Genomic DNA, 60,828 nt, shown 5'->3' on the forward strand with positions numbered 1-60,828 from the left:
GGCTGGACCAAAATGGTTGGCAACGAGGATACGAAGTCTAAAATTTTATGCTAGTAGAAATTCTAGAATCAAGATTGGGGAGAGACTTTCCTACGCTAAAAATAAGAGTGCTATGAATGAGGGAGAGCGACATCTGGCGAGTGACCATATGCTAATAAAGTGGGAAAGATTAGAAATATCTAATTTTCTGAAGCTGATTGGCTGAGATCTTGAAGAGAGCAACCAGTTATATGGGCTAACAGCCAGCAGGCCTTGAACTTGTAGGGGTTTGAGGTTTTGCTTAGAGAACAGAAGACCACAAGATACCTGCAGGGCCATCCTTAGGATTTATGGTGCCCTAGGCAGGAATTATTAAACGGTACTCCTGTTGCCTTCTTGCTCTTAGCAACCAAACATAAGCTACAGTACTGGAGAACTTGCCACATGCATGTTATTTAAAACCAAGTTTAACTTAATGAAGCGCACTGTTAATACTGATGGACTAGCACTAAAGAAGTACACTATAGAAAGAATTCTCATTTGACAGAATTATAACGAATAATATAATTTTTTAATTTGTCAACATTTTATTGGAAATTTCTATGAAGAGGTTATTGGAAACAAGGATTTGTTATTTAATTAAAAGAGCTCAGTCTTTCTGGCTTTTTGTGGCGCTGCAAAAATCAGTAATAATGTCATCGTATGAAAAGAGACAAAGTGATTCTTGTTTGATTGCAAGAATGCAAGACCAGTCAATGTTCCTGACTCATTGTAGAGTGGAGATAGTTTTAATGCACTGTGTAGTTTTGAGAAACTCGTTCTCCTGATGCTTACTGTTACAGGAATCTGTCAGTAGAATATGAGTGGCAACATTACACATTAGGAATATATGTCACAACAAGTTTGCTGTAGTAAGTACTGTACAAGGTCCATCATCGATTTTGCATTGTGGCACACATTGATGACAGATTACTCAATTCTTCTACAGTTTCAAGTCCATTTAAAATCAAAACGACTGCCGTGCTTCAGGAGGACTCTCTAGGTCAGAGGTCTCCAATGTTGGTGCCCAAGGGAGGCGTAATGCCATGGCGGCCCACAGGGGCCTCTCAGTGCACCTACATAACTGGCTTGCTGGACAAAGCAGCCAAATGTGCCAAAATTCGGCGCATTTCAAGCGGCGACGCCTCTGGATGACACCACTTGCCACTGAATAAGCAGCGTCATCCAGAGGCGTCGCCGCTGAAATGCGGCGAATTCGGCGGATGCTTGTCATCTGCCACGGTCCTTCGGTCACTGCTCTAGGTTCTATGCACTTGTGTCATTAGTAGCTCTGTTTTCCTATTTGGGCCTCATTTAGCAGTAACAGGGCTATAGGAAAGTCAGATCAACATTTTTGTTTGTTTCTCTGATCGAAAAACTGGCCACTCTTCCCCATACCAAACTTGTCACAAATAATTATCAAACAACTTAATTTCTGTTTTTTTCTGGGGTTTTTTTTGTTTTTTTTTTTAAAATATTGAAATTGAATTCAGGATTGTATACAAGCATTTTGCGAACAAATCCCCCCCCCCACATCAATTTCCTGGTGAATACCGACTCAGTTTCCTTTGAGCCTTAACCAGGGGAAAAAATCAATTAGGTCTTTTAAAGAGAAAAACTTTTAATAAAGGAAAGAAGAGTAAAGATAATCTCTGTAAATTCAAGATGGAATATTACAGACACTAGAAGGAAAACCTCCCCCTCCCCCAGCACAATACAAATTAAACTACTTCCAGCAAACTACACATTTGCAAATAAAGAAAAACAATTAAAAAGACTAAAGCCGCCTTTATCCTGATACTTACTAGAATTAGAACAGAAGAGATTTTTTTAGAAAGATTGGAGGAATCTGCTTACATCTAGTCCCTCTCAGACCCCAGAGAGAACACGGACAGAGAACAAAGTATACAAACAAAAGCTTCCCTCCACCCAGATTTGAAAGTATCTTGTCTCCTGATTGGTCCTCTGGTTATGTGTTCCGGTTCACTGTTTGTTAACCCTTTACAGGTGAAAGAGACATTAACCCTTAGCTATCTGTTTATGACAAGGGCATTTTGAATTCTAATCCTGTGCTCCAAAGTGCTTGGTGTCATCTACAAATTTTATAAGCATACTCTCCACTCTATTATCTAAATCATTTTTGAAAATATCAAATAGTTCTGGACCCAGACTGACCCCTGCAGAATCCCACTAGATACGCTCTTTCATTTTGACAGCCAAACATTGGTATCTACTCTTGGAATATAATCTATCAACCTGTTGTGCACTCATATTATAGTCATTTCATCTAGGCCACATTTCCTCAGTTTGCTTATGAGACTGTCACATACGACTGTGTCAAAAGCCTTATTAACACCAAGATATATCATGTCACATTCACTAGGCCAGTTACCCTGACAAAGAAGGAAATGGGGTTTGTTTGGAATGATTTTGTCTTGGCAAATCCATGCTTACCAGTCCTTATAACCCTACGTGCTTACAAACTGATTGTTTAATAATTTGTTCCAGTATCTTGCCAGGTATCAAAGTGAGGCTGACTAGTCTGTATGTCCCCAGGTCCTCTTTGTTCTCCTTTGTTCCCCTTTTTAAACATAGATACTATCTTGTTAATGGATGTGGAGATATTCTTTTTCTAGGATCTCAGAAGAGAACTGCTGTATAGCACCTGGTTTGTTAAGGCAACAAACGCTGAGCCAGGAACCAATGGTTAAAATTTGTCCCCGACCATTTCTTGTTTCTCTAGACAAGACATTTTAGCAAAGTTTAGAATGCCTTGGCACTCAATACCTTGAAACAACCCTTTCTCCTCCACAAAGTGCTTTATGCCCATTATCTCACCCAGACTCACTACTGCCAGGAGTTAGAGAAGTGTCTCTCTTCCCATTGGACAGATTGGGACCCTGAGGTACACAGAGAAGGGAGATGACCTACACAGCAAGGCGATGGCACAGACAGAGAGAAAAGTCAACTGTTCTCACTCGTACTCTAACCAACAGATAACAAACCCTGCAGAGGCAGGGATAAAGCCGAGGAATTGAGATGGTGGGAAATTTTTCATTGAAACAGTTTTTTTGGAAAATCCATTAAGATTAAATAAATATTTTTTTTAAATCATAAATCAATTTGGATCATATTTCTTTGCAAAAATTTTTTTTGCAAAACAAAAACATCTCGTATTTGTCACATACTGTTAAATTGTCTCATCGCACACAAAGAGGAGACACTTGGATCTAAAAAAACTAGATGAGATAGGCTAAGTAGTTGCTCCTCTTAATGATTTAAAAATAATAAAATACAAATAAAATAGAATATTTCTGCTATTATACAGCAGAACCCCGTTTATTGAATCTAATTGGAACTGGGGCCGGATCATATGATCAAAAATTCAAATAATCTGGAGAATGGGAAGGTGTGAGACTTTGGCGCCATCTAGTGGCCACAGGAGAAATCGCCTAATTCTGGACCTGTGTGCTCTGGTAATTCAGTTAATATGTAAAGCTGGATAATGGAGGGTTGGATAAATGGGGTTCTACGGCATTACCTCATAATCTGCCATGACTCAATATGATAAGACATCTCATATTAGACACTGCTACTAGCGACACTCTCAAATAGATTTTCATAGCTTCCCAGCCTCCACTTACCATGAGGTAGGTATAAGAGGATTGTTATCCCTAATTGACAGAGGGAGAAACTAAAGCTGAGAAAAGTGAAAGGACTTGTCTTATGTCACACTGCCGGTGACAGAGTTGGGAATAGGACCCAGTAGTCCTGACTTTGAAACAAACCATCAGTCTTGAATTTCATATGCTGGATGAACAGAATAAAGTGATCTCAAATGAGATTCAGACCAACACCTGTTCACAGTTATTATTCAGCAAGTATTTTAGAGGAACGAGAATATTAAAGAGAATCATGAACTGCTCAGAGACAATTCATAGAGAGAAGCAGCAAAACTCATCAAGCATTTGATTGATTATGACTTATTTCCTTGATCTTAAAAGAGAACAAGAGAGTCCTGAGTCTCCTCCTGTCACTAGACCCCTAGTTCAGCCAATCACTGTTGCGACTCTGAGGGGCAGGCGGTTGAGGGTTCTCACCAGCTGGCCCAAAGGATGGCCAAGGTCACTAGTGGGGAATCATGGTCAGAGCACTCTTTCAGTCCTGGCTCTTTCTGAGGGCCTCCCACAATGAGGGCTGGAGAGCAACACCCTCCTCGCCAGTGGCAGGAAGGAAGAAAGGAAAAGGGAAACCAAAAAAAGACAAACCCCAGTGTTCCCAGTGATTCTAAAGGACAATGGCCTATGTGGGCAAAAAAATTCTCCCATCTTCCCCTGGTGTTTTCCATGCTGGCCAGGACCAGATGGATCAGGTTGAATAGCTAGCAGACTTCTCTGAGGCTCTTACCTTCTCAACAGGGATGTCTGTTTTCTAGCAAAATTAGTAGTGGGAAAGGGAAAAACTCCGAAGGGGCTCCTCCTCGCACTCACATACGTGCACCTGAATTCTCTCTCAGTCCTCAAGGAGAGACCTTGAGAAGGAGACATGCTGTGGCAAAGCCATGGGGCTCTTGAGATTGCCCCTTCCCTGCAGCCTGTCCTGCCTGGCCATTGTTAGCGTCTCTCTGTGAGGTCACCACCTCCCATACTATTTTGACCAATAAGCTGAGGTCCTACAAGAGGCACTTGTGATGTCACTGCCACATCCACTCTGCCCTGCAGGGCTCACATCTTGCTCCTAGCCAGCCCCTTTGGATGTTTGAGCTGCTCCCTCTGCATCAACCACTCACTCGCTGTTAGTTCTGGGGATCAAATAGGCTACACAAGAAAACATCAGAAGCTGGTCAATATGCCACACTCATTTTTTCAGAGACTTGTACACTTTAAGACCAGAAGAGACCGTCAGATCATCTAATCTGACCCCCTGCATATCATAGGCCTCTGTTATAGCACAGGAGCTAGTTTTTGACCAAAGCACACTCCACAAAGGCATTTAGTCCTCTTTTGAAGTCATGAAGAGATGTAAAAGCACCACTTCCCTTGGTAATTTTTAAGGGACTGATGCGTTGAGGGGAAGAGAATTGACCTCAAGGCCACATTTGTGAGTCTTAATACATATATGCACACAGTGGTGAATTAACAAATTTGCCACCCCTAGGCCCTCAAAAAATTCCTGTGGCAGCTCACCTCCGCTCCCCCACGGCAAGCCTGGGAGGGAGGGGGGAGAACAGGAGTTGTGGCGCTCAGGGAATGGCGTAGGTGGAGTGATTGTGAGCTGGGGCAAGGAGAAGTTCCCTGCCCCCCTACCCCTGAAGAGTTACTCCCTGTGCCCGCCGGCCCCAGGTCACGTCCGCTATGCCCTGAGCACGCCGCTACTCACTTCTCCCTCCCTCCCAGCGCTTTTGTGCGGCAAGCCTGGGAGGGAGCGGGGAGAAGGGGAGTTGTGCCACTCGGGGGATGGCAGCGGTGGAGCAGAGATGAGCTGGGGCAGAGAGCGGTTCCCGGCTCCCACTCCGGGTTACTCCCCACACCCATGGGCCCCAGCTAACCTCTGCTCCGCCTCCTCCGAGTGCATCACTACTCGCTTCTCCCTCCCTCCCAGCGCTTTCACACAGCAAGCGTGGGAGGGAAGTGGAAGGAGGGAAGTGTGGCGTGCCTGGAGGAGGAGGTGGGCTGGGGATTTGCCATCCTAACCTAGGCCTTGTTGGCCTAGGCGATAATACACCACTGTATGCGCAATAGAACTGCACTAAGGTTGTATAAGCAACCTTAATTCTGGTGTTTCCTAACATTTAAAGGCCTGGTCTACACATCGTTCTTTGTACGTATATAGTTATTTTGGGTAGGGATGCATTAATTTATTTATTTTTAACCTAAATAGTTGTCCCAGCACAACCTCTAGTGTGGACACAGATATAGCTTTATAAAGGTGCCGTACACCAATATATAGCTTATTTCCCTCCCTGTACTAAAATAGCTATACTGGTATAAAGCACCTTTACACTGACATGACTGTGTCCATACTAGGGGGATTGTACCGCTTTAACTATACTAGTAAAGCTCAAGCAGCACAACTTTCTAGTGGGAACAAGCCCCTGCTCACCAACACTCATGCACCTTTATGTTGAATTAAAACATACAGTGTCAAGCTCTTAAGAGAGAGGAGACATTGCCTCCCACAGGAAAAATGACACTCAGATACTTCACCCTCAGACACTGTGGTGATGGGGACCAACTGAAAAACCTAGATAAATCGCTCCCATACTCCATATAGACTAAGGAATGTCAGTGCAGAGGTGTCATGGGGTTGCTGGTCCCTTTAAGGGAGCCAGGGCCCAGGCTACATGTGGGAAGCTAATTTAAAAGGAAAGACAATCAACTGCCTACATGGGCTCTATCAAGCACCTAGCCCTTACCAAAGGCCATCAAGACTCAGTTGCAAGGAGGTGCTCCTGGGGACGTGAGCTCTCTGTAGCTGCAGGAGAAGGAGACTTACTGGCTGTTAAACTCTCTAAGCTGTCAGGTAAAATGATATAGTAGAAAGGGCACAGCTTTAGCACCTAGCTCAGCCAATCAGCATTGAGACTCTGAGGGGCAGGAAGCAGAGGGTTCTCATCAGCTGGGCCCAAAGGATGGCCAAGGTCACCAGTGGGGAATCACGGGCAGAGCACTCTTCCAGTCCTGGCTCTTTCTGAGGGCCTCCCACAATGAGGTCTGGAGGGAGGGAAGCAAAAGGGAAACCAAAAAAGACAAACCCCAATGTCCCAGGGACAAAGATCTAGGTGGGAAAAAAATTCTCTCACTTTAACTTAGTGTTTTCCATGTCTAGAATTTGAGGGGCACCAGATGAATCAGGCTGAATAGATACCAAAATTATCTGAGGCTCTTACCTTGTCAACAGGAACATCTGTTTTCTAGCAAGATATGCACAGGGAAAGGAGAAAACTCTGAAGACGCTCTTCCTTGCGCCCATGTACATGAACCTGAATTCTCTCAGTCCTCAAGGAAAGACCTCGAGAAGGAGATGCACTGCAGCAAAGCCATGAGGGTCTCTGAGATTGCTCTTATGCTGTAGACTGTTCTGCCTAGCCGTTGTCAGGGTCTCTCTGTGAGGTCATCACCTCCCAACCTCCTTTGACCAATAAGATGAGATCCTACAAAAGGCTCTTGCGATGTCACTGCCACACCCACCCCACCCTGCAGGGCTAATGTTCTGTCCCTGTCCAGCCCCTTTGGATGTTTGAGCTGCTCGCCCTGTATCACTCCACTCTTTCATTGTTACTTCTGGGGATCAAGCAGGCTACACATGAAAACATCAGCGGCTGCTCAATGTGACACTCAGTTTTTCAGAAATTTGTAGACTTTAAGGCCAGAGGAGACCATTAGCTGATCTAATCTGACTCTCTGCATATCTCAGGCCTCCTGTATAGCACAGGAGCTAGTTTTTGACCAAAGCACACTCCAGAAAGGCATTTAGTCTTCATTGGAAGACATTAGGAGATGGAGAAACCATTACTTCCTTTTGTAGGTTGGAGGAAAGTGATACAGTGAGGGGAGAAATTGACCTCATGACCACACTTGTGGGTTTGTATCATAATATGTATGCACAGTGGAACTGCACTAAGGTTGTACAAGCTGCCTTAATTCTGGTGTTTCCTAATGTTTAGAGGCCTTTACAGCATTTTTTGTACTTATATAATTATTTTGGGTAGGGATGCATTAATTGATTTTTATATACATAGTTCTCCTAGCACAACTTCTAGCGTGGACACAGTTATATCTTCATAAAAGTTCCTTACACAGATATAGACTTATTCCACTAGCTGGACTGGAACAGCTATACTGGTATAAAGCGCTTTTACACTGATATGACCGTGTCCATATTAGGGGGATTGTACCATTTTAACTATACTAGTAGAATTCAAGCAGTACAGATTTCTATTGGAAACAAGCCCCTGCTCATCAACACTCATGCACCTTTATGTTAAATTAAAACAAAAAAAAGTCAGGATCCTGTTAAGAAGAGAGATTGGCTCCCCACAGGAAAAAATGACACCTAGATACTATGGTGATGGGGACCAACTAAAAATCTAGATAAATAGCTCCCATATTCCATGTAGACTAATGAATGTCAGTGCAGACATGTCATGGGGTTGCTGGTTCCTTTAAGGGGAGCCAGGGCCCAAGCTATGTGTGGGAAGCTAATTTAAAAGGAAAGAGCCCCTGTAGGCAGTTGATTGTCTACTAAGCACCTGACTCTGATCAAAGGCCATCAGGACTCAGTTGCAAGGAGTGCTCGCAGGAACAGGAGCTTTCTGTTGCTGCAGGAGAAGGAAAACAGCCTTAGCCCTCAGCTCAGCCTATCAGTGTAGAGACTCCAAGAGGCTGGAAGCTGAAGCTTCTCACCAGTAAGTCAAGTCATCAGAAGATCTGATAATGAAACGAACATATCATGGATTAGCTTTGGCTGTAATGCTAGCATTTAGGTGCATCATTTATAAGCACAATAATCAGAAATGTAGTCACTTCAAAGGATTTAGAATAACCTACTGAATAGTTAGTTTATGTTGTTTTCCGGCGTTGAAGGGCACTCTTCCTCTTCTCTATTTTTGTGGTTTAAATTAAAAGGTCAGACAGCCCAAGTTTTAAAAAGCTGTTGTCCTGGTTGCTTTAGCCTATTGGTCATCCTACTCTGAAATTGTATTTTGGAACAATTCATTCCCTAGAGATATTATGATAATTTTTCAGCTACAACCACTCTTCATTCATTTTCTTTGGAACTTTTTGGTTCACTTTCAGCCTGCCAAGTACACATGTAAGATCTCTTTTCAAAAAGGCATGTAGCCCCTTGAGGAAATGCCCAGTCATGGCATGGGAGAAAACTGAGCAGCCCTGGAGCAGTGGATGGAACGCCGAAATAGCCGCCAGGCGCACCCTGACGAGGAAGGGGCCAGGCCTTGAGTTCTAAGGTGAAGCAGGTACTCAAGGATAAGTTGGAGTGGGGCAGACACTGGGGAGACACCCCGCTTGCTCGAACACCTGGAGAATCAGGACCACTTTGCCAGGTAGGCACGGCACGTGGATGGCCTCCTACTTTTGAGGAGGACACGCCTGACCCCCTCCAAACACATTCTCTCCTCCGCATCTAGGCACTGATCAACCACGCTGTTAGATGGAAGCTGGCCAGATTGGGGTGGAAGAGGTGGCCCTGGTCCTGGGAGAGCAGGTCCAGGCGGAGCGGCAACGAGTAAGCCTAGGAGGGTCCCGTACCAATGCTGTCGGGACCATGCTGCGGCGATCAAAAGGACGTGTGCCTTGTCCGTTTTTACTTTGTCCAGGACCTTGGCAATGAGGGGAAATGGGGGGAAAGTGTAAAGGAGTTGACGCGACCATGACAGGAGGAAGGCGTCTGAGATTGCGTTCCTTCCCACCCCCGGAGCAGAACCCGTGGCAATGGGTCTACACAAACAAGTCTACTTGGGGAGTGCCCCACTCTCGGAAGAGTTGATGAGTGACCTCCAGGTGAAGCAACCACTTGTGTTGGGAGGAGAAAACCCTGCTCAAGTGATTGGCCTGCGTATTGTTGGCACCGGGCATGTGGAAAGCCTTCAGGGAGATGTCATGGGGTATACAAAACTCCCAGAGGCTGAGAGCTTCCTGGCAGAGGGCCTCGCCCTGCCTTGCCTGTTGACATAAAACATTGCAGCGATGTTGTCTGTGAGTACTCTGACCACCTTGGCACATAGCTGCGAGCTGAACATCACGCAGGCTAAATGTATCGCCCTGAGTTCCCTGACATTTATGTGAAGGGATAGCTCTCCAGTGGACCACAAAGCTTGGGTCCATGAGGTCCCCATATGTGCCCCCCAGCCCAAGTCCGACGCATTGAACACTAGGTCCAGCAATGGAGTTGGGTCCCAGAAGGGAATTCCCTGGAGCAGATTGGCCAGGCAGGACCACCATTGTAGTGTGAGGATCACCCGCGATGGTACCAAGAGGACTTTGTCCAGTTTGTCCCTGGCCTGGGAAATCTCTGAGGCCAACCAGAGCTGGAGGGACCTCATACAAAGCCTGGTGTGGCAGACCACGTGCGTGCACATTGCCATGTGGCCCAGGAGCTGTAGGCATGCCCTAGCCATGGTAATGGGAACTCTGTGACTGATGCTATAAGCCCCTTCAGCCCCTGCACTGGGACAAATGTCAACTTGGCCTCGTTTACGAGGAGGCCTAGTTTGGCAAACATGGCCAAGAACAGGTCCACATGGTTGTGCACCTGGGACCGCAAACTGCCTTTGAGCAGCCAGTTGTCTAGGTAGGGGGATATTTGTACCCTTGGCGGCTGAGGTAGACTGCCACTACTGCCATACACTTCGTGAACACGGTGGGTGCGGTGGACAGGCCAAAGGGGAAGACCGTACATTGGTAGTGGTCCTGTCCTACTAGGAAGCGGAGGAAGAGTCTGTGCGCCTCGAATATGTGGATATGGAAATATGTGTCCTGAAGATCCAGGGCCACATACGAATCGCCAGGGTCCAGAGAGGGTATGATACATGGCAGAGACCATGCAGAACCAGCATTTTGCCATGAACCGAGGCCTCACAGATCCAGGATGGGTCTGAGCCCCCCTTTCTCCTTGGGGATCAGGAAATAACGGGAGTTAACCCCTTTCCCCCGGAATTCCCACTGAACCTTCACCACAGGTCCCAGGCTGAGGAGCCGACCCACTTCCTGCTGTAGCAGGGGTAAATGTGATGGGTCCCCCATGCCATCCAAGGGAGGGGGGAGGTTGGGCGTGAGGCAAATTGTACCATAAAACCCTGGGAAATGGTGCTGAGGACCCATTGGTCCAATATTATTTGGGACCATTCCTCAAGAAACGGACACAAGTGGTTGCTAAAAACTAACTTTATTGGTGGGAGGGTCCATTCAAGGGTCACCAGGGTACCCTCCTGCAACCCGTCAAAACTGCCTCTTGCCCTGCTATTTGCCCCTGGAGGGCCCAGGCTGGGGGGCAGAGCGAGACTGTCTCTGAGGTCGCCTCTTCTGAGTTTTGGACCTCTTGTAGGCGGGCTCATATCTTGTCTGGGGCGCAGGGATGGAGGCTTGTGCCTTAGGCTTTTCCTTAAGCGGGACGTAGAGCCCAAGGGTTTGAAGGGTGGTACGCAAGTCCTTCATGCTGTGGAGCCTCACATCTGTTTGTTCTGCAAACAGGTCCTTGCCGTCAAAGGGAAGATCCTGCATCGCAGACTACGCCTCCACAGAGAGCCCGGATAGCAGTTGCCACGAGGCCCTGTGCATGGACACCGCCGAGGCCATGGATTGAGCATCCGACGCCACCTGCAATGTAGCCTTTGCGGCAGCAGTGTCCTCCTCCACTAGCGACTTGAATTCTTTCCTTTCACGTTTTGGAAGGGAGGGCTCGAATTTTGGCAGTGACTCCCACAAGTTAAACTCATATTGACTGAGGAGGGCCTGGTGGTTGGCTACCTGGAGCTGGAAGCTGGTGGACAAATAAAGCTTTCTGCCAAACGAGTCCAGTCTTTTGGAGTCTTTATTCTTGGGTGCAGGTCCTGGTTGGCCTTGTCTTTCCCTGTGGTTCACAGATTCCACCAGTAGGGAGTTGGGGGCCAGGTGAGTATAGAGGTATTCGTGCCCCTTTGTGGGCACGAAGTATTTGCGCTCCGCCTTTTTTGATATCGGGGCCAGGGAGGCCGGTGTTTGCTAGAGGGCATTGGAGACGTTGGCCACCCCTTCATGGAGCGGGAGTGCCACTGCCTGGTGCCGAGGATGAAAGCACGTTAAACAGCGAGTCCGAGGGTCCCTCCATCTCCTCAGCTTGAAGATGGAGACTGGATGCTGCTCACTTCAGCATCTCCTGATGGGCCCTGAAGTCCTCCTGAGGTACAGAGAAGGGCGGAGCTGCGATCTTGTCATCTGGTGTGGGGGAGGGGGCCGGTACCAGGCTCTGCACGTCGGCTGGTGCCACAGGGTCCACCCTTTGATCGGACTCCTCGTGTGGTGCCGAGGAGCCGTGACCCACCGATGTGTCCCTTGGAGGTCTGGAGAGCGCAACTGACGGAGCCTCTGATGCTCCCGCTATCAACCGAGGGCTTTGCTGGGTATGCACAGGAGACCAGGGGGTCCACTGACACCACTGGCTCTGCCACGGGGGTTCCTGCCATTGACTCTGGTGTGGCACCAGTGGCACCAGCTGGACAGGTTGGCTTAGCTGGAGCATAGAGTGCTGCATGTGGGTCAAGGTCTGGGTTACTGACCTGTGGGTGCCGTACACGCGGTGGTACCGATGGCGTCTGCCACGGGACCGGGACTCCGACATCAAGGAATGGTACCGCCTCAAGCTGCTACTCCTCGAGACTCTTTGACGCCTGGATCCATGATGAAGTGGAGCTGGTGATCCTCGCCGGGAGTGGTGGGCGCGGTGCCTCGCCGCGTGAGAGCTGGAGCATGACCAGCAACAGCATCCGTGCTGGGAGTGGCTCTGGTAGCTGCGCTGAAAGTGGGAGCATCTACAACATCGGCACCTGTCACACCGATATTTTGTATTCGGCGTGGAGTGGTGCCTAGAACTGCACTCCAACAGCACCCTACCGGACAACCTGGAGGGTGACAAGAGTGGAGAATGGGGGCTGTGTCCCGCCAGGATGCTAGGCAACGAGCGGTCCCGAGAGCGGTCTCCTGACCGGGATCTGCAACAGATTGGCATTGGCTGACGAGACCCCAACAGCGGCTTGCCTCTAGAGCGGGGTCCGGATGCTGGTGCTGCCCTGGGCACCTGCAGGGTCATAATATCTTTGACCGCCTGCAAGGCCTCCAGTGTCGAAGGCATGTGGACTTCAGCCGGAGAAGTCTGAGTTGACACAACCGGGCTGGTCTGCTCAACCTGAGTTGGAGCTCTAGAGACCAGGGGGGAAATGGGACTGCCCAACGTGGATCTAGCCTCCCCCCGTGCCTTCTCTCTATGCTTCTGAGATGACAAAGCCTTCCTCTGCTTTTTCGATGGAGAGTGGCGCCGGCCACTGGAAGGTGCCAGGGGATTACCACGCGCCGAAGACAAAGTACCGGGTGCTGATTCTGCTTGGCACACCGAGGTAGGAGCCAGTGCTGACTCCATAAGAAGGGCCTGAAGTCTAATATTTCTCTCTTTTTTTCATCCTGGGTTTGAAGGACCTGCAGATTTTACAGTGGTCGCTGATGTGGGATTCGCCCAGGCAGCAGAGACAGTCGGTGTGTGGGTCACTCCTGGGCATTGAACACCTGCAAGACTTGCACGATTTAAACTTTGGGTCCCAGGGCATGCCCGACCCGAAGAATAACTAAACTAGAACTTTTACTAACTAACTGATACAGGTACTACTGAACCACCAATGAGATTTGAGATGAGCTGCAGCAAAGCTGGAGCGAGTAGTTTCGATGCACTGCTGCTGGCAGCAAGAAGGAACTGAGGGTGGGGGGAGCGTGCAGCTCCCCTTATAGCGCACTATAGCAGCAACACTCTAGGGGTCACAGCAGTGCTCCCCTACGGGTATTGCCAAGGGAAAAACTTCCAGCACCGGTGCACGTGGCGAGCACTCACACCTACTGTGGAATACATATGAGCAAGCACTCGAAGAAAAAACTGCACATCCTTGAGGTAGTTACAGCTCTATTGTGTTACTTTGACAGGATATTGTCCTTCAGGAACTGCCCTATGCTGTTAGTAGCATTTGCAGATACAGTTAAAGGCCAAGCAGTATTTACCCAAAGACTATCTAAATGGGTTTCCAGTTGCATTAAATCACGCTAGATTGAGTTCACGCAAGCTGATTAGATCCAACTCCACCAGGGTTCAGGCAACCTCTGTAGCAAGACGCACACCCATTGCAGAGATCTGCAGAACAACTATATAGGGATCAGTCCACACTTTCATCCAACACTATTCCCTCTACAAAGCCTCCATATCTGACAGCTGCTTTGGCAGAGTAATCACTGAACAGGCCCAACCTCTTGATTATGAGGTCACTGTTTGCTAGTCACCAGAAGTGGAATACATATAGACAGGCACTAGTTAGTAACCCAACAGTAACTGGTTTTTTGAGATGTGTTGGCCACGTGTATTTCACAATCCAACCTCCTTCAACGCTCCTGCAGTCTTGTAATACCTGGATTCTGCATTGGTAAAGGAACTGAGCAATGGTTGGGGCCACTCCATTTATACCTTCAGGTGGGGTGTTGGCATGGACAAGGGCACTGGCATGGGCCCAGCTAGCACTTCTGGCCAAAAGAATCCAATTGTGTGGATGAAGAATGTGCACACTTGGGCTGGAATTCAGGTGGACAATTACCCCAAAACGAATTACCCAAGCACCCTAAATACATCCATGGTCAATTACCCACTGTGTAACAGAGGCATGTCAGATGCTGGAGAGGTTTTTTTTGTCCAGAAAGGTTGTCTAGATTTGGAATTGATGCCCTCCATTAGTAATTTGCAACTTCCTTGGGAAATTGTATCAGTTCATATTATGATTTAGTAATGTGCTGGTAGTGTCTTTTGTCCCTAGTGATTAATACAAGTGACCATGAATAGACTGGTCGCCATGGGGGAGAAAAAAAAAATTTTTTTTTAATGTTCACAAGTTCAACAGTGATTTGTAGATTTAAAAATTCCAAGCACTTCTACAATTTTGATGTCACTTACATCTTTATGTAGATAGGAAAGCCCCATGTCCAGGTTTCCTTTTAAATAATGAAAAACATCTCCCTCAAACTCAAAGGGATTAAGGGGGAAGTGCCAATCAACTGTGGCAAGGATCATGACCTCAAGTTGTGAAAGAAGTTACCCCCCTCTTAAAAACAAAACATTCCCTTCTTCCCCCGCCCCCAATGTTTTAAATTAAGCTGAAATTGTGACTAACAGCTTCAACACTGGGTTCTGGAACAGTAGAAGCTTCATTTCTCCACAGTGGAATGTACTAGCACTCCACACTCAATGGGGAGGAGCGGGGGAAATTATGTCCCCCAAGTCTCGGAAATATCCTTTTTGAAAGGCAAATTCACTAGGATTTCGCAAAGTGAACCTGAATTTGGCCATTAGTGATTAAGCCTAGCTTAACAGTTTTAAAAGCATGCAGTATAAGTTCCTTAATAAATAATTCCTTAAGATGTAAAATACTTCAATTTCCACTCACAGTCAAATTAGGTAGACGTGGTATATCTTGACCTTAGTAAAGCTTTTGATATGGTCTCGCATGACTTTTTCATAAACAAACTAGAGAAATGCAACCTAGATGGAGCTACTATAAAGTGGTTGCAAGATCCCAACAAGGGTGAAGTTGCCCAGACCTCCCTCGCACCCAGTCTTATTTCCTTTGTGGGAGGTTGGAGACTGACCTAGCACCATCTTTTTGGGCTTCTTGGTCAGAGTCATGGATGGGCACTGGTGCCGCCAGTGGATGGTCCCGGTGGGGCACTGCATACTGAGGTCATGGTGCTTGGCACCAAGTTGGAGCATTGCTCCAGTGCCAGGGTGAGAGCCAACTCCATAAGTAGTACTAGAAAAAGTATCACGCTCCTTAGTCCTTGGCTTGAAGGACTTGCAAATTTTGCACTTTTCACTGATGTACCCTTCCCCCAAGCAACAGACAACTGCTATGTGGATCACTAATGGACATGGGCCTCTTGGAGCAATCACAGGGCTTAAAGTCTGAGGATCGAGGCATGCCCTGTTTGGGACCTATAAAGACTAACTATAGCTAAGAGATTTACAAATACTAACAGAATACTATGTACACTGTAATACAAGAATTAACAAGTTCATACAAACGAGCAACAAAGCACTAGATGAAACAGCAACGGTTCCAGCACTGTCACTGGCTGCAAGAAGGAACTGAGGGTCGGGGGAGCTGGCGGCGCCCTATATACCGTAGCATGTGCGTGCCACTCCAAGGGCGCTGGAGCCGGTCCCCTATAAATACGGCTGAGAGAAAAACTTCCAGCATTGGTGCATGTAATGAGCACACCTAAGCTGAATGGACATGAGCAAGCACTTGAAGAAATTGGGTTTATTTAGTCTGGAAAAGAGAAGACAGAGGGGGGACATGATAGTAGTTCTCAAATATGTGAAAAGTGTTACAAGGAAGAGGAAGAAAAAACATTTTAACCTCTGATAGGACAAGAAGCAATGGGCTTAAATTGCAGCAAGGGAGGTTTAGGTTGGACATTAGGAAAAACTTCCTGTCAAGGTGGTTAAGCACTGGAATAAATTACCCAGGGAGGTTGTGGAATGTTCGTCATTGGAGATTTTTAAGAGCAGGTTAGACAAACACAGTCAGGAATCGTCTAGATAATACTTGGTCCTGCCACAAGCACAGGGGACTGGACTAGATGACCTCTCAAGGTCCCTTCCAGTCCCATGATTACCCGAAAGCCCCTCATGAAATAAAGAGATTCAAACTCAAAAATGCTTCATTCTTTCTATTTATTACATGTTAGAAATATTAACATCTCATGGTATCCGGTTTATCATCTAAATCCAGTCATAACCAACAAAAGAAAAATGTTAACCATGTTTCAAAATGAGCACTCTTACATTCATTTTCTTCCCTGTAACTTAAAGAAAAAATTGTTCAGCTGTACTAAATTCTTACGTTTGACTATTTGAAAAAAGGAATTAAAAATCTGCTTTAACAAGCAATTATACTGGTTTGTTAATCAAATGTATGTTGGCAGTTGTAACCACAATCAAGCCCACAGGTTGTTTTACTAATTTTCCCTTCTATCCAAAACTGTGTTTTTGGTTACTTTTATTTTTATATCTGGATATGTATGCATGTTTGTTCATCTAAGTTTAATAAGAAAAGAAATTTAGGGTTTGCTGTTTGAGAAAGTTCTTGCATTGTTTTCCTTATAACCCTCCTATGAATCCAAATAACTTCCTTCAGTTATTTTATATTTCAGAATGCTACTTAGCTAGAAGATTAAACTGAGGTCTCTGTTTAATTCCACTTAAGCTGAAAAAAGTACAGAAACTCTTCATTCGATGGTGTGCATAAACATTACACTCCATATATAGCAAAAATATCTTTTATTTATAATTTACATTTCCACAAGTGAAAATTGTACATTTTTTTTACATATACAATTCCATTCCATTAAATTTGCACGCATCTACAGTACTTTCACACAATCGACACCTGAAACTGTGCAGGCAATAAGAAATTCAAATACAAAAATGTATTTATTAACCAAATAATAGCTGGGGCCCTGCCCCATGAGAACATTTTATTTATATAAAAAGTATTTGCCTTCTAGAGTCAACACAGCAGCTCTTCTGTTCTGTAAAAAAATCATACCTCTCAGTTTAGTTAAACTGGTTCAACCTTATCAGTTTCTGTTTTAATATCTGTAGACGCAGGTGTGCTCTCTTCCATACAAGTAGCAGGGGTGTCGACAGGTTCTTCTTTGACTTTAGGACTGTTACAGGGCTCCTGTATTTCTTGTTTGACAATGTTCAACATAATATTTAGTGGGTTTTCCACAGGGGTCTTGCTGGGAGATGGTGTACAATCAAATGATGATGTCTGCCAAATGCAAATTAACAATATACAATTTTACATATCACTAAGACAGTCATTTCCTTTGTGACTAAAGGAGAGGGAGAAACGTTATAAATGTTGCTTCACAGGATGTGTTAATTTGGTTACTGAAAATGTAAGTTTCCCTCCTCGCCAAGATTCTTAAGAGAGTTGGTTTGTTCTGTAACATTCTTACCTTGGCAAATATAGTTTAAAAACAAACCAAATGCTCCCTAAATTAAAATTATTACATCAAATAAATAAGGGACAAATACGTAGTACAATCGTTTTCAACCAGGGATCCACAGACTGTGTCTAAGGGGTCTAAAAAAGGTTGTCATTACCATATAACAGTGGTTTTCAACCTGTAATAAGTCTGTGAACCCCAGGGGTCTACTATGTCTAAGATGTCCAAATGGGTTCGCATATCCATTTGAAAATTTTTTACAGGTCTGCAAACGAAAAAAGGTTGAAAGCCACTGATGTAGTATATTGCCATAAAGCACAGTACACTCCTCACTAACCCCAACACAACAATTTGAGTTCCTATATTCATTCACAGTAAACAGCTAATGGAAGTTAGGAACTAAAAACACATCAGTATTAATTTACACTGTTCAGCAAATTCTTCAGATTTAAAAGCTTTAACCCCATATACTTGACCTATATATTCAACTAATGGCTTCTATTTACTGCTGTTTGACATGCAAGATGACATGTTATGTCACAACATCAGAAATAAGCAATAAGCTTCCCAGCTAGTTCTGAATTATAAATTTGCCATTACCATCATTCTTGCAGTTTCTTGTCTAGTCACATGTGACAGAAATGGGTAGCATGCTCTGAATACATTCTCTCCGCACAAAACTATAAATCTCTCAACACAAAAATCAACCTCACAATAAAATGTTTGAGCAGAAATAAAAATAGAGATGCACTTGCCTTTTGGTAATCTTCATAACATGATGGATGGTAAATCTAAAAAAAGAAAAATCATGTGACTTCTCTACATATTTGAACACACAAATGCGTATTTTACAGCAGTTGCATAGGTTATGAAATTAGATTTGCAGAAGTTTTGATTATGCACTTCATTGTCTCATCCCCTAGCTTCCCTAAACATTCACTTTTGAACTAAAATCTTCCATGCTTAACTTCTAACGCCCAAAGGTAATCTGAGCAAAATATATCTTGTCTTTAATGCTGACCATAAATCTAATTTCTCAACCAAAACTTAATGGTAAAGTTATCAGACTGCATGTTCCACCAACACAAGGCATAAAGAGCAAGGAATGCAGTTTAAGCAGTTAATTCTCAAGATCCCAACTCCACTTATTCACACCCCTTGTCTGCCTCAATTATCTCCCTTCCCCCATCCGGAGACTCAGATAGTTAGAATGATTGATATAGCGTTGGTGTGACTTTCATATATTCTAACTACATATAAATATAACTTAAGAACAGCTATACTGGGTCACACTAAAGGTCCATCTAGCCCAGAATCCTGTCTTCCAACAGTCGTCAATTCCAGGTGCTTCAGAGGAAATGAACCGAACATTTAATCATCAAGTGATTCACTATCACCCATTCCCAGCCTCTGGCAAACATAGGCTCAGGACATCATCCCTGCCCATCCGGGCTAATAGCCATTGATGGACCTATCCTCCAGGAACTTATCTAGTTCTTTTTTGAACCGTTATAGTCTTGGCCTTCACAACATCCTCTGACAAAGAGTTCCACAGGCTGACTGTGCACTGTGTGAAGAAATACTTCCTTTTGTTTGTTTTAAACCTGCGGCCTATTAATTTCATTTGGAGACCCCTATATTTCTCGTGTTATGAGTCAGTAACACTTCATTATCTACTTTCTCCACACCAGTCAGGATTTTATAAACCTCTATCATATACTCTCTTAGTCATCTCTATTCCAAGCTGAAAACTCCCAATCTTATTAATCTCTTCTCATATGGAAGCTGTTCCATACCCCCAATCATTTTTACTGCTCTTTTCTGTTCTTATTCCAATATATATTTTTTGAGATGGGACAAGCAGATCTGCACCTCTTATTAAAGATGTGGGCATACCATGGATTTATACAGAGGTCATATGATGTTCTGTCTTATCTCTTTACTAATGATTCCCAACATTTTGTTAGCTTTTTTGACTGCCGCTCCATACTGAGTGGATGTTTTCAGAGAACTATCCATAATGATCTCAAGATCTCTTTCTTGAGTGGTATCAGCTAATTCAGACCCCATCATTTGATATGTATAGTTGGGATTATGTTCTCCAGTGTGCATTACTTTGCATTTATCTACACTGAATTTCTTCTGCCATTTTGTTGCCCAGTCACTCAGTTTTGTGAAGTCCCTTTGTAACTCTTTGCAGTCTGCTTTGGACTTAACTATCTTGAATAGTTTCATATCCTCTGCAAATTTTGTCACCTCACTGTTTACCCCCTTTTCCCAGATAATTCATGAATATGTTGAACAGTACTGGACATGGATTTATATCCTGGTGTAAGTGAGGTATGGTGTCAAAATATAAACGTTGACTATGGATTTTTTTCATAATGTTAAGGAAAAATTATATAAAGGGCTGAACTACATTAGTGATTATTGTAAATTGGTTTAAAAAATTATGTACAAGTTACTAAACTTATATCTACATGTATTTTATTTATGATGCTGCTGCATGGTGTGCTGAAGCCAAGTATATCTGAGCTAACCCCCATAGTGCTGATGTTTAAAGGTAACCCCCATAGCGCTGATGTTTTGGTGCACCACGGAACCTAAAAAGCAGCAGAGTAAACACTTCAAGAGTGAAGACAGACTGGGCTGCCCTCCACCACATGCCTATTTGCATATTCTTGCTATTTCCTCATCTACCCTGGCAATTAGTAACCCCAAATGTCACACATACAGAAGTAATATGCTCAGAATACCTTTTCCTCTACTCTAATAGCATTCTTTAGATGCCACTCTTCCTCTTCCTCATCCCAATATTGTTCAAATTGCTCTTGGCAAATTTCACAGCTCTGAAAGATGGAAAAGACACAGCTATGTAAATTTATAAACATTTATATAATACTTTTGTGCTTACCAGTTTCTAGAGAAGCAGCTAACTACAGTTTACTAAGAAAGGGGGACTTTTTGACAATCAAGGTAAATATACTGGAATACACTGCATTCCTATGTATGCACTGTACAGTTAAAAGGGTAACATAAATGGACACTAATTACTTATTTAATTGCAATTTGTGAACTATGGACTAATTGTAACTGACAACTAGATTCCACATTCTCGATTAACTGTTAGCATCACATGAAGTTACTACGTTTTCTAAATTAAAAAACGAAATCTCCAAGTTTAGAGAGGCTTTCATTCAGGGAAGGGATAGCCATCACAACAGTTTTCTGCAAAATCCTGTATGTAGCCAGTAGCCAACTGTTACTAAATTCAAAAGTATCAGCTAATCCAGGTAAACTTTTGACCATCTTGCTATTTTGCCAATTAAAACAGCTCATATTTGATTACATAACTTCCCTCCCTAAATAGAATTCAGAGATGTCTGTCATGATTTTGTTGCTATTTGGTTAAACACTTAGGTACTTAGCTCTTACTCAGCCCTTAATAAGGCCAATTTCTATTGGCCTCAATGGAAATTTCTCTGAGTAAGGCTTGTGATTTGGCTGACTGAGAATTTTTTCAGTTTGTTTGCCTCTGTCATCTCTCCTACTGCAACTCTGCTAAATACAAGCTTCAGCTTCCACATAGGTACATTCTAACCTGTATTTGTTAGATAGAAGGATGAAACTTTATAGTTTACATAAAATACTTAGGGATTTAAAAAAAAAGCCGTAAGACTGCTCAGAAATTAGACCTTTCCCCCTATGTAGGCTAATCAAAGACTAATTAAATATGCAAATTTACCTCATCCACTCCAGCTGGTCCAGCAGGAACACTTTGAAACTCTTTTTCTTTAGCAGCTTCTTGTGTCTTCAATACAACTTCTTCATGTACTTTTTCAAAGAACTGGCTCTTTGCACGTTCCTCTAGATCGGCTATTTCTTCAAATTCTATCCAGTCCTAAGGAAGTTAACAAAAATAACATTCAAGCCATCTTTTCATTAATCATAACTTTTACACATTTAAAAATATAGTTCCCCAAATTTTATATTTGAGAAGGTGTATGAGCATTTTTAATAAAAGATGTCAGTTTGACTGTACTGGAAACTGAAGCTCTCTCATTACAGATACAGCATAACAAGTAGCAGTGCAAGTTTCCCAACACTGCTCCATTGTGCTTCAAGCCTGTTCTAAAGGGACCGCTCTTTGGAGCAACAATGTAGTTTAACATCCATCCCCATTCTTATCATTGCTCTCTACTGAGATTATCAAAAGAGGCGTCAACGGTCTTAGACTATATTAGTTCCCCCATACCTTTCTTTTATGCTTTTATAGCCACTGTCAGAAAAAAGAGGAAGAAATCTGAGAGGATTAATTACCAAAGGTCGAATTCTGTGCTGATTTACATTCCATGCAACACAACTGAATTCAGTGCAATTGCACAGGGAATAATTTTGCCTTCTATTCATTCAGACACATACAGAGAAAGATATTATTGCATTACTTACTGTTAAACTGTAGTACCACCTCCTGTGAGTAACTTTTCTGCTGATGTCCTTTTCAGTGCGATTTTGTCGGTAATGCCAGTCCAAGTGATCTGCATATACGTCAGTCTGTGAAGTTGTAAACCTCATTCCACAGGAATAACACTGAATACCAGTGTACAGTCGATTTATAACACTATCATAACGGCTACAAGAAAAAAAAATTGTAAAGGCTTAACATTTACCAGAAAAGTGATTAATTTTTTTTTTTTAAAGGGTGAGAAAACATTCCAATAAAGTATGCTGGATTCTCATTGCCAACACAGAAAGGAGTGAAGCTAACTAACTAAAACAGGTGTGAAGCTAACTAAGTAAAACAGGTGTCCGGTAGAGTGTAGGTTTCCATCGCTTTCAAGTTTGTGACAGACCTAAAATGGATTGAAAGGCTGGACATTAGGAAAAACTTTTTCACTAGGAGGGTGGTGAAGCACTGGAATGGGTTACCTAAGGAGCTGGTGGAATCTCCTTCCTTAGAGGTTTTTAATGTCAGGCTTGACAAAGCCCTGGCTGGGATGATTTAAGCTGGGAATTGGTCCTGCTTTGAGCAGGGTGTTGGATTAGATGACCTCCTGAGGTCCCTTCCAACCCTGATATTCTATGATTCTATGAAAAGCAGACTGGCACATAATGTTAGCCAATTTAGATCTACTGGCTCCAATGAGCTAAAAGCAAATTGATGTGAATCCTAAACACATTCTGCAAACCTTTGTGCACATGAACTGTTCCACTGACTTCAACGTGTGTTTAAAAATATTAGATCCAATTAAAAAAAATAAGCATCTTGACTAAGAATTAAATGTTTATAAATATATTTCACAAGGAAAGGCTTTTATGCAAATGATATGACATTAATGAATCCAATGATGAAAATGACAGTTGTATCCCTTCTCCCTCCTTACTCTATTGTGATGTCTCTTCTACAATTAAATTCTCAAATTGTCTTGAAACAAAGACAATTAAACCACCTATATATTAGTATCATGATTACCCATAGCACACACTGAGCCCACATTAGAACACGTACTGTTTTAGTTCTTCAACTATAAAGTTAGTGAGGTCTGGGATGTCTTGATCCTCACTCTGCTCTTGGTCATCCTCCTCCTCCTCAGGAGCTGGCTGGGTAGAAGTTTCATTCACTTCTAGAAAGCACAGATGGAAAACTGTCAGTTTCCCAAGATGTCCTTCTGAAACAGTTCCACTTATTCAAACAATAAAATGAACATGATAACGCCAAACACAGCATTAATCAATTCAATCCAGTGCTGCAACAGCTTAAAACAAAGGTATACAAGTTAATAACTAGTCAACAATTTGAATTTGGGCAAGTGGTTTTCAAGTGACTTCTCTAACTCATCCAAACCCTTGATTTGGAAAGCAATCTATGAAAGACACAAGCTAAAGCAATTTCAAACACAGCCACATTTTTAAAAAATTGTTTTGATTAAAACAAACAACTGGGGGATGGTACCAAAGACAGACAGACTGATTTATTTGCAAGTCTGACTATATTAGTCAGTTAAAATCTACAAAGTAAACTGCTCAATAGCGGAAGTTTTAAAAGGAAGTTACCTATCACAGTTCACTTCATCATGTGTACCAAAATGGGCATTTCCAAATTATGGGACATCATATAAAAACAAAAGCAAGTTCTTGGTTTTATTTGCCATAAGAAAATCACTAAAATGCATATTACATAGAAAATTAGAGTACTTGTATATCAAGATTTTTACTGGGAGTTTTTCACTGCACTCTTGTGTTAAAACGGACAGTAAGAGCATAAATGCTATACATACGTGCTGAAGTGGAATCAGTAGTTTTTGACACTTTGAGGATTCCCGTTGAAAGCAGTTTAGAGAACAACTCATTTACATCAAGCTGGCCAAGGTGATTATCAGGATATGAAAGTGGAAGGGACCCTAAGGGAAGAAAAACAGCAATGATACGATATTTCTGATGCATTCAAGAAAATCAAGCCTTAATATAGGTCACCTTGTTTATTTTAATGATACTCATTTAAAATATTTTTTTTGAAAAGTTAATGCTTTAAAGAAATAGAAGTTGCTAAACACAGTTCTCTGTTTCTTACTCAACTACATTCCATTCTATACATCAGCACTAAGAATATTTATCACCCAAGTCACATGCTGAGAGAAAAGACTAGCCCTCAGACAGAAGCACCTCTATTTTGCCATCCTATTTATCTCATCTTTTTCTCTCCCCTCACTGCTACCCCCATTTTTCAGCTTTTCATTTACCAAATTGTTTCCCAATTGTTTTGCTTTGTGCCTTCCTGGTCTTTTTTGTTAGCCAGCTTCCCTTTACAGTCCCTCCGTCCCCTCATAGTATTAAGATTTCAAAGTGCTGATCTGTCTGCCACCCAAGGTACAACCAACCATACTTGCTCTACAGGTTTTTGGAATGTGTTATTTTCTTAGTCTGAATCTAGTAAATATTTACGCTTAATTATTTGACTTTGTTCACTTATTACATTCTGGAAGCCTTTAATTTTGGGCTCTGATGTGCAGGGGTGAATTGCATAACTTAGCATATGCAAATCAGCCCTACGGTGTCCCCATTTGTCTTCTCATACCCACACAAAAGCAGACCATTTTCAGCATCATGGCATACCAAAAAACATGTGGTTACATAAACTAATCAGGACGGGACTGATTGATACTTGAATGGGAGACCTCCACAAAAGAACTTCAAGTATTAAAGAAATTGTATTTATTAACAATTAAATGGCAATCTATCTTGAGTTCGTACTGAACCAGGACCCTAGAATAGTGCTAAGTGGCAACATGCTGTTGAAAGTACTATGCTGTCCTTTGGATGAGATGTGGATTACCTGAGTAGCTAAATTCTGTGGTTTCTGATTAATAAAGTCTGAGCACTAGTTTAAAATAGCCAGCATAAAAATTGTGTATATACCTGCTTGACTCTGAAAGTTTCCAGGATTTTGTGCAAGTACTGGTAAATACGTTTGTCCTTGACTGTAAGGTCCAGGTTGAGAAGATACAGATAGACCAGGAACCTGTAAAAGTAAAAAGTTATGTACTTTTCTCATAGCTGAATTACAAAATGTTCTTACATTTTACTATTAATTCCGAAAGTGTCCCCAGTACAGAACCACAGAAACGGAGAACTGGAAAGGACCTCAAGAGGTCATCTAGTCCAGTTCCCTGCCCTAGGAAGGACTAAGTATTATCTAGACCATCCCTGACAGGTGTTTGTCTAATCTGTTCTTAAAAACATCCAGTGACAGAGATTCCACAACCTCCCCACATAATTTGTTCCAGTGCTCAACTACCCTAATAATTTGGAAGTTTTTCATAATGTTCAACTTAAATCTCCTTTGCTACAAATTAAAGCCCATTATGCCAGTGGTCCCCAAACTTTTTACCTCACGCCCCTCTCTTACCCCTGGTTTATCTCCCTTTCCCCCGAGCTGGGGGCAGGAGCGAGACCATGGCTCCAGGAGGAGGGGACACGGACAGGGGTAAGGGGGCTGGGGCCGGTAGCCGAGGCCAGGAGCAGAGCTGAGTGGCACTCCCTCCCCGCACACCATGGGGGCTGGCCCAGGCCCCAGCTGTGCCCCCTGAACATTCTGCTCCACAGTTTGGGATCCTCTGCATTATGCATTTACCTATTTATATCCATGAAGGGGTAATGCTACCGTACGTTTTTGAAGGTTCCTTATAAATTAACACCACAGTATTTCAAACTATATTTTTATTGCCAAGTACTGGGGAGGGGGGGAGACCTAATGAAATGCACAAGTCCGTCCATGCTTACTTATTTAATAAGGGATATTTGTTTCTTTTAGCCATCAGGCCTGCACATTTTAAATTCATTTCCCAATACTGACTCATCATTGCTTCTTTTAAATTGTTCCTTTTCACCCAAATTGGACTCATTTTTAAGTAAACTCCAATATGAAGTAAATATATTCAGATTTTTAGCTGAAAATGTAAATGGTACCAGTTATACCAAAAAATAATGAAATCCAGGATGTCTCCAAAAAAGAAATAAATGCTAGTGAATTTCAGAGGGGAAAAGTAATTTTTTATAATTACTTCTGGTACAGTTTTGCAGAAGGCAGTTGATTAGTAAGTTCCTTCAGCATATATTTCTGGATTCATGCCTGTTAGCTTTGGTGTTCTTTAAAATTTTACCACCATCAGTGGTATGAGAACACCTAACTACTTGTATTCACTAAATTAGTAATTCTTCGTATCACATTCAACTTACACCCTCAGAATGAAGAATGCTTGTAGAATTCAGATTTTCTAATCAACTGGCTTTGTTAAAGATGTTTAACACCAACTCCTCCTACTGAAGAGGATTTTTGCAAGACAATAATCAATACTGAAGCCAACTGACCTAACCCATGGATGAAAGCTGTCTGCTAAACAGGCACTTTTTGTCCAACAACTAGTTTGAGTGTGCCAAAATCCCCTATTTCCTAACAATCTTCCTCCCTCATGAGGGCACTAAATTCTACAGCTCTAATAGGGCTAGCTGAAATAAACCCTGTATGCACTACATACCCTACACAAATCCACACCAGCTTTGTCCTACTTATCTACACTTGTTAGGTAGCATTTGGCCTTTACTTCTTTTGCAGAAATATCAGGAGTGTTTATATGCACCTAAGTTTAACGTTTTCCGTGGAATTCATTTTGTGCAAAGGGTAGTTAAAATACTGCACATGATTTATAACTTCAATCCCACCTACTTTTGCATTCAAGGGCATAGTGGAAATAGACCAATTTCATTACTGTTTTGATCAGGTTACACTTTCAGGTGTACACACTGCAGGGGAACTTCTAAAACATGCTTGGAAATACCTGAATCTATTAAAAAAAAAAACAAATTTTTTCCTAATAGATTAGGATGTTTCTCTAAAAAAGCTTCAATTTGCAACCAAAATTATCAGACTATGTCATTTTAAAAGTATGATTGTAGACAATTACGGAATATTCAAATTAAGACTTTTTAAATTTGAAACCATCTGTAGCGGTGCTGTGTCCTAAGCCCTCATAAAGTCACAAAATTTTGCTATACAGATGCAGGCAAGTTTAATACTAAACAATCTTACCTGCTGTGGTTGCTGAGTATTTCCTACTGACATAGAATTAGGCATGGTATTGAAGTTTCCATATTGAGGACCCTGAAGATTCTTGTCATCAAAATAATGTCCAGATGCTCTGTTAAGTGGATTGGGAAAGTTCTGTGCTCCAGGGCCAGGTGGCCCATTAAAATTTGGTCCTTGAGAGGCATCAAACATTTCAGGTCTCTGGAACTGCATACCATGGGACGGTCCATTGTAAGTCTGATTGGGATGTTCACTGTATGGACCAGTTTGCCCGTAAGATATTGTTTCCAGTCTTGAGGCAGGAGCGTTAGCTACGTTTTCAAACCTTGGACCTTGAAGACCAAGGGGCATTGCAAACCTTGAACCTGGCTGGTGTTGAGGACCATCAAACCTTTGAGGTACTGGTGTATCAAATCGTGGCTGCTGACCAGGTGGTCCATCAAACCGAGGAGGTGTCTGTTGACCAGGTGCCCTTTCAAATCTTGGGCCAGGCTGTCCATGTAATCCATCAAATCTTTGCAAAAGTGATAGCTGCCCAGGCTGACTATCAAATCTGGACGAATGACAGCCATCAAATCTTGGACCAGTCTGACCCAAAGGCCCTTCAAATCTAAGTCCACCTCCCGTCTGGACCGATGGACCCTCAAACCTAGGACCAAGCCCTGGCTGGACATGTGGACCTTCAAATCTGAGACCACCTCCTCCCTGGACATGTGGCCCTACAGACTGACCATGGGGCCCCTCAAAACGCAGACCTCCTCCTGGTTGACCATGTGGCCCTACAGGCTGACCATGTGGCCCCTCAAAACGGAGACCACTCCCTGGTTGACCATGGGGCCCCATTGGCTGGATGTGTGGCCCCTCAAACCTGAGACCACTCCCTGGTTGACCACGAGGCCCCATAGGTTGACCATGGGGTCCCTCAAATCTGAGTCCACCCCCTGGTTGGCCATGAGGCCCCATAGGTTGACCATGGGGTCCCTCAAACCTGAGACCACCTGATGGCTGACCATGAGGCCCCTCAAATCTGAGACCACCCATAGTCTGGCCTGCAGGCCCCTCTAACCTGCGACCACCCACAGGCCCCTCAAACCTTAAAGTACCCCCTACTTGCACCAGAGGGCTTTCAAACCTTAGTGCATTCCCTGCACCCACTTGCCCAAGAGGCCCCTCAAACCTGAGGGTGCCTATCTGCCCTGGTGGCCCATCAAATCTTAGGGCACCACCCCCCCCTGCCTGTCCTAGTGGCCCATCAAACTGTGAGGCAGCTCCTCCTCCCACCTGACCAAGGGGCCCCTCAAACCGCATAGGAGCCTGTACAGGTGGCCCTTCAATTCTAGGGCTTGAATTATTAGAAGGCCCATCAACAAAATGACCAGCTTGTCCATCTCCCCCTCCCCTTGCAGCAGGCTGTCTAGGTGAACCATCAAATAGCGGTCTGTCTTCCATGAGTGCACCTAATCTCTGCTTTACGTCAATGCCCCCAAATCTTGATCCTGGACTCTCTATAAATGATGTTTTCTCTGGATCTTCATATCTAGGTCTCTTGAAACGTTCACTGAATGGGGATCTCGGTTCTTCTCGAACACCTAAAATTAAAAAAAATAGTTACTTACTGAAATTCTGCAAGATACCTAACCTCAAGAATTTAAAAATAAAATACGTACCACTCTGTCCAACCATCTGTCTTTCTTCACGATTATCAAATTTGCAGAATCCATCTCCATCAATTTTTTGAAACTCCGGTATACTTTTCCCTTGTTGCCTGAATGCATCTCTAAATTCATCTGATTCTCCCCAGCTATCATAAGGATCGAAGTTTTTAGAACTTCTTGTTCCTTTGGAAGAATTTTGCTCTTCATGTCTTCGCCGGCTCTCAAGTGGTGAAAGATCATCAGCATACGGTCTACTGCCACTTATAGGAGAATGTCGTCTTGACCTTTCTCCAAATTGCTCTTTTCTGTCAAATTGTCCTCCACGTTTACCTTTTGTTTGCTCACATTCTATTCCAGAAAGCAATGCATTAGTCAAATCATATCCTAAAATATCTTCAGGATCTAACAGATCAAGTCTTGGAAATGAATGTTGAACTTGTGTTCTTTTCAGTTTAGCTTTATGTTCATAATACGTTAATTCAGCATCAGACAGAAGGGGTTTCTTCTTCATACCACATTTTTCTTCTGTAGGACTATCCCACACATTGCATCTGTGCTTTCCTTCCTGATATTGGAACAGTTGACGAATCTGATGAGCCACAACAAGAAACTCATCTTGTGTTATTTCCCCAGATGTCAGACGTTCATTTGCCTATGTACAAAAAAATGTAAACAAATTTTAGATTTAAAAACACCTTTTTTTAATATAACTACACAAAAAGACAGGTCTAACAAAGGAAATGGTGTTGCATTATACATCAAGAATATAAAAATTTGTTCTGAGGTACAGAAGGAGGTGAGCGGTAGACAGCTGAAGGTCTCTGTGTAAAGATAAAAGGGAGAAAAATTAGCGATGGAGTCTTGGAAGCAGTCTACTATAGACCATCACTGTAGGAAGAGGAGGTGGATGAAGCATTTCTAGAACAAACAGATATCCAACTCTCAAAACCCGGTAATACCCAGACATCTGCTGGAAAAGAAATATGAGAAAAAAAATTTCCTGTAAGTTCTTGGAATTAATTTCAGAAAGTAAGGCAAGTAACCCAAGGGGACAGCCATTTTAGACTTAATACTGACCAAAAGAATATGAATATTAAGGTGGCAGGCAATGTGTGTGAAGGTGATCATAAAATAACAGATCCAGAGGAAACAAGGCATGACAGCAGCAGAAAATGGACAATGGACTTTAAAAAAAAATCAAACTTTAACAAACTCAGAGAACTGGTAGATAAGGTTCCAAGGGAAGAAAATCTAAGGGAAAAAGTTGTTCAGGAGAGCTGGCAGTTTCTTAAAGAGACAATACAGGGGCAACAGCAAACTATCCCAATGAGAAGAAAAGACAGGAAGAATATTAAGGAGCCAATATGGCCCCATCTGGAGCTCTTTAATGACCTAAAAATCAAAAGGGATCCTACAAAACGTGGACATGTGGACAAATTGCTAAGGGGGAATACAAAAGAATAGCACAGGCATGTAAAGACAAAAACAGAAAGGCTAAGGCCATGTCTACAACTACTGGCTAAATCAGCACTGCTGCAATCAATGCAGTGGTGTCGATTTAGTGGGTATGATGAAGACATGCTAAATTGATGGGAGAGTGCTCTCCTATCAATTTGTGTACTCCACCTCCCCGAGAAGCATAAGGGAAGTTGGCAGGCGAGCATCCCCCATCAACACAGCACAGTGTAGACACCACGGTAAGTGGCTCTAGCTATGCTGACTTCAGTTTTATTATTCAAGTAACTGAAATGGCGTAACTTAGATCAATTTATCGCGATAGTGTAGACCAGCCCTAAGTCACAAAATGAGTCACATCAAGCAAGGGACATAAAAAACAGTAAGAAGAGGACCTCTGACAAGGTTTCTCACAAAAGGCTCTAAAGCAAAGTAAGCAGTCATGGGATAAGAGGAAAGTCCCTCATAGATCAGTAACTGGTTAAAAGAGAGGAAACAAATGATAGGAATAAACAGTGTTTTCAGAATGGAGATCTGTATATAGTGGTGTCCCCCAGGAGTCTGTACTGGAACCAGTACTAATCAACATATTCATAAATCATCTGGAAAAAGGGGTTAACAGGGAAGTGGCAAAACTTGCAGATGATACAAAAGTATTCAATATAGTTAAGTCCAAAGCAGACTGTGAAGAGTTACAAAGGGACCTCCAAAACTGGGTGATGGCAACAAAACGGCAGATGAAATTCAATTTTGATAAAAACAAAGTAATACACACTGGAAAACATAATCCCAACTATACATATAAAAACAATGGAGTCTAAATTAGCTGTTATCACTCAAGAAAGAGATCTTGGAGTCATTATGGATAGTTCTCTGAAAACATCCACTCAATGCGCAGCAGTGGTCAAAAAAGCTAACAGAAAGTTGGGAGTCATTAGATAATAAGACAGAAAATATCAAATTGCTTCTATATAAAGTCATGGTATGCCCACATCTTGAATACTGCACGTAGATGTGGTTGTCCCATCTCAAAAAGATATATTGGAATTGAAAAGGTACAGAAAAGGGAAACAAAAATTATTGGGGTATGGAACAGCATTCCATAGGAGAGATTAGTAAGACTGGGAGTGTTCAGTTTGGGAAAAGATGAAAACTAAGGGGGATATGATAGAAGTTCTATAAAATCATGACTGGTGTGGAGAAAGTAAATATGAAAGTGTATTTACTCCTATTCATAATATATAGGAACCAGGGGTCACCCTATTGAAATTAATAAGCAGCAGGTTTAAAATAAACAAAGGAAGTATTTCTTCACACACACACAGTCAACCTGTGGAGACTCCTTGCCAGAGGCTGTGTGGTGAAGCCAAGACGATTACAAGGTTCAAAAAAAAAAAAAAAAAAAATAAAGTTAAGTTCCTGGAGGGTAGGTCCAGCAATGACTCCTAGCCCGGATGGACAGGGATGGTGTTCCAAAGCTTTGTTTGCATATAAAACATAACATATGCATAATGATTATGAAGAATAATGCAAATAAGTCAAACCACGGAGAAAAGTGTAATGAAAAAACCCATCAATACTATTTATTCAGAGGTTTGTGCTACTGTAGATACAGACTCTGCATTTGCTGCTGTGCAGAAGAGCTAGAAAAATAACCCAAAGAAGCAGGGGGGAAAAAAGAAGATTGGGAATGGGCAACTGGGGATGGATCACTTGATGATTACCTGTTCTGTAACTGGTAACTGGCATTGGCCACTGTTGGAAGACAGGATACTGGGCTAGATGGAGCTTTGGTCTGACCCAGTATGGCCGTTTTTAAGAGGTTCCTAAAATACATTAGAAGAAAGAGAAAGACGAAGGAATGTGCAGGTCCTCTACTTAGCGGGGAAGGAAAGCTAATAACTGGTGACATCAAGAAGGCTGAGATGTTTAATGCCTATTTTGCTTCAGTGTTCACTGAAAAGGTTAATGGTGACCAGATACTCAACACAATTAATATTAACAAGAGAGAAGGAACACAAGCCAAAATAGGGAAAGAACAAGTTAAAGAATTTTAGATAAGTTAGATGTGTTCACGTCAGCACAGCCTGATGGAATTCATCCTGGGGTACTTAAGGAACTAGCTGAAACAATCTCAGAAATGTTAGCTATTATCTTCAAGAATTCATGGAAGATGATTGAGGTCCCAATCACCAGAGAAAAGCAGACATAGCATCTATCTTTCAAAAGGGGAACAGACAAGACCATGGGAATTATAGACCAGTCAGCCTGACTTAGATACCTAGAAAAATACTGGAACAAAATATTAATCAATCAATTTGTAAGCACCTAGAGCAGGCCTGCACAACTCGTAAAGCAGCGAGGGCCATATTACTCCAAAGAAAACAGCTGAGGGCCGAACCCTCCCTTCCTCCCAGCGCTGCCGAAACATCCCCCACAGCACCGCCTGCCCTGCGAAAACAACCTCCCCAAGCGCCATCCACCCCATGGAAACAAACTCTCCTTCTCCAGTGCCGCCCCGCTAAAACAGCTATATTGAACCTTGGTAGTACGTTATAGTGAGCCCCTAAGGTAGTATAATTAAGGTAAAAGAAAAATGTCTTCTTGCTAAAAGTAGTAAAGATCTTCCCCCCACTTTGCAATCAACTGCGCTGTTGAATGAATAAGGTGTGACTGAGGAAGGTGTGGAAGGCAGGCACCTCCAGACAGCTGTATCCCTTGCAGAAGGAATGGGAACCAGACCAGATCAGTAGAACAGGTCAGTCACCAACTCACAGCTTGTCTCCTCGCTCCCCCCTCAGCTCCCCACCCCCTGCAGCTCACCTGCCCCCCCCGCCACTGCCCCACCTGCTTGCCTCCTCAGTCCTCCTTCACTGTTCCAACTCCCCTGCCCCCCTCGGCCAGTGCCCACTTGCTGCTTCCTCAGACCCTACTTCTCCAGCTCACCTGTTCCCCCGACTTGCGCTTTCAGCTCCCTCTCTCCCCGGCTCTGCATATTCCCCCCTGCCACCTCAGTCTCCCACCCCGTCCAACCTTCCCCCCTCCTCCTGTGCTCCCCCCCCCGGACCCTTGCCCCCATTAACCCCTGTCCTTGCCCTCTGCCACAACCCCTATCCACAACCCCTGAACTCCCCTCCCCATCAAGCACCCCCCGCTCCTGTCCCCTAAACAACCCTCCCACCCCCATGCTCCCCTGCTCCTTACCGCCACTGCTGGAAGTGGCTGCGCGTACAGCCGCACCACTCGCTGGAGTCGGGCCTACCACCACCTCCGCGCAGCGCCTGGAGCACTGTGTCAGGTGAGCTCACAGCCTCCCTGCTTCCCACGAATCAGCTGTTCATGCGGGGGGGGGGGGGTGTGGGGGGTGGGGGGGGGGGGGGGGGGGGGGGGGGGGGGGGGGGGGGGGGGAGCCTGGACTGAGAAGCGCCAGGCCCAGGGAGGAGGACGACCAAGCTTGGGGCAGGGAGCGGTTCCCCTGCGGCTCCCCCCCACTCCCCCGGTTACCTGCTGCGGCGCAGGCGGGCCCTCTTTCGGTCCCCCCCACCCCATCCTTCACCTTACTCCATCTCTTGCCGCCTTGGCCCAAAACTGAGCGCGAAGATGCCGCACCGTTCCCTCCCTCAGGCTTCCTGCAACAGCTGATTCGGGAAGCGGAGGGGAGGAGAAAGCTGGGGCAGAGCATTGCAGGGAGGAGTGGGCCAGAGCGGACGGTGAGGAGGCGCAGCTGCCGGCGTTCACTGGCTCCACCCACTCGTCTTTCTCAGGGGCGCCCTCCACCGCTCGCCAGCTTCACTGCCCCCCCTTGCCACTGCCCTGGCCAATCTCCTTTAGCCCCCTGCCCCACAACACGTCATGCCTAACTCCTGACATACCCGCTCCCACGTGGCAAAAGTGTGGCTAGGCCGCTGACCTTAGAGGATAACGGGGTTATAAGAAAAGCCAGCATTGCCTTTGTCAAGAAGAACAAATCATTCAAACCAGCCTATTTCCTTCTTCTGACGGTTCTAAATGGCCTAAGCTAGTGGATGGGCGAAAGCAGCAGATGTGCTATATCTTTAATTTTAGAAGGCTTTTTTAACTGTCCCACATGACCATTCTCATAAACCAAACTGGGGACATTGTGGACAAATGAAATTACTATAAGGGGTGTAACAACTATTTGAATAACAATACTCCAAAGTAGTTATCAATGGTTCGCTGGCAACTGGGAAGGGTATATCAAGTGAGTCGGATTTGCACAGGATAAGTCTGGATCCGGATTACTATTTAATATTTTCATTAATAGGTTTGGATATGGATGTGGAGAGATACTTATAAAACATGCACGATAACAAGATGATGGGGCGCCTGAACACTTTTGGAGGACAGGATTAGAATCCAAAACAACCTTGACAAATTGGAGAATTTTTCTGAAATCAACAAATTGAAATTCAATAAAGACAAATGCAAAGTACAACACTTAGCAAAGGAAAAAAAATCAAATGCAAAACTACAGAAGGGGGAATAACTGAGTAGCTTATAAGTACTGCAGAAAAGGATTTGGGGATTATAATGGATCACTAATTGAACAGGAGTAACAATGTGATGTAGTTCCAAAAAAAGGCTAATATCTGGAATGTATGAATAGGAGTGTTATATGAAAGACAAGGGAAGTAACTGTTCCACCTTTATCTGGCAGTGGTGAGGCCTCAGCTGAATTACCAAATTCAGTTTTGGGCACTGCATTTTAAGAAAGATATGAACAAACTGGAAAGAGTCCATAGGAGAATAACAAAAATGATAAAGGTTTAGAAAGCCTGACCTATTAGGAAAATGTTAAAAAACAGAGAAAATTTAGTCCTGAGAAAAGATGACCAAGGAGGAACCTGAAAACAGTCTTCAAATAACTGTCACAAAGAGTACAAGGACCAATTGTTCTCCATATTCACTGAAGGTAGGACAAGAACTAATAGACATACTCTGTGGCAATGAAAATTAGATATTAGAAAAAAATTCTCACTAAGGTTAGTTAAGCTCTAGAATAAGCATCCAAGGGAGGTTATGGAATCCCCATCACTGGAGGTTTTTAAGAACTGATTGGACAAATGTTCTAAGTTTACTTGGTTCTGTCTCAGCATGGAGGGCTGGACTTAACCTGTTACAGCCCTTCTAGCCCTATATATGATACTAATTATAATAATACCCTTTTAAGTAGCTCTCGTTTGCTTGCAGAAGTCAGTTCTTTGGGAATCTGCAAATTGGCATCCACACTTAATCGATGCTGTTGCTTTGGCGCTCGAGGTGACAAAATTCCTTTACTGGCCGCCCAGATCTCTCTGTGCCTCTGATGAGGAGATTTACTAGGTCCTTGATGTTCGTCATTCTGCTGTGGACTGAAAATAATAAAATCAGGTTAGTTAAAATATACACTGTTTCTTTATACAAGAAACATTATTTACTACCTTCACATTAGAACTGATTCCATTTAGATCTGATGTGCTGCAGCCACAACGCAAACTGAGCATCAATGATTTCACTATTTTGCCAGTCAAAACGTTTAAAGGACAATCCCTTGTTGCTTTGATATCTGAATACTGCATACCAAATCTGCTCTTACTACAGTCAATAGCAAAACGCCCACTGATTTCATCAGCAGGATCAAGCTCAAAATCAGTAAACTTACTTTTTACTTTCCTCCCAACCAGATTTCCATCTTTTGCTTGATTTGGAACCTTGCCAATTTTCCACATTATCCTTTGGTTCTGAAGAGGACTTTGTAGAATGCTGATTGGCAGTTTCCTGTGGTCTGTCTTCTTGAGTTTTTTTCAATCTCCTTGGATCTCGTGCATCCTGTTTAAGGTTCCTCTTATTAGAATTTCTTTCTTCCCTTGTAGTTAGTGTAAACTCTTCAACATGAGATTGCTTAGGCCCTGACTGACGGAGCTTTCCAATTTTAGGAGTCGAGGAAGTAGGAGACAAACTCCTCAGTCTCCTTTTGGGTGATCTCCTCTCTCTTCTCTTTGGTGAATGGGTAGATGGCGATCGAGACTTAGGAGAGCGTGATCGGGACCTTTTCCTACTACTTGACCTCCCAAGTTTTCCACTCTGTTTTTCTGACTCTTCTGTAATAGAGTCCTGTTTTTGAACAATGCCATTAATTACTTTATTTCTGCTGCCAACAGGTCTGTGTTCAGATGTCTTATGTTCCTCTTTTTCTTTTCTCTCCATACTTTTTCTCTTTTCTTTTGTATCATCATCTTTACCATCTGGCTTCTCCTGAAGATGCTTTTTTAACCTTGGATCTCTTTTACTAATTTCAGATAGTTTCATACTTTCACATTCTTGGCTTTTAGCATCTTTAGTATGGGAGAACTTGCTTTTCAAAGGGGATGGTGATTTAGATTTTGCATCTAACTGATCAAGTTCTTTCTTCTGTGTTTTCTCACTTGATTTTAACTTTTCTTGCTTTGACAAATTTTGTTTTTCAGCCTGCACTGTTTTGTTTGCCTTGATATCAAATAGACTTGTGGAAGATAGAAATTCTTTCCTATGACTTTGATCTTTAGCATGAGAAGAATGTTGACCCATCCTATTAAGACGAGGATCTCTGTTTACTACTTTGACATCATGAAACTGAGAAGATGGAGATGGTCTGTTTTTTTCAGTTTGCACGGAAGCCTGGTGAGGAGCTTTGACTTTCATGTGAGGAGTCTGTGAAACATGTTGTTTGGAAGAAGGTGCTTGAACTGAACCCACGGTGGTTGCCCCTTGTTGAACACTAAGAGAAACTGCCTAAAATAGGAGGGGAAAAGAGTTAGCATGTAAAATATAAGCTCTACACCAGTGTTACTCAGCTGCACTGCATCTTGAAAATCAACTACAGAAGAAAAAGCTTTGAAAGTTAATGCTTATTTTGGATTCATAGGACCTGTCCTCTAAGCACTTGTTCTGAAATGCAGTAGCATTACAGAAAACAGAAATGAAGATCAAGTGGGAAAACAATGCAATATCCATGCTACATAAAAGACTAGTTAAAAAAAATTATTATAATCTTTCAAAACATGAAGATTCTCATTATTGTATTTCAGGGTTTTTCCATCTGATCCCAAGAAATCATGAAAAAGCAGAAATTCAGGATACGAACACATGATAGGCATGGTGAGACAGACACATTTGGGTTTTGGGAGACAAACCTGACATGACTTTAAAGTATTTATATAGGCTTCCTGCTCCAGTCTCACTAGGTTAGAAACAAATGTTTTGTTTTCAAAGAATGACTGGAATAAAGATTGCTGAAAATGCATGGTTTATGTGCTTTTAGCATATATATAGCATAGTGACTACTACAAAAGATGAGAGGGTTAGCGCTGTGTTGCCAGATATACATCACTTTGGGAAAGCAAAAACAACAGAAGTTGAAAATTGTAATAAAAAGTAAAGTTGCAATAAAAAGCCTTCCATCATTCTAGTTTTGAATAAAAACACACTAAGATATTTTGAAGTAATACATATTGAATCCTAAAGCCCCTAATTTTACAATTAGCTCCTCTTTGGAAAATACCACTGCAGGAGCAGGGCCTTATTCTAAGACAACTTGGCTTTTCCAAAAGGGAGAAAACTGCCATGTTCCACTACATATACAGCGAACAGTGCAGCCAAGATACTGTTTTATAAATAATTCAAAAAAAAAAATCCATTTGTCTCGTTCACAATAAAATCCTCCATGTATGACAAAACTCTAACTCCCTACTCACCAACTGTGCTTTAGTCTGCTCTAGCTCCAGCTCTAATTTTTTCTGTTGAAGTTCCAACAATTGTTTTTGCTTTGCCAGCAGTTGTTGTCTTATTAGTTGCTCTTGGGTCAAATTCTTTTGTATTTCAGGAACAGCTGGAGGAGTTGAGGTACCAGATGAACTGACTGTACAAGTAGGTGCAGGTGGTTCCTCAGGCTACAAAGAAAAAATAATTTTAAGGGCATTACAACTTTTGGAGGGAGAAACAAGTGGAAGAGGTTCAAAATTGTAACCGAATTGCATTTAACTGCTGAATGGATACTTTATTTCATTTGTATTACAATTTACCAACTATAAATTAGTTTTTAAATTTCATGAAAAAATTAATTAGAACATTTAAAAATGTTGCGCAATTCAAATTTTCAAACAGTGATTGCTTAAAAAATATAATTTAATACAATTTATAGGCAATGAATATTCAGCGTTTTAGTTAAACTCCAATTTTGACACGTGGAAGACAAACACAATTAATCTTTAAATAATTGAGAACTTTGTCTTACCTGTCTGCCTATACAGAGCATCTACTTCAAAATTCTTTAATAATGGCTTAAAGCGTCAGCAAAATGGGACACGTAAATAATAAAAACTGTGCATCACCATCTGCTCATGCAGAAATTATATTAAAACTTACCGATTTATTTAAAAACTTAGGATTCACATGGATGCTAGAAGTATTCACATTTGGGGGTAGAGGTTTAATTGGCCAAGCAGGATCTAATGAGTTGACTCTGACATCAAGGGCATACAGTTTCTTCAAAGGAAAAATTTCATCCCATGTGGAGCGTAATTTAAATAAACTTTTCCTAGTATTCTCATCCACCTAAAAACAACAGAACAATTCTATGGCTTGTTAAGTTAATATAAAACAACAACTTTAGCACACGTATAAAAAAATTATAATTTCAGAGTTTATTCTATACCTGCACTAACCTGGAAACTTTATCCTTTCGTTAAATCTTTAATGAACACAGCTGAGTATTTAGAACTAGGCAATTTTTTTAAGAAACATACAAATATAACAACAGCTCCTGTCCAATGTAGGTTTTAACTGAAGAGCATATGTCAGTTATCCCATGAAAACCTTAAAGTAGCAAAAATGCGTATGTGGATTTGCTGCCTGAAAGGCATTTGAGGGTTTCATAGCATATTACCATCCTCCTTAACAGGCTTTTTCATTTTGTATATCAAGATGCTAAAATTTCTTAATTTGCCCAATTTCTGTAAAACAATAATTTAAATACTGACAGCCAAAAAAACTATACAATAATAATCTAAAGATATTTACAAAGTGGAAACTGCTAGCAATTCAGAGAACAGGCTTTCTAAATATTCTGATTACTGACTTTCAGTCATATTAGACATTGGGCTTCTACATCACAATGTTTTGACACTAGTTTTTGCTCAACAACGTATCATGTGGAAAACTATTTGAACAATGTAGCAAAAAAAATTACCTAGAGTCAATAAAGTTTTTGTTTAATTGTATAAGCATGGACTAGGGACTATACTATAGAGTGGATAAATCTCTTCGCTGACCTATATTTTATAAGCTCTTTCAATAGTTTCCAAATATCCGGGCACAACTAAGTGAATCAATTAGAATTTGGTATTAAGAAGTATTACCTAGTAAGTTATTTGCTTAATACATTTATATAACTATGAAGACCCTTACACTCATGTACCTCAAAAGCCTGTCCACAGTCCCATGTTATTTAAGCCAATATTATTTTTGCTTTTTTAAGACTTTTTACTGGCAGTGCTAAGTTTTTCAAGAAAAATTATACAAGACAACTATAAATTGTAAGACATACTATAATTTGGAAGGTTGTTTTAAGTTTCAAACTAAATTGAAGCATTTCAAAGAATTCTCATCAATAGTGTACTCTGTAATCCTTAAAGGAAAGATCTATTTTTTCTTCAATACAGTAGTTTGAAATTCACAGCAAAAATAGCTGCAAGGACAGAACTGAACATCTGACTTCTCTTGCTAGTGACCATCTTACTAATAAGCAAGATTTACAACTACGTTAACACTGGAATCTAAGACAGTTATCAACCGGCTTCTATCCATTTTAATGCCAATTTAACTATTAAATGAGATATCCATTTAGTATTTAGGTATTAAATAAGCATTAAAACATAATATAATTGGGAGTGGTTCAAAGTAAGGGATGGTAAACCTATGAAACTCAGAAATGTCAATTATAATCCACAGTTCTAGGTTCTGTTGCACTGGAAAAGCACAAACAGAGCTTTTACTGGTGACCTATCATCACAGTTTAACTCACAAGACTTTACAGAACTTGGAATTGTTCCTTTAAATAGTCTACATTCATCAATGCAATCTATTCAACTATTCACACACAAAGTAAAAATTAACACTTAAAAAAATACATATGAATTGAAGAGTTAAAAGAAACACTGAGATCCTCAATGGGATGTAAAACCTGAACAGAAAATGCTAAATATCCACCAAAATGTTTGTTTAATTTTATCTGCTAAATTCATGGGATGCTATTTTATCTTGATATGCCAAAAATTACATACGGTAACCACCTAATTTCCAGTTTGATTTGCATCCATTAAGACTCAGTTCTTCAAAAACTTTACTCAGGTTTGCCTTTCTTCCTTGGGAGCATAATCCCAATTATTTCTCATGATTAAGGATGACAAACATGAACAAAGAGTTTGCAGCATTGGACCCATAACTTGGGTACAACACTGACTGTAACAAAACACTCATTTGTAACATACTAGTTTTACTTTCTTAGAAAGCCTTTCACCACAGGCCACTACAAGGATGTGAATGTGTCAAGGACTTGCATTCCTCATAGTTAAGCATTCATTTCTGCGACTCCGGTGCAAAAAAGTTAAAATGAACAATAAAGTCAACTTCAGCTACAAAAGGCAAAAATAATCGCCCTTTATAAAAAAAAAAAGTGAGAATAACATTCAAGTACTTTCTTAGCAGAAAGGGCATTCACTAGCTTTAAAAAAACAAAAACAAAAAAAAAAATCAAAACAACCATTTAAAATAGATTAACTTATACTACAGCAACAGATCTTACCAGATAGTGTTATATTACATGACAGAAAAAAAATACTAATATGAACTTCTCTAGTGAGATAACTTACATAATGTTTTCACCCCCAAAGTATATTAATTTAGCAAAACTTCACTTGATAATTACCATGAGTTGATAACCTCTATCTTAGGTACTTCTAACAGCTTTTCTGTTTTGATACATAACAGTGTAGTAAAAGACAAATTAAAAAAACATTCATTGTTCTACTTCACCATGCAAGAAAACCCAACACTGAAAGGCAAATATTTATTTATACAGGAGACAACTTTGATTAGACTATAGAACTTTTCTGAAAGCATATGTACCTTTTCAAATACACAAATAAATGTTGCAACTAGGTTTTTAGTAAATGCAGTAAGATACTCTCTTCCAACGTTCTTGACAATGGAATCCATAAGGTACATAACAGGGAGCTTCTCTGTAGAAGGAGCCTGAAGTAATAAGAAGAAACTGAGAAGTTTAGTATAACAAACACATTTGAACATTTCTAAGATTAAAGGATAACCAATCTCAAAAATACAGGTCTCTATTTTTGGCTGACACTACAAATCAAAGGATTATTTTGTACACACTGAACTTGGAAAGTTTATCATCAAGTACCATGCTGTGTGTCTACCAAACAAAAACCCAAACCATTTAGTTATTTAACTTTGTGTATGAAATGACTTGGGCAAAAAAAATTAGCACAAGAGAGTTACTATTAAGTGTTTTGAATGTAACTGTTTCAGGTACATTTGATAATTACAAATTAACATGAAACCACTATTAGCTAGTGCTGGAACTTCTAATAATTGTGACTTGTATCAACTTAAAGCTGTTTATCTAGATTTCACATTAACAGGATTCAGACCTCTAGCAGAAACGCCCCAAAAATTTAACTCCGTAGATGTAGATTATATGTTGAATACGACAGTCTTTTTGTAACCTACATTTGGAATAGACTAAAGTTACTTCACTGCAATCCAAACGAACGTGAGGAGTCTCAGCCTCCTACAGCAGTTGTAGTTATTCAGTCAGCTTTTCGAGATGTATGCAAAAGTTCTAAACCCAAACAAAATTCAGCTATGAGGCTGGTCATGGGAATACGGATGAGCTTGTCTGGAAACCAAGATTTTCACGGAAGGTAGTCTTCAAACTCTGGACTCTCCATTGTCAAAAGAGCACAAATTTTATTTTTAAAGTTCATACACAAGATTGGTACCGACTCTGTGCAGTAGGACTAGTGTGGTGGTGTTGTGATTGGTACAGCAGCTTCCAAAGCAAATGAAGCCTTGTTGGCCTAACCCCCAAAAATTAATTTTAAATGTCTACCATTGGCTTTCACAAGCAGAAGGCATAGCAAACTTCCAGAAAGCATCAGCAGGTACACAGACTTGTTGAAAGGACAACGTAAAAGACACATGTTGTGTTAACTGTGCTCCTCTTCCACAGGAACATCCATTGACAAAACTTTTCCCATCTGCCATCCCACAAGTCCAGGTATAAAAGTCAGTATATTTACTAATATTTAAGTTTAGACTGGGTTGTCCAATGGGTCCATAAATCATTAATGACAACTCACTTCACAAAACCCATTGTCCAGACAAGCATGTGGAAGTGCTCTTGCTTTACAGTTTTATATTTAGTACCTTTCCCATTAGAGTGGCTTAAGAAAACTGCAGACAAAATTAATATAGGTCATTTTGAGTCTACAAGTCTTGTATATGGGTAAATCAGAGCCAAAATATGTTGTGTTTTCACTCTTAAATGTATTTTAATTTACATTTTCAAACCATTCCACTACCATGACCTAAAGCGTGCTCGAAGAGGCAATAAGGGGTAATTTCTTATTAAACATAGGTAAATATTCAATATGGTAGCGGCCTATGCTAACTTGTATACATAGTGAAAAATTAAATTAGTAGATGGCATGTCTTATGTATCAGCAAGGTGCAGTTAAAACATAAAAACTGTGGTAAATGCTCAATATGGCTTACATCATCAGTACACTCTCTAATCAGGGTATTGAAAATGTGCATATTTTAAAACTATCTGAACTTTAAATATGAGCTAATACAATGTTGTGTGAAACAGATATACCTTTGGCCTTAGTAAGCCAAAGACTAAGTGTCCACTGCTGCTTGATATTCAAATAGCTGGGATGGTTTTGGTTCTTCTTAAGGTAGCTTATTAAAAAAATGTTTTTAATTCTGAATGCCTTGATTAAAAAGAAAACAGGAAGATTTAATCGAAGTCAGATTTCAGTGAAACACACACGGCTGTCTGATCAGCCCTTTTTCCCCAAGAGCTACTTATACAGCAGGAGCTATACATTTTTCCATTTCATCAGTGAGTGTGTTTGCACACAGGCTCAATATACTCAGCTACGCTTAAAGTCTGAGATCTTCTGGATCCATTTAAACTAGTAGCAAAGTCATTTTAAAAAGTGTTATAACGATCACTTGCATTACACACCAGGTTGTGAAGTAATCGCATGTGGAAGTACTTCAATCTGGTAAGGAAGTCAGCCTGTTTTAGCATTGACTCATGTAATTTAGAGGAGTTATATAGCAAACCCAACGCTGAATACTTCAGTCATTCAGGTATTACATTTTAAGAACCAGGGCTTAGATAAGTCTGGAATTTTTAAGTCTTCATTTCCGGAAGTGTTTATTAGGTCAATACAGCTATCAAGTACTCCATTAACCACAAAAGTGAATCCTAGTTTGGAGTGTACTTTGGCTTTCAGATGCCAATACAGTTAGAATACAGCACAGAACTCTACTAGCTGAATGATACCACAAGACACTACCCAAAAGCCCAGGGAGCTCAGCATAATAAGGAGAACATTGAAGGATACTAAGTACAAGCTTGTTTGCATAGAGGAGTTTGGCCTTCATCACAGAATGCTTGCTGTTCTCTTTCAATTAATGTATGAAATTTGTTGCTGAAGATGTGCGTGGGGGGGAGGGAGGAGAGGGGGAATTAGTTTTCTGAAGGATATGAATCTTAAATTCATTTTGATATCTGAACCCCCAGACGTCACTTTTAAACACTTAACAAATAACCATGTAAATAATAATGATTTTGGAAACAGGTTCTGCACTAAACAATAGTAAATAAAAAGACAAATACATATTTCATACATTTTATTTACAAATTTTATAATACCAGTCACACAGTTCAAAACCATTTATTAAAATGTAAAGCAAACCACTCAGTTTTACACTGAACAGAAACTGTCTCCAGGCAACACTTTTTTTTTTTTTTTTTTTTTTTTTTAAGTGGACTTAGCAAAGGGAGGTCAATTTCCCAGGAGAACTTAAAAAACTGCCTTATATACCAGAGACCACTAACAGTAACTAGGCAAAAACTACCGAAGATAACAGGATTTAAACATCCTTTAAAAAACAGGGAGGCTCTAAAACCACCAAAATGAAATAAATTCACAGCTTGGTATTTATGACAAATCATTTATATGCACATCCACTGCCGCATTAGATATAATGATCCGAAAGTCTATTTAGATGTGAAATCACTCCTCAAAGAAAGGCAAAGCCCAGCCCCAAAGACATTTTAGAAACTAGTCTGGACAAGGGCTCTGGAGAACCCCACTGAAGGAAGCCATCCTGCTCTGACTGAAAGACAGATTAAACATCAATAACTTTAGAAGCCTTTCCCTCCTCCATAAAATTTACGATTTTCCCGATATGATAAACCTCATTTTAAAACCACAATACAAAAGCTCCTAGACCACTAACAAGTGGAAGGAACAGGGAGAGAAAGAGGGTGTTGTGTTGATTCGGGTGGGGATGAAAAAGGAGCTATTTTACTGGAATTAAATCCAGGGCTAGTTAAAATCCTGCATGCTAAAAAAAAATGATAAAACCCCCATGTGCCCATGGCTGAACTGATGATCAGCACACATGCCTGGGTTGGGCTTGATTCGAGAGAGCATGGCACCTTTCTACTCTATTGTATCATGTGCTCCTCAGGACGCATGTTAGGAGTATCTACCAAGCTGCATTCTGCTGTCCCCTGCCCCTGACCAATAAGCTTCTCTAACCAAGTTAGGAGATTACCACATCCGCACCACACTAAGCTATATCTAGTCAGAGCCAGACAGTCTATAGCCTGAACAGCTCCCCACACCAAATAACACTTCTCGTAAGTAGGAAACACCATCACCCTAACACTCACACGCTTCTCTAACCAGACCAGATGTTCGCCCTTGCTCTGCCTAAAAAACTTCTTCCACCTAAGGCAGATTCCCTCGCCCTACCGGATGTCTCAAAAGAAAAGGGGGAATCACCCTGTGTTTAAAAAAACTACGAGGGAGCTGCAATTTGGTAATCTAAGAAACGGAAAATCTTAGTTCGATCTATTTTTATTTAAATTACTTCAGAAAAAGCTACATTTTTTGTCCCCCGCGTTCCACCCGCCCTCAGGACGTCTCGTCTTATGAATTACACTCAAATGACTGAACTGGATGGATTTAAGCGTCAAAACAGAGACACTGTAGGATCATCCCAGCCACGGCCAAAAGCTGGGAGCATGTGGGGCGAGGTGGTCCTCAGTTTACACGCTCGCCCCACGGTCGCTGCCGGGCCGCCATGTTGTGTCTTGGATTTACCACCCCTACTTCATGCTCCCAATATCCAGGCTCTGCTTCGAAGCGCTGCTGGGGGGGCGATTCCCGACCCCTCCCCGGACGTCAGAACCTCCCTGTCACAATCACCCCCCTGTTGTCCCCCACCTGCCGGAAGGGGCCTCTCGTGTGAGAATGACAGCCTCGCTCCCTGTCCGCGTTTGCCATTGGCCTGGCTCCCCGTCTCGCCTCCCCCGGGCCTTCGCCCCGAATCCTGCCCAGACTCCCCGAAGCCGCCCACCCACATCCCTCCATGGACTCTCTGTTTGCTCCGATCGCGTCCTTTCCTCAAATCCCCAGTCCCCCTCCTGTCCAGTCCTGCCCCCTCTACCCACCTCCCAGGGGCAGTCACCTGTTCTGTCCGCCCCCACCCCCGCCTCCATTCCTGCTATCGCCGCCTACCCCCTCCCCAGCCCCCGCCCCCCCGGGTCTCCCTGTCTCCCCTCCACGCACACACACGTTACCCCCAGCCTGCCTCGCCCCTGCCCGGCCTGTCCCCCCAGCAGTATAGGTAGGAGTAGTAGTCGGTGGAATATAAAAACCTTGGCGATTTGCGCCTCGATCAGGGAGACGATGTCCTTGGCGAAGGGCACGTTCTCCTCGGCCAGGATGGTCAGCATGTTGATGTGCGGCTTGCTGTTGAACGTCAGGTCCTCCAGCGACGACTGGTAATCGCGGCAGGCGTCCTCCCGGGCCTCGGCGCCGCCAGCGCTGCTCTCCGGACCCGACATACTCCTCGGACCGGGGCCCGCGCCAGGACCCGACCCACCGACCGAGAGCCCCCTCCCCGCGATCCCCCGCCGCTGCTGCCGCCGCCGCCCCTCCCCGATGCTTTCGAGATCTTCTACCGCATCCTCCGGGCCGAGGCTCCCGCTGCTGGTGGTTCCGCTGCCGCTGGTACTACTGCCGCCTCCCCAGCCGCCGCCGTCTCAGTCTCACACACACAAAATGGCGGCGGCTCCGACTCGCTAACTTCTTCTTCCTCCAACCGTTGCGTCATGTGAAATTGTTCTAAGGGGAGGGGGGCGGGCGCTTGGGAAGCCCCTTTTGTTCCCTTACTGTGTTCTGGTTGGCTCACTCTTAGTCCTCGCTTTTTCTGATTGGTTCCCTATTGTCTTGCTGTTTGTGATTGGTTTTTCTTTCTCCTGATTGGTCCTCGCAGTAAAACCCGGGTCCTCTTCGTCTCTCTGAGTTACAATTGGTTGGTTTATTTCTTCCCTCCCTTCTGATTCGTTGTGGTTTTTAACTTCGCCTCTCTTTACTGGTTTTCTTTTTGATTGGCTCTCCTTTGTAAGCCCGCCTTTCACCGAAGTTCTAAATTATGATTGCTCCTTCTACGTACCTCCACCGTCTACACCCCTAGTTTCCTTCAACTGCCTCGTCAAGCGCTGTGTTAGATCCGAGACCTAGTTTCCTATTGGCTTGTCCATTCGCTCAGCTGTTGGCATAGCAACTCGGGCTGGTCTGAGGCCTATTTAACCACCCTCGAGCCTGGTGGGCTGCAAACAACACCAATGAAGACAGCCAATTGTGTGCTGTTATCCTAACAAAGTCCTGTGTGGTGTCAGTCACCAGGGATGAGGGAGACACAGACTATACAGCCTGCTCTGTCCTATTGTTGTTTCATAGCCCAAGCAGGTTGGGATAGCGCCTACACTGCTTCCATGTGGCACTAATCACAACAGCCCCTCAGGCTGGCAAGAGGTGATGCACACGCCCTGCAATTGTCCCTGTTTCAGTTGAACAATCTCTCTTTTCCAGATCGCCTTTTACCATAATAATAGCACAGTAAATGATTGTAAAGAAACTGCGAGAACAGCCCATAAGGGAATCAATTCTCAAACAACAGGGTCCGTGCATTGGTGGGAAACAAATTTAAGTATAAACATGTATACCTAGGACAATGGAAGACCATTTATGTCAACCTAGCTTTGCAGTGTATACCAGGTCAGAGAATACACCAAAACTTGAATAGCTAAAGAAGTGTTGATGGGTGGTACAGATGTTACAGCACCACACCTGCATTACTACTGTGCTTATGGATGAGAAGTCCCTGATCTTAGGCTATGCCTACACTGCCGTGGTAAGTCAACCTATGCTACGCAACCCCAGCTACATTATTCACATAGTTGATGTACCTTAGGTCGAGTTACCGTGGGGTCTACACTGTGGGGAGTCGATGGGAGAAACTCTCTCTTTGACTTACCTTACTCTTCTTGTCAAGGGTAGAGTACAGGGGTCGACTGGAGAGCGATTTGCTGTTGATTTGACGGGTGGATCAATCTCAGAGTGTTGATCCTGGCTGTCATGTAGACCTGCCCTTAGATGCTTCTGAAATGTTTACATACTGTAGTTGAAATTTCTCACCTTTTATGCCTGAATTTAATTTTCTTGGAAAGTTTAACAAAATTATTTTGGTCTGTTTTGGACATAGGCAAGTGAATAAATGGTGATCCGTATGCATTCAGAAATAATCCTGTTCTTGTTTTTCAGTCAGGTAACTCTTAACTGGTTAAGTGTTAAAACATTATTGAAGATAAATAATGTGTTTGACATATATGAAGAAGTGTGATGTAGAAGTAACAAACTTTACTGCATGGACTAGATTTTTAAAAAAATGGTTGAGAGAGGTGCTCATTACCTCTCTCCCTATGCCAGTTAAGCCCCCGGCTCTGGAGTGGAATTTTCCCTAAGGGTATGGCTACACTTGTAGCTGTACAGCGCTGAGAGTTACGGCTGTCTTCGTACAGCTGTGTAGGGAAAGTGCTGCAGGGTGGCCACACTGACAGCTACCAGCGCTGCAGTGTGGCCACATTTGCAGCATTTGCAGTGCTATTGGGAGTGGTGCATTATGGGCAGCTAACCCACAGATCACCTCGTCCCATTTTGGCACCATGGGTTGTGGGAAGGGGACGGAAGGGTGCAGGTCATTCCGCTTCCTGTCCCAACGCCCCTTGATGCATTGCTTCACATCCCAGCAGTCACTGTTTTTCCGTCCACATTTGGCACCATTGTGACTCTTCCAACAGTTTCTGTGCAGCGCGATTTCTGTGGGAAATGGAGCCCGAGCTGCTGAGGAGTATGCTTACAAGTCTCGCCAGCACATCACGTTTGGCAGCTGAGCTATTCCTTCAGCTCCAAAGTGACAGTGAGGAGTCCGACGATATCAAGTCGCCTGATGCGTATGACACTCAATTGCTTGTGGCATTCACGGAAATGCTCAGCACCGTGAAACGCTGCTTTTGGGCTCGGGAAACAAGCACTGAGTGGTGGGATCACATTGTCATGGAAGTCTGGGATGACAAGGCAGTGGCTGCGAAACTTTCGGATGAGAAACGCCACTTTCATGGGACTGTGTGCTGAGTCAGCCCCACCCTGTGGCTACATGACACAGAGATTTGAGAGTCTGCCCTGCCAGTGGGAGAAGCAAGGTGGCTTCTTGCCAATCTGGAAAGCTGCAAACTTCCAGACCAGCTACGATCGGATCGGGACCAGTTTGAGTGGGAAAGCTCGACCGTTGGAATGTTGTGTGATTGCAAAGTTTTGCAGGCCATTAATCGCAATCCTGCTAAGTAAGACCGTGACTTGGGAACGTGTCAGACATTGTGGATGGCTTTCTCACAAATGGTTCCCTAGCTGTGCAGGGGCGATAGATGGGACGTCATATTCCTATTGCTTAGCGACCACCTCACCTAGCATCCGGATAGCATTTAACTGGAAGGGTATTTCTCTATGGTTCTCAGGCGCTTGGTGGATCACCTGCGGGCATTTCTTTGACATTAACACAGGCATGGCCTGAGAAAGTGCATGATGCACGCATCTTTCGGGAACGTGCTGTTCAGGATATGCAGACCGGGTACTTTTTTCCCAGCCGGAAGATCACGTAGCGGGACAGTTGAAATGCCCATGTGGATCCTTGGAGACCCCGCTTACCCGTTTAATGCCTTGGCTCATGAAACCATATACAGGAACTTGTACAGCAGCAAGGAACATTCAACTTACAGGCTGAGCCGGTGCAGAATGACTGTAGAGTGTGTGCTTTTGGCCGTATTAAAAAGGCGCTGGAGATCTCTGTTGGTGAAGCTTAGGCTTGGGGGAAAGCAGTCACCATGTGGTTATATCCGTTGTGCTTTACGCCTCCATAAATATTGTGAAGGGAAGGGTGAAAACATTCAGTATAGGCATGGGACTCTGGGTTCAAACGCCTGGAGCTGAATTTGCACAGCACCAGAGAGCAGGGCTACTAGAAGGTCCAGCACAGGGCTACAAGGATAGGGATGCTTGAGGGAGAATTTGAGGCTGAAAACCAAAGTATGTTTGATTCCTTGCACGGGAGTGAAGTGCAGTGGTTACAATGTAGTAGAACTGTTTTTTCCTAAAGATTTGTAGTGCTGTTTCTTTCCTGGGCTACGGTATCTTTCACTTTCTGCAATATAGAGACTGGTTTGCAAAGCCAAGAATTCATTATTGAAAGAAAATACTTTCTTGGACAGCACACAACTTTGGGAACCTAAAGGAAGGGGTGTGGGTGGTGACTGTACAGTCACAATGAATATTGTCCTGTCTGGAGTGCTGTGCAATGACTGCTGCACTTGCAGAAAATACTGCTGGATGGGGGTTGGGCAGAGGTAAGTCATAGTTCTCAGGCTGGTTCGGGTGACGTTACAGTCTTGGGCAGTATGGTGGTAAGAACCTGAGCTGGGGAAGGGGTTTGGAGCTGACATGGGGCCACAGGAAAAGAGCTTTGGGACGGGCGGGGGTGGCACGTAGTGCTCTGCCTGCATGGCTACGAGTGACTGGATAGAGTCGCTTGCGCGCCAGGATGCTATCAGCGCTTTGTGCTTTTCTTAGCCTGCGGTTCTCTGGTGATCCTGCTTTCCTTCCCTCCGTCCTGCAGTTTTTTCCTCCAGTCCTCGCAGATTCTTCTCTCTCTGGCAGGTGATCCATAACTGCTTCAGCATTTCTTCGCTTTTTCGCGGCTTCTTCCTGAGGTTTTCTGGACTCTGGCAGTCGATGATACAGGCGATCGAGTGTCAAGACACTTTTCAAAGGCAAAAATGGCACAGTTATAGAGCAGCATTGTTTATAATCTCACCAGACGTTATTCCCATACACAGTGAAGGAGTTACGTCTTCTATTTAGCATACTTCCCATACCACAGAGCGCACATACCCACAGGAGCCCCTGTATAAACAGATAGCTAGGTAATGTTTCTTTACCTGTAAAGGTTAACAAAGGGAACAAACACCTGACCAGAGGACCAATCAAACTGGATTTTTCAAGCTCAGGGAGGAAAATGTTTGGGGTGTGGTTCCTTGTCTCTCGGCTACGAGAGGATTTATCTCATCTTCAAGCTTCTAATCTTCAGATTCCAAGTTGTGAGTACAAGGTAGAAAAACAATAGGCTTTTATTGTTTTTGTATTTACATGTTTGTAGTGCTGGGATGTTTAAATGTATTTCTTTTTGAATAAGGCTGTTTATTCATATTTTTTCTTTAAGCAATTGACCCTGTAATTTATCTTGATACGAGAGCATTTCATGTCTTCTTTTTTTTATATAAGCTTTTCTTTTAAACTGTGGATTTTCTTTTCTAAGTAGGTCTTAGGGGATAGATACCTGTGCCAGGATTACATCTCTCTCAGGGAAAGACTGGCGTGGGAAAAGAAGAGGGGGAGGTAAATTGCCCTCTCTGTTTGTAATTCAAGGAGTTAGTACAGTAATCTTCCATGATAAACCCACGGAGGGAAAGCCTGGGAGGAAGTAAAGAGAAGACAAGGGGAGGGGGGTATCCTTTGTGGTAGATCAGGGCATCTGAGACTTGGGTTCCCCAGGAGGTCTTTGGGGAGACCAGAGTGACGCAAACCTGGAAATTTTGGCTTGGTGCAGCGATCAGCCCCAAAATGTGAGTAGGGACTGATGCTTTAGGGCTGTGCTGGGTTCTGTGCTTTGGGGAAAGCAAACTGTTGCGGGAGCACCTACAGACAGTCTCCCAACATTTTCCACATGGATTAATCTGGAAGATATCTGCTGCTGTGGTCACCTGAAGAGCGGGGGGGATCTCTACAGCCTGCGGATCCACCCTGGCCCCTATGCAGCTTGCCTGTGTGCAGCAATGGTCCCCCCACCCTCGCGGCACTAGTGGCAGAGACGCATTTAGCCTAGGACAAGGACCACGTGCCTCCCTTAAACTTGCGTAGTGCATGCCCACGCTCCGGCTGAAACTTTGAAGAGATTACCAGAGGCCGGATTACCGCGACAATGAAGACCATCATGGGCTATTTCCACATCTAGCATGCAGCATCACCTTAACCCCTCTCTCCTGAAACATATCCTCCTGAAAAAAAGCCGCTACTGAATCCGCTCCTTGCTTGCCTCACCAGGACGGCGCAACGGCATTCAACCGCCTTCCTGAAGGAGACTCCTGGCTGCATGCCCCCGTGGATCCGAGTGTCCCCCCACACCCGTACCCCAGTCTCTCAGTTCCTCCCGCTCCATCCCCCTCCCCCTTCCTCTTTCATCCTCCTCTCCTCTCCTTTCCCCCTGCTCTGAAGTCAACGTGTCATCGGATTGGCGTGGTCCACCCCCAAGTATGCGTCCAGCTCCTTGTAAAAACGCAGATGTAAGGGCGCACCGCGAGCGCGGTTTCCCTTGCGGCTTTGCAATTGCACTCTGCAGTCCTTCACTTTAACCGCTGCACGCACCACATCCCAGTCTATATGGCCCTTTCGCATGGCCCTTGATATACTGCCCATAGGTATCGTAATTCCTATGGCTGGAGCGCAGCTGTGACTGCACAGCTTCCTCCCCCCAAACACTGATGAGGTCCATCAACTTGCCATTACTCCATGCTGGGGCTCGTTTGGTGCGTGGAGGCATGGTCACTGATTGATTGCACTCCACACCTGGCTGAGCAAACAGGAAGGGGATTTTTAAAATTCCCGGGGCATTTAAAGGGCGGGTCACCTGAGGCCAGGGCAGTAGAGTGCAAACTGATGAGCTGAGTGGCTGAACAGGCATTCTGGGATACCTCTGGAGGCCAATTACAGCACTTTTGGTGGCCACACTGGCGGAGCAGCGCTGCATCACCAGCGCTGCAATCGTTATACCCCAGGCAGAGCAGGAGTACAGCCAGCGCTGCAGCCAGGGAGATGCAGCGCTGTATGTGTCTTACAAGTGTGGACGGTGAGTAAGTTGCAGCACTGTAAAACCACCACCAGCGCTGCAACTCTCCAGTGTAGCCAAGCCCTAAGGGAGGCAAATAGTGTTTCCCCCACTGCTTTCCCTTGGAGTTCCTACCAAGAGGGGGGAAGCTTTAAACTCATATCAAGACTCTATTGAAGCCTCACATTCCTTAGTGGCCTGACTATATCCCCTGTCAGCAAGGCCACTTCGCATCTTCCTTCACATTTAGGCCTTGACTACACTGGTGCTTTACACTGCTGCAACTTTCTCGCACAGAGGTGTGAAAAAATGTACCCCTGAGCGCAGCAAGTTACAGCGCTGTAAAGAGCCAGTGTAAACAGTGCCCCATATGTAAGCTAATCCCCACGGGGAGGTGGAGTACCTGCAGCGATGGGAGAGTTCTCTCCCACCGCTGGCGCTGTGACCACACTCACACTTCAAAGCGCTGCCTCTGATGACCCTTGACCTGGCCCTATATGTTTGAAACTGATTACATTAAATTCAAGCAACAACAAACTCGTATAACTAACTTACCTTACTTCTAGATCTAAGTGCCTGATTTAATCTGGATGAAATTCATACAGTGAGTATGCAATGAGTAAATATTTGTTTTCATAATCACAGCTGTTTGTATTTGGAGTTGACCATGGCAGTTATTTCAATACTCAAAAGCCTGACTAATGGTACGGTGCACAGCACTATAGTTAGTGCCCTGCACTGCTATGCAAGAAACATGGGTTTTGCTTCTTGACCTGGTCTGTGACTCCATCAGGTCACCAGGACCTAGGAGCACTGTGAGGCAGTCTAATCAGTTTTGAGGGGAAAGTATCTCATGATCCTTTGAAGTAATTTGTAGCCAAGCAAAAAGCAGAGCTGAGGGGAATCCCATCCAGTTTTCCAGGACTGCTGAGGAAATGTAACTATGGAGGCAAGATTAGTGTGGGTGGGAGGCATGTTCTGGGGAATATAGGAGCTTTTTGGTAGAAGTGCTTGTGAATTTGTGGGTGAATAGTAGTGTTTCAGCATTTTGAGTGGAGTTTGATTTGTGGGCTTCTCCTGAGACCTGACTGAAGGTTTTAGTAGCTGGAAGATCTCATATAAACACTGACCCCAGCTCCGCGACAGGTTTCCAACCTTTTGTAATTTGCAGTCTTATTTTAGTGCAATGGCCTTTCAAGTGAATGGAACATCTACTGTGAATAGACCATCCATTAGCTGAATGTTTCTGCTTTTATATAAAAGACATTTAAATAATGAATAGGATGTTCATTGAGATGAATAAGGTAGTTCACACCCTCCGATTGTCTGCAAAGTTAGTAAGGACTTGTCTCCAGAACTGTTTTAAATCAATTTAATTACATCAGTGCAAACCCTTACTAATTTTGATAGATCAGTGGAAGCTAAACTAATATATAATTGTAAACAAGTACCTGGGGACACTCAGGAAAATTAACCTGAATTAATGAAAGGGTTTATCTACACGGCGGAGTAATGTGCTCTAAGGGGGAGTGTTTTCGAAAGTACACTAATGTGTTGTACATTAATTTGTCCTTGTAGTAGACCATGCTGCTGTGCTGTTTGAAACAATGGGCTTGTCTACACTTAAATTGCTAAAACAGTGCCAGTCAGTGGCACCGGAATAGAGGGGCCAGGGAGCCATGGCCCTCCCACTTTTTGAAAGTGAACGGGCCTGACCCATCCAATTTTCAGCAGGGGCCATGCCCCCCGTTCCTCTTTCCCCCAAGACCCCACTTCCCCCAGCCAGGCTGGCAGCTGGAGCCTGACCAGGGAGTCCGGGCAGCTGTGGGGCACCTGCCATGGACCCTCCATTTGCCTGGGGTGCAGGGATCAAGAGCAGCTCCCGGCCCAGGGCCCTCCCCCCCAGCCAGGGCAGGAGAGTCTGCGGCTCCCCACAGCTGCCCACGCGCCATGTGCCACACATGGCTCTTTCCTGGACCCAGCTCCAGTTAGGGGGCCACAGCCCGGCCATAGTAAGCCATGTAGGCAGCTGTGAGGAGTCGTGGACCATCCACCTGCCCTGGGCAGGGGGGCTGCGGGGGGTAGGAACACAGGCCAGGGGCTGCTCTTGACCCCCCCACCCTGAGCAGGTGGAGGGTCAGTGGCTCCCAGCCCGCTCTGGCTTCTGACTTGGCCGGGGGCGGGGCCTTGGGCAGAAGAGGAGGGGTGAGGGTGTTCTGGCCCCCCCTCCAGTTTTGGGCAGGCTTGCCGCCCTTGGCTGTAGTGTTTAAGTACTGTGTAGACACTACCTACGCTGAGGGGAGGGTTTCTCTCATTGGCGTAGGTAATCCACCTCCCCAAGAGGTGGTAGCTAGGTCATTGGAAGAATTCTACATGAATATGTTATCTTAACAACAGCGCTCAGGAGTGTGGATTTTTTTATGGATTTTTCACCTGGGCAACATAGTTAAACCAACCTAATTTTCTAGTGTTGACCAGGACAGTATTACATTAAAGTTTACTGAGGCTATATGTGTTCTACCTCTTATGTCGGTATAACTTAAGTTGCTCAGAGGTGTAAATAAGTCATCCTCTGAGTGAAATAAGTTACACTGACCTAAGCACTGCTGTGTACAGCGCTATGTCAGCTTCTCCCGCCAACATAGCTACCGCCACTCATTGGGGGTGGATTAATTAAGTCAACGAAAGAGCACTGTCCCATCAGCTAGAACGGCTACACTGGAGAGTTTGCATCAGTGCAGCTGTGGTGTTGTAAACACTCCAGCGTAGCCATAACCTAGAAACCTTTAGTACTCAACAGCAGGATCTGCACACGTGTGTGTGTGTGTGTGTGTGTGTGTGTGTGTGTGTTTGAATTTAAAGTGGATTAATTAAACCTCATTAAACCCCTGTGTGGATGCTATTATTCAGAATTAAAGTGACCTTAATTTGATTTATCTTAATTCATTGTTAAATCAAATTAAGGCCTAAAGGGACCTGAATAACAGCATCCACATAGAAGCTTAATGTAGTTTAACTAATCCAATTTAAAATTAGTTTGTATTAATTTTCCTGACTGTCCTATGTAGTGTAGACAAGCAAGTGTGTCAACACTAGGAAGTAGCTAACTCATCCAAAATCGGTGTTCTGTGAGAGTGCTGCATTGGTTCCTTCACAGTCTGAAGTTCAGCTTTGCAAGCAAATGTATTAGACATTTATTTTTTAAAAGAAAACTAACATTCTGTAGGAAACATCAGAGATACCAAAAACTAAATCTTCAGACTGCAAAGAAATTGCTGATTTCTGATTATGAATGATTGGTCTTTACAAGACAGATTGCCAACAACCATGACCCAAGGCTCAAGGCTAACAAAATCCCAGATGGGAAAAGACCTGTTGGATTCACTTGTCCATGCTCTTGTCAGTCCAGAATTGTCAGTATTTTCTTTTCTCCAATCTCAGAACACTTAACATCCCATTTTATTATTTCTGTCTTCACTGCTATGAGTTATATCTCTCAATTTAGCACCATCTGTTTGTTTAATTGCTGTGCTATTTGCATTGTCATCCAGATTGTTAATAGAAATATTTAATAAAATATGGTCTGAGAGTTATCTCTGTTCTATCTCACTGTACACCTTCCTTCCTGAATCAAAAGCAGCCCATCATTCATCTTTGATAACTTTTTTTTGGCTCTTGAGAGGATGGGGAGGGGGTCAAGCCAACATACTTTTCCCCTTGGGACTTCTTTGGAACTCACAGCTGTGCATGTAAATATTTTTGGCTTTTCTGCATTACCTATGACCAGTTAGATGATGTTTTCCTGGACAAGAATCTGTGTTGCTACAGAAACTGTCTGTACAAATACATTCGATCAAACGAGGCTCTACTAACACCACTCATGCTTTCAGCAAGAAGGCATAAGTAATTCACATTTTCTCTGGGCAGCTCTTCTCTTCACATTGAGGTTAAAGGCTTAGAGAAAAAGACCAATGGTTAGACGGGCACAGGACAGAACAGATAGGCACCACAATAGTCTATCCTGTATTTATTGATGATGCTTTTAGTTCAGTTTCTAGCTGTGAGACTGCAAACTTCAAAACAGTGCTTTGGGGCACAAGAATCCAGGGGGCCTTGAATGAGCTATTGCTGTTGCAAGGGGAAGAGTTGTCCTCCAAGATGTGAGGAAGGGCCATCAGGAGTGAAGAGGGTGGCGTGGTTAGGAATGAGTAGATATTTTGGGTGGACTGAAAAAAGGGCCACATTGGAAACATCTCAAAGTTACATGGATGGAACCCCATTTTGAATTTGTGCTTTGGGGGACCTTTGAATGTTGAGTATGCTACTGAGTCAAAATTGAAAGGCATCAAGTTTGTAAAAAATGTTGCAGGGAAATAGTCAAAAGGTTTCATTTCTATAATGTTGAAACATTTAGTGTGGAGAAGGTAAAAATATGTTTCAGCTTAATTCTTTAGATCATTTTCATTTCTACTTTTACACCATATTAAAATATATTAATACGTTATGCTTATTGTATATAATGCATTATATGTAATATTTTACATTGCAGCATTTCAACATTAATGAAACATAACATTTTTACGTTATTGAAATGAAAAGATTTGACACTGAAACAAAATCTTTAATTAGAAATGTTGACATTTCAGCTTTCCCATGGAACAGAAATTCCATTTTCTGATCCTCTCTAGTCATTACCTTTTTCTTATTTCTATCTACATAGGCTGGCTAGCCCTTTAAGGCATGCCTATTTAATTTAATCAGGTGATCGCTGGTTATGTGAAAGGGTAAATAAAACTTCCCTATTCACTTTACTTTCTCCATAATATTCATGATTGTATAGACCTCTATCATATACTCCCTTAGTCATCTCTTTTCTAAGCTGAACAGTCCCATTCTGTTAATTTCTCCTCATATGGAAGCTGTTCCCTACCCCATATCATTTCTGTTGCCCTTCTCCATACCTTTTCCAATTCTAATGTATCTTTTTTGAGATGTGGCAACCAGAACTGCATCTAGTATTCCAGACATGGGGATACTATGGATTTATATAGTGGCATTATGATATTTTCTGTTTTATTATCTGTCCCTTTCTGAGTGGTTCCTAAAAGTCTGTTAGCTTTTTTGATTGTCCCTGCACATTGAGTGGATGTTTCAGAAACCTATTTATGATGTCTCCCAGATCTCCTTCTTGAATGGTAACAACTAATTTAGACCCCATCATTCTGTATGTGTAGCTGAGATTATATTTTTCCAATGTGCTTTACTTTGCACTTATCGGCATTGATATTCATCTGCCATTTTGTGGCCCAGTCCACCCAGTTTTGTAAGATCTCTTTGTAACTCTTTGCAGTCAGCTTTGGACTTCACTGTTTTGGGTATTTTTGTATTGTCTGCAAATTTTGCCACCTCACTGTTAACTCTCTTTTCCAGATCATTTATGAATATGCTGAACAGTTAGTTTTGAATGAAACTATGAGGAGAACCTGATATTCCCGCATGGACATTTCTGTGAGAAGGTTACACTATGGCTCTTGGTTAGTCATTCTTCCCCTCAGTGCATGTACTCCTGGGAGAGCTAATTTTAAGGTCCTGTCTACTCTACTGAAATAACCATATCTATATGAGACGGTGAAACACGTTTGTGAGTGTGCTATATTCTAAGAACTTTTAACCTTGTGTGATGGGGCAAGGCCAGATGGCTACAGTAAAGTACTGAGAAACAGGTATGTTAGCCTATTGGCATCCCAGGGGTGGGCGGGCAAAGCCCGCCCACTTCTAAAGGACCTCCCCACAGCCTAAGGGGAGGATCCACAGGGCTAGAACACCAAGTGATTCCGGGGGACAACGAATGAAAAAAACAGGATCAGGAGTGAGGCCGCAAGTGCCGGTCACGCAGCTACCTTACAGGGCAAACGCGGAATGCGGGCAAACGACAGACGAACCCGACATGCCACTGCTCCTCCAAACAGGCTCAAGGAGCCAGTGGCACGCCGCCCAGCAAGGAACTCCGCCCGGCATGGTGAACAGACCCGGAGCGACACCGGAAATAGGCCCACCAGTCGCCAGGAAGCCCGCTCGGCCCAACATCCTCTCCGGGGTTGTTACGATGGCTAGTTGGCAGGGCCCAGAGGAGGTTGAGAAGCGTGATCCCGCGCCACTTTGCTGCCCGCGCGCCCCACCCTGGCGAGTGTAGATCAAAGCGTCGACGCGCGGAAAAGTGCAACCAGAAACGTCAAAAAGATCAGCTCCAGGAAGGAGCCGGAACCAGGCGCGCTGCCAACTGGCGCACTCCCAAGTAACACTCGCCAAGCGTCTCTTCACGGCACCCCCAGAAAGGGCCAGGTTCGCGGGAAGGGCGGCTGAACCGCCGCCAAGCTACCACCCGTGCCTAACCGGCCCACTGAAGGCAGCCGCCAACCTGACATCCCCCCAGCGGGCCGCGGCGCACAGGGCAGAGTACACAGCTGGCCCCACCGCGGGCTTCCTCCACCCCTCGAGAGGGCAGACGGCTCCCGCCATTTGGCTATCGGGCGCGCGGACCGCGCAGGCGTGAGGATACGTCGAAGGGCTCGTGGACGCCCACGAGCGTGTACAGATCGTTTTCCGTGGCACCGGTCGGCAACAGAACCCGGCCTGCCACCATCGCTTGCAGCCGCCTTGTCAGAGAAAGGGTACGCGGCAGCCCGATCTGCGGCTTCACGGCAGGGGCCCTATCACAAACACTGGTCCTCGGGGTCCCCCGCGGCGTGGCACCGGGTGGGCGGGCGACCGTGCCCTCCTCGTAGACGCCCGGTCCGAGGTCAACGCCCGCAGCACGCAGCCGCAAGCGGCCCCTCCACCTTGAACGTACGTCGCTGCGGAGTATGAGGTCTGCGAGCAGCCCATGCCGCCGCGGCGACGCCGTCAGCCGGATCCCAGCCAACTCTCCCGCTCGTAGATCCAGACGGTCTCCGACCCTGCGTGACTCCCGGCCCAAGACCAGCCCTCCGGCGCCACCGCGGGGCGACCTCCGCCACTGCACAGCCGAAGCTGGCGAGTCGCTGTAGCAGGGGCTCCGCGAGGAGCGTCGGCCCCACCGGTGGCCGCCACCACGGACCTGCGTCGTGGAAAGACGAGCTTCCCAGGCTCCGGCAGGAGGTCTTCCGCGTAGACAGAACCGGCCAGCCCGCGCGAGCTCTCGCGGCAACGACCTCTCGGATGGCAGCGCAAAAAGAGCTGCGCCGCTCGGCTACTCGCCGAGGCCCTCGCGAAGCCGGCGCCGCAGGAAGGCGCTGCGCCAACGTAACCCTCCCACGCCGGCAGCTACCCGCAACCCAATACAGGAGCCCTCCTGCACGGGCCTCGGAGCGGAAGCACACGCGACCTGAGTGCGCAAGGCCATTCAGCGCCCTGCTCCCCTTCCTCCAGGCCAGGTGAGACCCTGCAGAACCCATGCGCTCCCTGGCGCCAACAAGAACTCCAGAATCGTCGTCGGCAGGTTGCGTCAGAAATCGGGGCCGGACCAGCCTGTTAGGCCGTACATACCGAGCCACTGGACAGGACATTGATTAAGCACCCAGTGCCCTCCCCGAAGCGGAGTAGGCACCGGCCAGTAGTCCCGCTCCATTCCGGACCCCCACCCCTGCCCTCCCAAACCGTCGCCCAGTCTCCTCCAGCGGCAGACGACCTCCGAGCAGAGAAAGGTAACGCCGCAGCCACTAGACCAGCGGACCCG

General features: G+C 43.8%; 1 protein-coding gene across 1 annotated transcript; it reads right to left on the reverse strand.

Moving 5' to 3' along the window:
* Window positions 1-16,472: 16,472 nt before the first annotated feature.
* On the reverse strand, window positions 16,473-46,973 carry PCF11 (PCF11 cleavage and polyadenylation factor subunit). The gene is made up of 16 exons (XM_032770666.2): window positions 46,495-46,973; window positions 41,631-41,756; window positions 38,871-39,059; window positions 38,201-38,395; window positions 36,130-37,238; window positions 35,650-35,839; window positions 29,025-29,664; window positions 27,361-28,946; window positions 25,191-25,293; window positions 24,053-24,175; window positions 23,284-23,398; window positions 22,224-22,407; window positions 21,520-21,675; window positions 20,531-20,623; window positions 18,530-18,565; window positions 16,473-17,593 (listed from the first exon to the last, which is right to left on the reverse strand). Exons 1-16 carry the CDS (start codon window positions 46,681-46,683, stop codon window positions 17,378-17,380), a joined length of 5,250 nt encoding a protein of 1,749 aa, XP_032626557.1. The 5' UTR covers window positions 46,684-46,973; the 3' UTR covers window positions 16,473-17,377.
* Between the last annotated feature and the right edge of the window lie 13,855 nt (window positions 46,974-60,828).

Source organism: Chelonoidis abingdonii, chromosome 1, assembly GCF_003597395.2.
Source record: "Chelonoidis abingdonii isolate Lonesome George chromosome 1, CheloAbing_2.0, whole genome shotgun sequence".
Classification (NCBI taxonomy): domain Eukaryota; kingdom Metazoa; phylum Chordata; order Testudines; family Testudinidae; genus Chelonoidis; species Chelonoidis abingdonii.

What these genes read in the sequence shown, in the direction of transcription:
- PCF11 (XM_032770666.2), bottom strand. Translation starts at nt 46,683, where the DNA reads ATGTCGGGTCCGGAGAGCAGCGCTGGCGGCGCCGAGGCCCGGGAGGAC. An exon ending in TCGAGGCGCAAATCGCCAAG is followed by an intron (nt 41,757 to 46,494) that starts GTTTTTATATTC and finishes TTATTACTTCAG; the next exon opens with GCTCCTTCTACAGAGAAGCT. An exon ending in GGTGGTACTACAGTTTAACA is followed by an intron (nt 21,676 to 22,223) that starts GTAAGTAATGCA and finishes TAACTTCCTTAG; the next exon opens with GACTGGATAGAATTTGAAGA.